General features: G+C 42.1%; 1 protein-coding gene and 4 long non-coding RNA genes across 6 annotated transcripts; 4 read left to right on the forward strand and 1 right to left on the reverse strand.

The window, feature by feature from the left end:
• Nucleotides 1–6,102: 6,102 nt before the first annotated feature.
• LOC140075575 (uncharacterized) lies at nucleotides 6,103–11,893 on the reverse strand. Of its 2 annotated transcripts, none has more exons than XR_011849447.1 (2): nucleotides 6,479–11,893; nucleotides 6,103–6,213 (listed from the first exon to the last, which is right to left on the reverse strand). XR_011849447.1 is itself a non-coding variant. In XM_072121662.1 (2 exons), the coding sequence occupies exon 2, from the start codon at nucleotides 11,306–11,308 to the stop codon at nucleotides 6,782–6,784; it is 4,527 nt and encodes a 1,508-aa protein (XP_071977763.1). In that variant the 5' UTR covers nucleotides 11,309–11,556; nucleotides 11,822–11,880; the 3' UTR covers nucleotides 6,220–6,781. The 2 variants fall into 2 exon arrangements, 1 of the variants encoding a protein (XP_071977763.1); XM_072121662.1 differs by lacking the exon at nucleotides 6,103–6,213 and having other exon boundaries at nucleotides 6,220–11,556; nucleotides 11,822–11,880.
• A 13,806-nt stretch (nucleotides 11,894–25,699) lies between these two features.
• Nucleotides 25,700–27,204, forward strand: LOC140074752 (uncharacterized). Its single transcript, XR_011849264.1, has 3 exons — nucleotides 25,700–26,165; nucleotides 26,672–26,741; nucleotides 27,134–27,204. It is a non-coding gene; the product is annotated as an uncharacterized lncRNA (long non-coding RNA).
• A 503-nt stretch (nucleotides 27,205–27,707) lies between these two features.
• LOC140074753 (uncharacterized) lies at nucleotides 27,708–30,950 on the forward strand. Its single transcript, XR_011849265.1, has 6 exons — nucleotides 27,708–27,777; nucleotides 28,276–28,345; nucleotides 28,789–28,858; nucleotides 29,370–29,910; nucleotides 30,417–30,486; nucleotides 30,879–30,950. It is a non-coding gene; the product is annotated as an uncharacterized lncRNA (long non-coding RNA).
• Nucleotides 30,951–31,452: 502 nt separating this feature from the next.
• Nucleotides 31,453–34,695, forward strand: LOC140074754 (uncharacterized). Its single transcript, XR_011849266.1, has 6 exons — nucleotides 31,453–31,522; nucleotides 32,021–32,090; nucleotides 32,534–32,603; nucleotides 33,115–33,655; nucleotides 34,162–34,231; nucleotides 34,624–34,695. It is a non-coding gene; the product is annotated as an uncharacterized lncRNA (long non-coding RNA).
• A 502-nt stretch (nucleotides 34,696–35,197) lies between these two features.
• Nucleotides 35,198–36,343, forward strand: LOC140075959 (uncharacterized). The gene is made up of 3 exons (XR_011849485.1): nucleotides 35,198–35,267; nucleotides 35,766–35,835; nucleotides 36,279–36,343. It is a non-coding gene; the product is annotated as an uncharacterized lncRNA (long non-coding RNA).
• The last annotated feature ends 35,746 nt before the right edge of the window (nucleotides 36,344–72,089 follow it).

Genomic DNA, 72,089 nt, shown 5'->3' on the forward strand with positions numbered 1-72,089 from the left:
ACTGCACGTGACCAGATGCATCAGTCAACATCCTGACCTGGTAAGAGCAAGACCTAGAGAACGGAATAGCTAGACTGTCTGTGGACAATATTAATTCCAGCTTAAGGTTAGTGTTTCTTTATTATGTCACTAGGTCCAGAATACTGAATTGACCAATTATGATTAAGATTTTTAAGTCCCAACCCCCTAGCATGCACACAACCAGGTGGGTAAGTCCACATCCCGCATAGGTAAAAGCAACACCAATATCAAGACCTGAGGAGATCACAATAGGATGGATCAAGCCAGACCTTAGGAGATCACAATAAGATGGATAAAGCAGCTGCAGCTAACAAACTGGTGAGGAATGTTTCTATTTCTAATTCTATATATATAAAGTCAGGATTCCCTTTACCTATCAATTCACATTGAACTTCCCATACTTACTAATGAATCATGGAAAAAGGCATCATCAATAGAACCTTTGTGCCCAGTCCATATATAAAGTATACACATATCCACCCACCTAGTATCTGCACAGACCCCAAAACCCCCTGATCTATTCGACCACACCTTTAAAACCACCTAGATATTTAGAACTCCAAAACCATATTCCCATCTATAGATATCAAAATCATACTCTTCAATCTATAGACAGCTTTATTTTACCAACCTCAAATCAATCTCCCCATCTATAAATAGCCCGTGTCCTATTCCTATTTAATGTAGTCTTTATCAATGAGCAGGTGAAATTAAACAGTAAATTACTGGACAACAGCAGCAGAAGCCTCCAGGAACTTAAGGTTAGTGTTCCATTTTGATATCACTAGGTCCAGAATCCTGAACTGACCAATCAGGAGCAAGGTATTGTAGCCACGCCCACCTAGTATGGTATAAAACCCACTGCACGTGACCAGATGCATCAGTCAACATCTTGACCTGGTAAGAGCAAGACCTAGAGAATACAATAGCAAGACTGTCTGTGGACAATATTAATTCCAGCTTAAGGTTAGTGTTCCTTTATGATGTCACTAGGTCCAGAATACTGAATTGACCAATTAGGATTAAGATTTTTAAGTCCCAACCCCCTAGCATGCACACAACCAGGTGGGTAAGTCCACGTCCCGCATAGGTAAAAGCAACACCAATATCAAGACCAGAGGAGATCACAATAGGATGGATCAAGCCAGACCTTAGGAGATCACAATAAGATGGATAAAGCAGCTGCAGCTAACAAACTGGTGAGGAATGTTTCTATTTCTAACTCTATATATATATAAAGTCAGGGTTCCCTTTACCTATCAATTCACATTGAACTTCCCATACTTACTAATGAATTATGGAAAAAGGCATCATCAATAGAACCTTTGTGCCCAGTCCATATATAAAGTATACACATATCCACCCACCTAGTATCTGCACAGACCCCAAAACCCCCTGATCTATTCGACCACACCTTTAAAACCACCTAGATATTTAGAACTCCAAAACCATATTCCCATCTATAGATATCAAAATCATACTCTTCAATCTATAGACAGCTTTATTTTAACAAGCCACAAATCAATCTCCCCATCTATAAATAGCCTGTTTCCCCTTCCCATTTAATGTAGTCTTTATCATTGAGCAGGTGAAATTCAACAGTAAATTACTGGTCAACAGCAGCAGAAGCCTCCAGGAACTTAAGGTTAGTGTTCCATTATGATGTCACTAGGTCCAGAATCCTGAACTGACCAATCAGGAGCAAGGTATTGTAGCCACGCCCACCTAGCATGGTATAAAAGCCACTGCACGTGACCAGATGCATCAGTCAACATCCTGACCTCGTAAGAGCAAGACCTAGAGAATACAATAGCAAGACTGTCTGTGGGCAATACTAATTCTAGCTTTAGGTTAGTGTTCCTTTATGATGTCACTAGGTCCAGAATACTGAATTGACCAATTAGGATTAAGATTTTGCAGTCCCACCTCCCTAGCATGATATCAAAGCTGCTGCACACAACCAGGTGGGTAAGTCCACGTCCCGCATAGGTAAAAGCAACACCAATATCAAGACCTGAGGAGATCACAATAGGATGGATCAAGCCAGACCTTAGGAGATCACAATAAGATGGATAAAGCAGCTGCAGCTAACAAACTGGTGAGGAATGTTTCTATTTCTAACTCTATATATATAAAGTCAGGGTTCCCTTTACCTATCAATTCACATTGAACTTCCCATACTTACTAATGAATCATGGAAAAAGGCATCATCAATAGAACCTTTGTGCCCAGTCCATATATAAAGTATACACATATCCACCCACCTAGTATCTGCACAGACCCCAAAACCCCCTGATCTATTCGACCACACCTTTAAAACCACCTAGATATTTGGAACTCCAAAACCATATTCCCATCTATAGATATCAAAATCATACTCTTCAATCTATAGACAGCTTTATTTTAACAAGCCACAAATCAATCTCCCCATCTATAAATAGCCCGTGTCCTATTCCTATTTAATGTAGTCTTTATCGTTGAGCAGGTAAAATTAAACAGTAAATTACTGGTCAACAGCAGCAGAAGCCTCCAGGAACTTAAGGTTAGTGTACCATTATGATGTCACTAGGTCCAGAATCCTGAACTGACCAATCAGGAGCAAGGTATTGTAGCCACGCCCACCTAGCATGGTATAAAAGCCACTGCACGTGACCAGATGCATCAGTCAACATCCTGACCTGGTAAGAGCAAGACCTAGAGAATACAATAGCAAGACTGTCTGGGGACAATACTAATTCTAGCTTCAGGTTAGTGTTCCTTTATGATGTCACTAGGTCCAGAATACTGAATTGACCAATTAGGATTAAAATTTTTAAGTCCCACCCCCTAGCTTCATATCAAAGCTGCTGCACACAACCAGATTGTTAAGTCTAGGTCCAGACCAGGTAAGAGGAAACATCTGAAGAAGTGTCTATCAAGACCTTAGGAGATATCAATAAGATGGATAAAGCAGCTGCAGCTAATGGAGGACAATGTATCTGACGCACTGGTGAGAAATGTTTCTACTCCTAACTCTCTATATATAAAGTCAGGGATCCCCTTTAACTATCAATTCACATTGATATATTGCACTTCACATACTTACTAATGTAAAAAGGCATCAGCAATTAAACTTTTGTGCCCATAGATAAAGTATACATATATCCGACCACCCAGTATCTACGCAGAGCCCATGATGCCTGGTCCGTGGAAATGTTTAAATAGCACATGCCCCCATCCCCATGAGATTTAGTTTTTTAAAACCTTAACCTTTTTCCGGGTGAAAGGTTTTCACTATGAAAAGATAAAGGAAGAAACATCAGTGGCCCTGTGGGTGGCAAGAAAGGATCTCAGGATCAGTACTTAATATTTATATGATTAGTGATTACACTCAGGCTAGACATAAGTTCTAGACCTGCAGTGGTGTCATAGTATGTAACTGGTACATAATGATTAATGGATTGTTTTTGTTCATCTTCTATAGACGCTAATAGTATAACACAACTACAGCTCAGGTACAGAGGAGAGGAGGATATCTACTCTGCTGATTGTGAGGAGGGTAAAGACATGAGGTGACTGTTTAAATAGGGGGCAAACATGGGAAGGGGCTAACAGTGGTAATGGACATGGGGAGGACTGTCTGTAGGGAAGGACCAGACATGAGCCATATAGGTTGACTGTGTGGAAGTGGTAGATATGGGGAAGCTGACTGTGAGGAGTAAGAAGTAGTAATATGGATGCTGAATTTTGGGATAGCCATGACTATGGTGACAGAAACGAGAGGTGGATCATGAAATTAGTTCAGAGATATAAATGAAGAATCTGGGGTTAGACATGGAAGGCTGTTGGACAGACATGGGAAGGCTGACTGTTAGGAATGGGCAGACATATGGATGCATTATCTATGAGATAAGTGATTCTGCCATTAATGTTATGTTCTTTTGCATGTACCAGGAACATATTATTACACCTCTGACAGTTTATAGGTGATGGATTCCTAGGAAAAAGAAGCATGAAACCTAGATGTGTATCTTCTATAACTGCTACTAGTATTGCACAACTAGATGACAGATGCAGAGAAGAGTAGAATATCTGCTCCCATGACTGGGGAAGGGACAATCATATGAGGGGCTGCAGCGGGGAGATGTCAAACATGGGGATGCTGGCTGTGAAGGAGGGTGAGATTTAGGGAGGTTGAATGTTTGGAGGAGTAGACATGCAAGGCTGACTGTTAGGACAGACATTGGAGATGGCTGTGTGAGGTAGAAACAGACATGAGGAAGCTGACTGTGTGGGTGGGAAGACATGGAAGACTAACTGTGAATCTTACATGGGGGCTGACTGTGCGCTAGGGGCTGACATGGGGGGGATTACTCTGGAAAGAGAGCAGACATAGCGAGGTTGACTGTAAACAGTGGGCGGACAGATGTTTCCTTGATCCTTGGGATAACTTATTCTTTCTTTCTTTAATGTGTTAGAAATAGTAGCCTCTAAAGCATGTGCCAGGAGCATATTATCACACTTCTGACTTCTTATAGGTGACAGATTTCTAGGAAAAAGAAATGTGACAGTTTTCCCAGTCAGCAGTAATAAAACATCTCAGGACAGGTAAAAATAATTTTTATTAATTCCAGATAACACTCAGGCTAAACATGTTGACCTGTTAAATGATGACACATGTATATTTAGATGTGTATCTTCTATAGATGCTACTAGAGTAACAAAACTAGATCCCAGGTACACAGAAGTGACAGAAATAAGCTCCATTGACTGTGGGGTAGGGGCAGTCATATGGGAGGGTGACCATGAGGAGGGACAGGCATATAAGGCTAACTGTGCAGGCAGCCATGGAAGGCAGGAAGCTAAATGCGAGGACAGGGTAGACATGAGTGGCTTACCGTGGAAACCAGCATGGGATTCTGACTGTAGTAAGGGTGCAGACAAAGCAGAAGAAGGCCGACTGTAAGGAAGGGGAAGACATGCCATGCGAAGATAGATGCGGTAAGTGTAGTCATACGGGACCATGAGTAGGGATAGACATGCGCGGCTGACTGTAAGGGGAGGGAAGACATGGGAGCCTAACTGTGGAAATAAACATGGGGGGCGACTTCAGGAAGAGGGCAGACAATGACATGGAGGCTCACTGTGAGGAAAGGGCATACATAGGGAAACTAACTGTGAGGAGGGAGCAGAGATATACATGCAGACTGTGGGGACAGATTCAAGGAAAAGAGCAGCAGTTAGTTGGAAAACTGACCATAAGGCGGGACACACATGAGAGGCTGACTGTGGAGGTAGACATGAGAGGCGGCACGCTGACTGTGAGGTGAGGGAAGACATGGCAGGCTAACTATGGGACAGTTATGGGAATTTTGACTGTGGGGAGGGAGTGCACATATGGGCCCATTTTCCCTGAGATAACTGATTATTATTATTATTATTCATTTTAAACTAATTATTATTCATATTAAATACAGATAACCCTCACTAAGCACGAGTTCTAGTCCTGCAATGGTATGATGATTCTATTTTCCTATTACATGATGATACATGTATTTTTAGATATGTCTCTTCTATATACACTACTAGTATAACACAATTAGATCCCATGTACAGTGAAGTAAAAGATATGTGCTCCCCTACTGTGGGTTAGGGGCAGCCATATGGGAGGCTGACTGCTAGGTGAGGGAAGACATGGGAAGCTGACTGTGGGAAAGACATGGAAATTCGGACTGTGGGAAGAGATCAGACATAGCGAGGCTGGCTTTGTGGAGTGTACAGACATATTGGTCCTATTTCCCTGAGATAACCATTTATTCATTTTATTTATTATAGATTTTAGCCTCTATATTGTGCATCAGGAACACATCATTTGTTTTTTTATAGATGACAGATTCATAGAAAAAAGAAATGGGACGTCCTTCCCTGTCAGCAGCGTAAAAACAGCAAAAAGATGATAACTATTTCTACATTTAATTTATTATACATTGTATTCTCTATATTGTGAATCAGGAACAAATTATCACATATTTGATTTTTTATAGGTGACAGATTCATAGATAAAAGAAATGTAACGTTGTCCTGCCCCCACTTCACGTACCCCCGGGGTCTATGCGGAGCTCGACAGGCAGTTAAACGCCTTCCTACAGTTCAACAAATGAGACTGGTTCAAAGTCCGTAGCTTTATTAAACTGATGTAGGATTAGGGTGAAACTGAAGAAAAACAGGAATGTACAATCTATTAGAATAGTACAATAATATAACAGGAGCAGGTTACATACATTACATTAGCATATAACAGGAAACAAGCTGATACATATACAGTCTGGGACCAAACATGGCCGACCATGAGGTTGGGCCTATCTGTGCAATTACAGTGCAATTACAGATCTATACATTACACTTCATATAAGAGACTTTATACAGAGTGGTCCTATAACTGCTAGTAGCTATAGATTCTTATAGACAGTCTCCTTACCGGCTATACTACAACAAGGGTTAAGATGGATGAATATAGGTCTTCTCTCTGTGTAGACATGAAGGGAACTGCCCTTCTCCTACCCACAATCCTTTGTAGCTGCTAGTGGGTGGGGAAAACAGAATGTAAGTAGTTATTAACTTTGGCCATTAGATGGCGCCTGCAAACAAACATCTGTTACATAATGGACAAATTAAGAACATCATTTAACCTGCATAACATTTGCCAGTGGGCAGCACACTCCCCGCCTGGCGTCAATCGATGCCACCACAAGAGTCCTCAGATGACAGCAATAAGATTAGTTCAGTTACTGGTCTGAAGAACATTTTTGCAGAGGTGCCAGCCTTTACAATCCTTCACATTAGCAAGCTTGGTATTTTTGAAAGAACGAGCTATGTGGATTAAGAAAGTGATGGCACGAACAAGTGATTTCCAGGTTGAGAACCTGCTGAATCGGTGAGACTTAAGGTAATTGTCTGAAGTCACTGTGTGTAGTGTCGATACCTTGGGACGGATTTCTGCATCCTTGTCAGCATCCACAAGTTTAAATGTTTCAAGATCCGTAGTGCCGTGTTCTGAGCTGTATAGAAAGGCAGGACCTGTAAACCATGTAGTGTCTTTAAGGCGGTTGGCAGCAACAGATCTAGTTGCTTGGTCTGCAGGATTTTGATCAGTAGGAACAAAATTCCACTGTTTTGGCAAAGTTGACCTCCTGATTCGTAGAACCCTGTTGTTGACATACACGTAGAAGCGTCGGCTTTCGTTGTAGATATATCCCAAGACTACCTTGCTGTCTGTGTAAAACACAGCATCTTTGATCTCCAAATGCATCTCTGTTGCGATCATCTCAGCAAGCTCAACTGCTAATACTGCAGCACAAAGTTCTAGTCTCGGTATAGTGTGCTCAGGGAGTGGTGCAAGTTTTGCTTTGCCCATGACGAATCCTATATGACATTGTCCTTTAATGTCTACTGTTTTAAGATAGGCCACAGCAGCAATGGCTTTGATAGAAGCATCAGAAAACACATAAAGTCTTTGTAGCTGAACCTCTGTAGATGGCACAGGGGCATATGAGCGTGCAACATGTAGATGAGAGAGATTTGTTAGAGAATCCTTCCACTCTACCCACAGTGCTTTCTTTTCATTGGGAAGTTGTTCATCCCAGTCAGAGGCATCATGAGTCAAATCTCTAAGTATTGCTTTACCTTGGATGGTAACAGGAGCTGCAAACCCTAAAGGATCATACAAGCTGTTTATAGCAGATAGTACTCCTCTCCGAGTAAAGGGTTTCTCTTCCTCGCTGACTTGGAAGGTAAAGGTGTCAGACTTTAAGTCCCAGAGCAGTCCAAGACTACGTTGCATTGGAAAAGTGTCAGTACTTAAGTCCTTTAAGTCATTGCTGTAATCATGAGAGGGAAATGCTTCCATTAATTTTTTGCTGTTGGAGGCAATTTTATGGAGCCTCAGGTTTGAATTAGCAAGCAATTCTTGAGCTCTCTTAAGAAGACTGATTGCAGACTCATTTGTAGGTAGCGATTTTAAACAGTCATCCACATAAAAGTCCTTTTTGACAAACTGTGTAACATCTGAACCATATTCTTTTTCACCCTCCCTGGCTGAATGTTTAAGTCCATATATAGCCACTGATGGGGAAGGGCTGTTACCAAAGATGTGCACACGCATGCGATACTCGATGGGTTCTTCCAAGGGGTTGTTGTCCTTGAACCAAAAGAACCTAAGGAAATTTCGGTGTTCCTCTTTAACAAGAAAGCAGTGGAACATTTGTTGGATGTCAGCCATAAATGCAACAGAGTCCCTGCGAAATCTGAGAAGCACTCCAAGGAGTCGGTTGTTGAGGTCTGGACCTGGCAGTAGGACATCATTTAAGGAAACACCCTCAAATTTGGCACTAGAGTCGAATACTACTCTTATCTGTCCTGGTTTCTTTGGGTGGTAAACTCCAAATATAGGTAGATACCAGCATTCCTCTGAATCCTTTAAGGTTGGAGCTATCTCTGCATGGGAGTTCTCAAATACTCTTTCCATAAATTTAAAGAAGTGGTCTTTCATATCAGGCTTTTTCTGAAGATTCCTTCTAAGGGAAGCAAAGCGTTTACAAACTTGTTCTCGATTGTTAGGCAAACACTGCCTTTTGGGTCTGAAGGGAAGAGGTGCTATCCAACTATTTGATTCATCTTTAACTATTCCTTGCTCCATTATTTCTAAGAACAGTCTATCCTCAAAGGACATTGCCAGTTGATTGTCTTCCTTTGTTCTCTGGAAGACTGTGCATCCTAAGTGGTCATGGTCACTAGTACAAGTATGGTTGTCACAAAGGTTGCTAGTGATATGACAGGGTAGAGGAATGCTGTGTGGAAGCTCTTTTATGAAGATGTTACTGTAACATGGTTGAAAGAGAGAAGGGCGTCCATTCTCTAATGTGCTGGTAAGCATGTTGTTCACCGAAGTGGGTCTGTGCACACCACCTATACAAACATCACCTACAATCACCCACCCTAGGTCAAGTTTCTGGGCAAATGGAGCATTGTGAGGACCATTAATTTGATGTCTAGGCTTGTGAACTTGCAAGATATCTCTTCCAAGGAGCAGAATTATCTGAGCTTGAGGATCTAACTTGGGTATGAGATGAGCTATATGCTTCAAATGGGGTTGGTGTTTTGCAACATCTGGTGTAGGGATTTCAGACCTGTTATCAGGGATCTGGTTACACTCGATTATGGTTGGTAAAGTCAGGCAGGTGCGACCATCTATAGACTCTATTGTGTACCCAGTAGCTCTTCTCCCCGCCGTCTCAACAGTGCCTGCACAAGTCTTTAGGGAGTAGGGAGAGCTGGGTCCCTTAATGTTGAAAATGTCAAAGAAAGTAGATCTAGCCAGAGATTTATTACTTTGGTCATCAAGAATGGCATATACTTTGAAGGCTTTGTCTTTGCAGTCCGTTGGGTAAACTCTGACAAGACAGATTTTTGAGCAGGACCTGCCACCTACAAGTCCTTTGCAGACCTCAGTGCATTGAGAAGTAACATCTGGTGTCTCTGTTTCAGTATTTCCCTCCTCTCCACCTTGTTCCTGGCCACTTTCTATATGAGACGAGGCCCACGGTGGTGGCCCAGGGTGTAAAGCTGAGTTGTGATCTGTGCTGTCACATTCTGTACATTTAACACTGACCTTACAGTCCTTTGCGAAGTGTGATGTTGCTAAGCAGCACTTGTAGCAGATTTTGTTGTCCCTGAGGAAAGCTTTGCGGTCCTCCATGGACTTCTCTCTAAAGCCTCTGCATTTCAGTAGGGAATGTGGCTTCTGGTGCAGGGGACACTGCTTACTTGGATCCGTGGATCTTCCATCCTGGTGGGAGGAGCTTGAAGGCCTGTAAGAATTACTTTTAGAAGAAACATTAGTTTTATGAACTGCTACCGGAGTTTTATGTTGTTTAAGACCAGATGGAGTGGCACAGGATAGAGTAAAATCGAAACTGGGATCATTTCTGATTTTTGCTTGCTGAGTAATAAATTCCACAAATACACTGAAGGGTGGAAACTGTACATCATGGATTTCCTTGTACTTAAAACCATGATTGACCCACTTCTCTTGTAGGTTGTGAGGAAGTTTTTGCACTATAGGGTTGACACCTCTGGCTGTGTCAAGAAATGCAAGTCCCATTAAATCTCCTTCTGCTTTGGCAACCTGTAGTTCAGTTAACAGATCACTTAGTTCCCTAAGTTTTTGGTAGCCCTTACTAGCTATTCTAGGGAAGTCATCAATTCTTTTGAATAATGAATTTTCTATAACCTCTGCTGAGCCATAACACTCATCGAGTCTATCCCAGATCATCTTTAAGCCTGTTTCTGGATAGTTTATGTTAATGGCTCTGATCCTCTTAGCATGCTCAGCAGATTCATCCCCAAGCCATTTCACCAGTAGATCTAGCTCTTCCCTAGAAGACAGATCTAAGTCTCTTATAAGACTCTGGAATGAGGATCGCCAAGCCCTATAGTTCTCGGGGCGATCATTGAACTTTACAAGTCCTTTGGTGACAAGCTCACGTCTAGCAAAGAACTTAGCAAAGTCTATAGTGGCTTGGTTTGTGCTGAGACAGGTTGGCAAGTGGTTGCCTTGGTGAGAGTGTGGTGTGTAGCCATACCTGTCAGAAGTCTCTTCTTTAGGTTTCACAGTGCCACACTGTCTGGGAGTGTAGTAACTTCCTGGACGCTGGGATGAAGCTTGGGTTCTCTGGTAGGCAAGGAAGTTGACTTGAGCTGTGTCATTCTCTTGCTTGCAGAAATGTGGTCTGAGGTCCGCTTCTTGACATAAAATATGATGCCTTGGACTTGACTCGCAGTTGGTAACCTTTGTTTCATGTGTAGTCTGAGGATTACACGCAGGATGCTGAAGGACATATTCTGAAGTGCGTTCTAGTGTATCCTGGGGTTCTTGTTCCAGATCAGGCATGCTACTGTGTCTGCTGGGCTCGCTGTGAGAGAACGCGGCTGCCTCTAAGATTTCTGCTTCCGCCATGGCAGCTGCGGCTTCCCTCTCAATTGTCAGCTTCTCGAGTGTTGCTTCCAGGCGTGCTCTTTCTAAGTCTAGAGAAGCCTGTTCTGCTTCTAAGGAAGCCTGTTGTCGTGCCCTCTCTGCTTCTAAGGAAGCCTGTTGTAATTTCAACTGCATCTCTTGTTCAGCAAAGGTAGCCCGTGTCCTCGCTGCTTCCGCTTTTGCGCGGGCGATGGCGGCTGCATTGCTAGTGGTAGATGCTTTTGAGGAACTGGCCCGTGATCTTGTCTTGATAGAAGACACTTGGCTTTGTGACATGCTTTGACCGTTTAGAGATTGCTGTGTTGCCTGTTTGCAGGTGACTGCGTAGACAGTAGCAGACCTCTGTGTAGTCTAAATCTTTCCCGCTTGTTTCCAGGAGCCGTTTCACTGTCCTGCCCCCACTTCACGTACCCCCGGGGTCTATGCGGAGCTCGACAGGCAGTTAAACGCCTTCCTACAGTTCAACAAATGAGACTGGTTCAAAGTCCGTAGCTTTATTAAACTGATGTAGGATTAGGGTGAAACTGAAGAAAAACAGGAATGTACAATCTATTAGAATAGTACAATAATATAACAGGAGCAGGTTACATACATTACATTAGCATATAACAGGAAACAAGCTGATACATATACAGTCTGGGACCAAACATGGCCGACCATGAGGTTGGGCCTATCTGTGCAATTACAGTGCAATTACAGATCTATACATTACACTTCATATAAGAGACTTTATACAGAGTGGTCCTATAACTGCTAGTAGCTATAGATTCTTATAGACAGTCTCCTTACCGGCTATACTACAACAAGGGTTAAGATGGATGAATATAGGTCTTCTCTCTGTGTAGACATGAAGGGAACTGCCCTTCTCCTGCCCACAATCCTTTGTAGCTGCTAGTGGGTGGGGAAAACAGAATGTAAGTAGTTATTAACTTTGGCCATTAGATGGCGCCTGCAAACAAACATCTGTTACATAATGGACAAATTAAGAACATCATTTAACCTGCATAACATTTGCCAGTGGGCAGCACAAACGTCCTTCCCTGTCAGCAGCGTAAAAACAGCAAAAAGATGATAACTATTTCTCCATTTAATTTATTATACATTTTAGTCTCTATATTGTGAATAAGAAACAAATTATCACATATTTGATTTTTTATAGGTGACAGATTCCTAGAAAAAAGAAATGTGACGTCCTTCCCTGTCAGCAGTGGAAAAACATCTCAGGACAGGTAATTAATATTTTTTTAATTATAGATAACACTCAGGCTAAACATGAGGTCTCTAGACCTGCAGTCGTGTGACAGTATCTTCATGTTACAAGATGAGACATAAATTTTTTGAAGTATATCTTCAATAAACACTACTAGTATAACAAAACTACATCACAGGTACATCGAAGTGGACGTAATCTGCTACTCTATTGTGAGGTAGGGGCTGTCATATGGGAGGCTGGTTGTGAGTAGGGGAAGACATGCGAGGCTGACTGTGGGATCAACATAGGAGGCAGATGGCTGACTGACAGGTTAGGGAAGACATGGGAGGCTGACTGTGGGAAAGACATGGGAATTGTGACTGTGGGGAGAGAGCGGACATAACAAGGCTGACTGTGAGGAGTGGGCAAACAAATGGGTCCGATTTCCCAGAGATAACCATTTCTTCCTTTTATTTATTATACATTTTAGCCTCCTTGTTGTGAATCAGAAACAAATTATCACATATTTGATTTTTTTATAGGTGACAGATATATAGAAAAAAAAAATGTGACCTCCTTTCTCGTCAGCAGCGGAAAAACAGCAAAAAGATGATAACTATTTCTACATTTAATTTATTATACATTTTAGTCTCTATATTGTGAATAAGAAACAAATTATCACATATTTGTTTTTTTTTAGGTGACAGATTCCTAGAAAAAAGAAATGTGACGTCCTTCCCTGTCAGCAGTGGAAAAACATCTCAGGACAGGTAATTAATATTTTTATTAATTATAGATAACACTCAGGCTAAACATGAGGTCTCTAGACCTGCAGTCGTGTGACAGTATCTTCATGTTACAAGATGAGACATTAATTTTTTGAAGTATATCTTCAATAAACACTACTAGTATAACAAAACTAAATCACAGGTACATCGAAGTGGACCTAATCTGCTACTCTATTGTGAGGTAGGGGCTGTCATATGGGAGGCTGGTTATGAGTAGGGGAAGACATGTGAGGCTGACTGTGGGATCAACATGGGAGGTGGGTGGCTGACTGACAGGTTAGGGAAGACATGGGAGGCTGACTGTGGGAAAGACATGGGAATTGTGACTGTGGGGAGAGAGCGGGCATAACAAGGCTGATTGTGAGGAGTGGGAAGACAAATGGATCCGATTTCCCCGAGATAACCATTTCTTCCTTTTATTTATTATATATTTTAGCCTCCTTGTTGTGCATCAGGAACACATTATCACATATTTAAATTTTTTTATAGGTGACAGGCTCCTAGAAAAATGAAATGTGACATCCTTCCCTGTCAGCAGTGGAACAACATCTCAGGACAGGTGATTAATATTTTTATTAATTACAGATAACACTCAGGCTAAACATGAGGTCTAGACCTGCAGTCATGAGAACGTATCCCCCTACCAGTATAACACAACTAAATCACAGGTACATCGAAGTGGAGGACATCTGCCACCCTACTGTGAAGTAGGGGCTGTCATTTGGGAGCCTGATTACGAGTAGGGGAAGACGTGGGAGGCTGGCTGTGGGACAGACATGGGAATTGTGACTGTAGGGAGAGAACGGATATACCGATTGCTGACTGTAAGGAGTGGGCAGACATATGGGTCCGATTTCTCAGAGATAACTTATTCTTCCTTTAATTTGTTATACATTTTAGGCTCTATAGTAAGCATCAGGAACATGTTATCACATATTTGACTTTTTATAGGTGAAAGATTTCTAGGAAAAAGAAATGTGACGTCCTTCCCTGTCATTAGGGAAAAAACATCTCAGGACAGGTAATTAGTATTTATATTAATTACAGATAACACTCAGGCTAAATATGAGTTCTAGTCCTGCAGTCTTGTGATAGTATCTTCCTTTTAAATGATGATACATATGTATCTGATGTGTATCGTCCATGAATGTTACTAGTATAACACAATAAGTTCCCATGTACAGTGAAGAGGAGGATATCTGCTCCCCTGATTGCGGGGTAGGGGCAGTCATATGGGAGACTTACCATGAGTAGGGACAGACATGCGAGGCTGTCTGTGGACATGGGAGGCGGGAGGCTGACTGCAAGGTGAGGGAAGACATGGGAAGCTGACTGTGGGACAGACATGGGAATTCTGACTGTGGGTAGAGATCGGACATAGTGAGGCTGGCTGTGTGGAGTGGACAGACATAAGAGTCTGATTTCCCTGAGATAACCATTTCTTCAATTTATTTATTACAGATTTTAGCCTCTTTATTGTGCATCAGCAACACATTATCACATATTTGATCTTTTATAGGTGACAGGTTTCTAGGAAAAAGAAATGGGACGTCCTTACCTGTCATCAGCGGAAAAACATCTCAGGACAGGTAATTAATATTTTTATTAGTTACAGATAACACTCAGGCTAAACATGAGGTCTAGACCTGCAGTCATGTGAAAGTATCTTCATGTTACATGATGATACATTAAATTTTAAAGGAATATATCTCCTATAAACCCTACCAGTATAACACAACTAAATCACAGGTACATCGAAGTGGAGGACATCTGCCACCCTACTGTGAAGTAGGGACTGTCATATGGGAGCCTGATTACGAGTAGGGGAAGACGTGGGACGCTGGATGTGGGACAGACATGGGAATTGTGACTGTAGGGAGAGAACGGATATACCGATGGCTGACTGTAAGGAGTGGGCAGACATATGGGTCCGATTTCTCAGAGATAACTTATTCTTCCTTTAATTTGTTATACATTTTAGGCTCTTTAGTGTGCATCAGGAACATGTTATCACATATTTGACTTTTTATAGGTGAAAGATTTCTAGGAAAAAGAAATGTGACGTCCTTCCCTGCCATCAGTGAAAAAAACATCTCAGGACAGGTAATTAGTATTTATATTAATTACAGATAACAATCAGGCTAAATTTGAGTTCTAGTCCTGCAGTCTTGTGATAGTATCTTCCTTTTAAATGATGATACATATGTATCTGATGTGTATCGTCCATGAATGTTACTAGTATAACACAATGAGATCCCATGTACAGTGAAGTGGAGGATATCTGCTCCCCTGATTGCGGGGTAGGGGCAGTCATATGGGAGAATTACCATGAGTAGGGACAGACATGCGAGGCTGTCTGAGGACATGGGATGCGGGAGGCTGACTGCAAGGTGAGGGAAGACATGGGAAGCTGACTGTGGGACAGACATGGGAATTCTGACCGTGGGGAGAGATCGGACATAGTGAGGCTGGCTGTGTGGAGTGGAAAGACATAAGAGTCTGATTTCCCTGAGATAACCATTTCTTCAATTTATTTATTACAGATTTTAGCCTCTTTATTGTGCATCAGCAACACATTATCACATATTTGATCTTTTATAGGTGACAGGTTTCTAGGAAATAGAAATGGGACGTCCTTTCCTGTCAGCAGCGGAAAAACATCTCAGGACAGGTAATTAATATTTTTATTAGTTACAGATAACACTCAGGCTAAACATGAGGTCTAGACCTGCAGTCATGTGAACGTATCTTCATGTTACATGATGATACATTAATTTTTAAAGGAATATATCTCCTATAAACCCTACCAGTATAACACAACTAAATCACAGTTACATCGAAGTGGAGGACATCTGCCACCCTACTTTGAGGTAGGGGCTGTCATATGGGAGCCTGATTATGAGTAGGGGAAGACATGGGAGGCTGGCTGTGGAACAGACATGGGGATTGTGACTGTAAGGAGAGAACAGATATACCGATGGCTGACTGTAAGGAATGGGCTGACATATGGGTCCAATTTCTCATAGATAACTTATTCTTCCTTTAATTTGTTATACATTTTAGGCTCTTTAGTGTGCATCAGGAACATGTTATCACATATTTGACTTTTTATAGGTGAAAGATTTCTAGGAAAAAGAAATGTGACGTCCTTCCCTGTCATCAGTGAAAAAACATCTCAGGACAGGTAATTAGTATTTATATTAATTACAGATAACACTCAGGCTAAAAATGAGTTCTAGTCCTGCAGTCTTGTGATAGTATCTTCCTGTTAAATGATGATACATATGTATCTGATGTGTATCGTCCATGAATGTTACTAGTATAACACAATAAGATCCAAAGGTACAGTGAATTGGAGGATATCTGCTTCCCTGATTGCAGGGTAGGGGCAGTCATATGGGAGACTTACCATGAGTAGGGACAGACATGCGAGGCTGTCTGAGGACATGGGAGGCGGGAGGCTGACTGCAAGGTGAGGGAAGACATAGGAAGATGACTGTGGGTCAGACATGGGAATTCTGACTGTGGGGAGAGATCGGACATAGTGAGGCTGGCTGTGTGGAGTGGACAGACATAAGAGTCTGATTTCCCTGAGATAACCATTTCTTCAATTTATTTATTACAGATTTTAGCCTCTTTATTGTGCATCAGGAACACATTATCACATATTTGATCTTTTATAGGTGACAGGTTTCTAGGAAAAAGAAATGGGACGTCCTTCCCTGTCAGCAACAGAAAAACATCTCAGGACAGGTAATTAATATTTTTATTAGTTACAGATAACACTCAGGCTAAACATGAGGTCTAGACCTGCAGTCGTGTGAAAGTATCTTCATGTTACATGATGATACATTAATTTTTAAAGGAATATATCTCCTATAAACCCTAACAGTATAACACAACTAAATCACAGGTACATCGAAGTGGAGGACATCTGCCACCCTACTGTGAGGTAGGGGCTGTCATATGGGAGCCTGATTATGAGTAGGGGAAGACATGGGAGGCTGGCTGTGGGACAGACATGGGAATTGTGACTATAAGGAGAGAACAGATATACCGTTGGCTGACTGTAAGGAATAAGTAGACATATGGGTTCGATTTCTCAGAGATAACTTATTCTTCCCTTAATTTGTTATACATTTTAGGCTCTATAGTGTGCATCAGGAACATGTTATCACATATTTGACTTTTTATAGGTGAAAGATTTCTAGGAAAAAGCAATGTGACGTCCTTTCCTGTCATCAGTGAAAAAACATCTCAGGACAGGTAATTAGTGTTTATATTAATTACAGATAACACTCGGGCTAAACATGAGTTTTAGTCCTGCAGTCTTGTGATAGTATATATTCCTGTTACATGATGATATATATATTTATGTATCTGGTGTGTTTCTTCTCTGAACGTTACTAGTATGACACAATAATATCATATGTTCAGAGAGGTGGAGGATACCTGCTCTCCTACTGTGGGTTATGGGCATTCATATGGGAGGCTGACCATGAGAAGGGTTAGACATGGGTGGCTGACTGTGGAGACAGACATGGAAAGAGGGTTGCTGACTACAAGGTAAAGGAAGGTATGGGAGGCTGACTGTGGGATAGTCATGGGAATTAAGACTGTGGAGAGAGAACGGACATAGCGAGGCCGACTGCGTCGAATGTGCAGGCGTATGAGTCCATTTTCCCTGAGATAACTGATTCTTTCTTTAATTTGTTATACATTTTACCCTCTATGGTGCACACCAGGAACATATTATAACATATTTGACTTATTATAGGTGACAGAATCCGAGGAAAACGAAATGTGACGTCCTTCCCTGTCAGCAACGAAAAACAGCAAAAAGATGATAACTATTTCTACAATTTATTTATTATACAAATTAGCCTCTATATTGTGAATCAGGAACAAATAATCACATATTTGATTTTTATATAGGTGACAGATTCATAGAAAAAAGAAATGTGACGTCCTTCCCTGTCAGCAGCGTAAAAACAGCAAAAAGATGATAACTATTTCTACATTTAATTTAATATACATTTTATTCTCTATATTGTGAATCAGGAACAAATTATCACATATTTGATTTTTTATAGGTGACAGATATATAGAAAAAAGAAATGTGACGTCCTTCCTCGTCAGCAGCGTAAAAACAGCAAAAAGATGATAACTATTTCTACATTTAATTTATTATACATTTTAGTCTCTATATTGTGAATCAGGAACAAATTATCACATATTTGATTTTTTCAAGGTGACAGATTCCTAGAAAAAAGAAATGTGACGTCCTTCCCTGTCAGCAGTGGAAAAACATCTCAGTACAGGTAATTCATATTTTTATTAATTATAGATAACACTCAGGCTAAACATGAGGTCTCTAGACCTGCAGTCGTGTGACAGTATCTTCATGTTACAAGATGAGACATAAAGTTTTTTGAAGTATATCTTCTATAAACACTACTTGTATAACAAAACTAAATCACAGGTACATCGAAGTGGACGTAATCTGCTACTCTATTGTGAGGTAGGGGCTGTCATATGGGAGGCTGGTTATGAGTAGGGGAAGACATGCGAGGCTGACTGTGGGATCAACATGGGAGGCGGGTGGCTGAATGACAGGTTAGGGAAGACATAGGAGGCTGACTGTGGGACAGGCATGGGCATTGTGACTGTGGGGAGAGAGCGGACATAACAAGGCTGACTGTGAGGAGTGGGAAGAAAAATGGGTCCGATTTCTCCAAGATAACCATTTCTTCCTTTTATTTATTATACATTTTAGCCTCCTTGTTGTGCATCAGGAACACATTAAGACATATTTGAATTTTTTATAGGTGACAGGCTCCTAGAAAAATGAAATGTGATATCCTTCCCTGTCAGTAGTGGAACAACATCTCAGGACAGGTGATTAATATTTTTATTAATTACAGTTAACACTCAGGCTAAACATGAGGTCTAGACCTGCAGTCGTGAGAACGCATCCCCCTACCAGTATAACACAACTAAATCACAGGTACATCGAAGTGGAGGACATCTGCCACCCTACTGTGAGGTAGGGGCTGTCATATGGGAGCCTGATTATGAGTAGGGGAAGACATGGGAGGCTGGCTGTGGAACAGACATGGGAATTGTGACTATAAGGAGAGAACGGAAATACCGATCGCTGACTGTAAGGAGTGGGCTGACATATGGGTCCGATTTCTCAGAGATAACTTATTCTTCCTTTAATTTGTTATACATTTTAGGCTCTATATTGTGCATCAGGAACATGTTATCACATATTTGACTTTTTATAGGTGAAAGATTTCTAGGAAAAAGCAATGTGACGTCCTTTCCTGTCATCAGTGAAAAAACATCTCAGGACAGGTAATTAGTGTTTATATTAATTACAGATAACACTCGGGCTAAACATGAGTTTTAGTCCTGCAGTCTTGTGATAGTATATATTCCTGTTACATGATGATATATATATTTATGTATCTGGTGTGTTTCTTCTCTGAACGTTACTAGTATGACACAATAATATCATATGTTCAGAGAGGTGGAGGATACCTGCTCTCCTACTGTGGGTTATGGGCATTCATATGGGAGGCTGACCATGAGAAGGGTTAGACATGGGTGGCTGACTGTGGAGACAGACATGGAAAGAGGGTTGCTGACTACAAGGTAAAGGAAGGTATGGGAGGCTGACTGTGGGATAGTCATGGGAATTAAGACTGTGGAGAGAGAACGGACATAGCGAGGCCGACTGCGTCGAATGTGCAGGCGTATGAGTCCATTTTCCCTGAGATAACTGATTCTTTCTTTAATTTGTTATACATTTTACCCTCTATGGTGCACACCAGGAACATATTATAACATATTTGACTTATTATAGGTGACAGAATCCGAGGAAAACGAAATGTGACGTCCTTCCCTGTCAGCAACGAAAAACAGCAAAAAGATGATAACTATTTCTACAATTTATTTATTATACAAATTAGCCTCTATATTGTGAATCAGGAACAAATAATCACATATTTGATTTTTATATAGGTGACAGATTCATAGAAAAAAGAAATGTGACGTCCTTCCCTGTCAGCAGCATAAAAACAGCAAAAAGATGATAACTATTTCTACATTTAATTTAATATACATTTTATTCTCTATATTGTGAATCAGGAACAAATTATCACATATTTGATTTTTTATAGGTGACAGATATATAGAAAAAAGAAATGTGACGTCCTTCCTCGTCAGCAGCGTAAAAACAGCAAAAAGATGATAACTATTTCTACATTTAATTTATTATACATTTTAGTCTCTATATTGTGAATCAGGAACAAATTATCACATATTTGATTTTTTTAAGGTGACAGATTCCTAGAAAAAAGAAATGTGACGTCCTTCCCTGTCAGCAGTGGAAAAACATCTCAGTACAGGTAATTCATATTTTTATTAATTATAGATAACACTCAGGCTAAACATGAGGTCTCTAGACCTGCAGTCGTGTGACAGTATCTTCATGTTACAAGATGAGACATAAAGTTTTTTGAAGTATATCTTCTATAAACACTACTTGTATAACAAAACTAAATCACAGGTACATCGAAGTGGACGTAATCTGCTACTCTATTGTGAGGTAGGGGCTGTCATATGGGAGGCTGGTTATGAGTAGGGGAAGACATGCGAGGCTGACTGTGGGATCAACATGGGAGGCAGGTGGCTGAATGACAGGTTAGGGAAGACATGGGAGGCTGACTGTGGGACAGGCATGGGCATTGTGACTGTGGGGAGAGAGCGGACATAACAAGGCTGACTGTGAGGAGTGGGAAGAAAAATGGGTCCGATTTCTCCAAGATAACCATTTCTTCCTTTTATTTATTATACATTTTAGCCTCCTTGTTGTGCATCAGGAACACATTAAGACATATTTGAATTTTTTATAGGTGACAGGCTCCTAGAAAAATGAAATGTGATATCCTTCCCTGTCAGTAGTGGAACAACATCTCAGGACAGGTGATTAATATTTTTATTAATTACAGTTAACACTCAGGCTAAACATGAGGTCTAGACCTGCAGTCGTGAGAACGCATCCCCCTACCAGTATAACACAACTAAATCACAGGTACATCGAAGTGGAGGACATCTGCCACCCTACTGTGAGGTAGGGGCTGTCATATGGGAGCCTGATTATGAGTAGGGGAAGACATGGGAGGCTGGCTGTGGGACAGACATGGGAATTGTGACTATAAGGAGAGAACGGATATACCGATGGCTGACTGTAAGGAGTGGGCTGACATATGGGTCCGATTTCTCAGAGATAACTTATTCTTCCTTTAATTTGTTATACATTTTAGGCTCTATATTGTGCATCAGGAACATGTTATCACATATTTGACTTTTTATAGGTGAAAGATTTCTAGGAAAAAGAAATGTGACGTCCTTCCCTGTCATCAGTGAAAAAACATCTCAGGACAGGTAATTAGTATTTATATTAATTACAGATAACACTCAGGCTAAACATGAGTTCTAGTCCTGCAGTCTTGTGATAGTATCTTCCTTTTAAATAATGATACATATGTATATGATGTGTATCGTCCATGAATGTTACTAGTATAACACAATAAGATCCAAAGGTACAGTGAATTGTAGGATATCTGCTTCCCTGATTGCAGGGTAGGGGCAGTCATATGGGAGACTTACCATGAGTAGGGACAAACATGCGAGGCTGTCTGAGGACATGGGAGGCGGGAGGCTGACTGCAAGGTGAGGGAAGACATAGGAAGATGACTGTGGGTCAGACATGGGAATTCTGACTGTGGGGAGAGATCGGACATAGTGAGGCTGGCTGTGTGGAGTGGACAGACATAAGAGTCTGATTTCCCTGAGATAACCATTTCTTCAATTTATTTATTACAGATTTTAGCCTCTTTATTGTGCATCAGGAACACATTATCACATATTTGATCTTTTATAGGTGACAGGCTTCTAGGAAAAAGAAATGGGACATCCTTCCCTGTCAGCAGTGGAAAAACATCTCAGGACAGGTAATTAATATTTTTATTAGTTACAGATAACACTCAGGCTAAACATGAGGTCTAGACCTGCAGTCATGTGAAAGTATCTTCATGTTACATGATGATACATTAATTTTTAAAGGAATATATCTCCTATAAACCCTAACAGTATAACACAACTAAATCACAGGTACATCGAAGTGGAGGACATCTGCCACCATACTGTGAAGTAGGGGATGTCATATGGGAGCCTGATTATGAGTAGGGGAAGACATGGGAAGCTGGCTGTGGGACAGACATGGGAATTGTGACTATAAGGAGAGAACGGATATACCAATGGCTGACTGTAAGGAGTGGGCAGACATATGGGTCCGATTTCTCAGAGATAACTTATTCTTCCTTTAATTTGTTATACATTTTAGGCTCTATAGTGTGCATCAGGAACATGTTATCACATATTTGACTTTTTATAGGTGAAAGATTTCTAGGAAAAAGAAATGTGACGTCCTTCCCTGTCATCAGTGAAAAAACATCTCAGGACAGGTAATTAGTATTTATATTAATTACAGATAACACTCAGGCTAAACATGAGTTCTAGTCCTGCAGTCTTGTGATAGTATCTTCCTTTTAAATGATGATACATATGTATCTGATGTGTATCGTCCATGAATGTTACTAGTATTACACAATAAGATCCCATGTACAGTGAAGAGGAGGATATCTGCTTCCCTGACTGTGGGGTAGGGGCAGTCATATGGGAGACTTACTATGAATAGGGACAGACATGTGAGGTGTCGGAGGAGATAGACATGGGAGGGGGAGGCTGATTGCAAGGTGAAGGAAAACATGGGAACCTGACTGTGGGACAGACATGGGAATTCTGACTGTGGGGAGAGATCGGACATAGTGACGCTGGCTGTGTGGAGTGGACAGACATATGGGTCCAATTTCAGTGAGATAACTGAATCTTCACTTAATTTTGTATACATTTTTGTCTCTTTACTGTGCTTCATGAACATATTTTCACATATTTGACTTTTTATAGGTGACAGGTTCCTAGGAAAAAAAAAATGTGACGTCCTTACCTGTTATCAGTGAAAAAACATCTCAGGACAGGTAATTAGTATTTATATTAATTACAGATAACACTCAGGCTAAACATGAGTTCTAGTCCTGCATTCTTGTGATATTATCTTCCTTTTAAATGATGATACATAAGTATCTGATGTGTATCATCCATGAATGTTACTAGTATAACACAATAAGATCCCATGTGCAGTGAAGTGGAGGATATCTGCTCCCCTGATTGCGGGGTAGGGGCAGTCATATGGGAGACTTACCATGAGTAGGGACAGACATGCGAGGCTGTCTGAGGACATGGGAGGCGGGAGGCTGACTGCAAGGTGAGGGAAGACATGGGAAGCTGACTGTGGGTCAGACATGGGAATTCTGACTGTGGGGAGAGATCGGACATAGTGAGGCTGGCTGTGTGGAGTGGACAGAAATATGGGTCTGATTTCCCTGAGATAAACATTTCTTCAATTTATTTATTACAGATTTTAGCCTCTTTATTGTGCATCAGGAACACATTATCACATATTTGATCTTTTATAGGTGACAGGTTTCTAGGAAAAAGAAATGGGACGTCCTTCCCTGTCAGCAGCAGAAAAACATCTCAGGACAGGTAATTAATATTTTTATTAGTTACAGATAACACTCAGGCTAAACATGAGGTCTAGACATGCAGTCGTGTGAAAGTGTCTTCATGTTACATGATGATACATTAATTTTTAAAGGAATATATCTCCTATAAACCCTACCAGTGTAACACAACTAAATCACAGGTACATCGAAGTGGAGGACATCTACCACCCTACTGTGAGGTAGGGGCTGTCATATGGGAGCCTGATTATGAGTGGGGGAAGACATGGGAGGCTGGCTGTGGGACAGACATGGGAATTGTGACTATAAGGAGAGAACAGATATACCGATGGCTGACTGTAAGGAATGGGCAGGCATATGGGTCCAATTTCTCAGAGATAACTTATTCTTCCTTTAATTTGTTATGCATTTTAGGCTCTTTAGTGTGCATCAGGAACATGTTATCACATATTTGACTTTTTATAGGTGAAAGATTTCTAGGAAAAAGCAATGTGACGTCCTTTCATGTCATCAGTGAAAAAACATCTCAGGACAGGTAATTAGTGTTTATATTAATTACAGATAACACTCGGGCTAAACATGAGTTTTAGTCCTGCAGTCTTGTGATAGTATATATTCCTGTTACATGATGATATATATATTTATGTATCTGGTGTGTTTCTTCTCTGAACGTTACTAGTATGACACAATAATATCACATGTTCAGAGAGGTGGAGGATACCTGCTTTCCTATTGTGGGGTATGGGCATTCATATGGGAGGCTGACCATGAGAAGGGTTAGACATGGGTGGCTGACTGTGGAGACAGACATGGAAAGAGGGTTGCTGACTACAAGGTAAAGGAAGGTATGGGAGGCTGACTGTGGGATAGTCATGGGAATTAAGACTGTGGAGAGAGAACGGACATAGCGAGGCCGACTGCGTCGAATGTGCAGGCGTATGAGTCCATTTTCCCTGAGATAACTGATTCTTTCTTTAATTTGTTATACATTTTAGCCTCTATGGTGCACACCAGGAACATATTATAACATATTTAACTTATTATAGGTGACAGAATCCGAGGAAAACGAAATGTGACGTCCTTCCCTGTCAGCAACGAAAAAACAGCAAAAAGATAACTATTTCTACAATTTATTTATTATACATTTTAGCCTCTATATTGTGAATCAGGAACAAATTATCAAATATTTGATTTTTTATAGGTGACAGATATATAGAAAAAAGAAATGTGACGTCCTTCCCTGTCAGCAGCGTAAAAACAGCAAAAAAATGATAACTATTTCTACATTTAATTTATTATACATTTTATTCTCTATATTGTGAATCAGGAACAAATTATCACATATTTGATTTTTTTATAGGTGACAGATATATAGAAAAAAGAAATGTGACGTCCTTCCTCGTCAGCAGCGTAAAAACAGCAAAAAGATGATAACTATTTCTACATTTAATTTATTATACATTTTAGTCTCTATATTGTGAATAAGGAACAAATTATGACATATTTGGTTTTTTTTAGGTGACAGATTCCTAGAAAAAAGAAATGTGACGTCCTTCCCTGTCAGCAGTGGAAAAACATCTCAGGACAGGTAATTAATATTTTTTTAATTATAGATAACACTCAGGCTAAACATGAGGTCTCTAGACCTGCAGTCGTGTGACAGTATCTTCATGTTACAAGATGAGACATAAATTTTTTGAAGTATATCTTCAATAAACACTACTAGTATAACAAAACTACATCACAGGTACATCGAAGTGGACGTAATCTGCTACTCTATTGTGAGGTAGGGGCTGTCATATGGGAGGCTGGTTGTGAGTAGGGGAAGACATGCGAGGCTGACTGTGGGATCAACATAGGAGGCAGATGGCTGACTGACAGGTTAGGGAAGACATGGGAGGCTGACTGTGGGAAAGACATGGGAATTGTGACTGTGGGAAGAGAGCGGACATAACAAGGCTGACTGTGAGGAGTGGGCAAACAAATGGGTCCTTCCCTGTCAGCAACGAAAAAACAGCAAAAAGATAACTATTTCTACAATTTATTTATTATACATTTTAGCCTCTATATTGTGAATCAGGAACAAATTATCAAATATTTGATTTTTTATAGGTGACAGATATATAGAAAAAAGAAATGTGACGTCCTTCCCTGTCAGCAGCGTAAAAACAGCAAAAAGATGATAACTATTTCTACATTTAATTTATTATACATTTTATTCTCTATATTGTGAATCAGGAACAAATTATCACATATTTGATTTTTTATAGGTGACAGATATATAGAAAAAAGAAATGTGACGTCCTTCCTCGTCAGCAGCGTAAAAACAGCAAAAAGATGATAACTATTTCTACATTTAATTTATTATACATTTTAGTCTCTATATTGTGAATAAGGAACAAATTATGACATATTTGGTTTTTTTTAGGTGACAGATTCCTAGAAAAAAGAAATGTGACGTCCTTCCCTGTCAGCAGTGGAAAAACATCTCAGGACAGGTAATTAATATTTTTTTAATTATAGATAACACTCAGGCTAAACATGAGGTCTCTAGACCTGCAGTCGTGTGACAGTATCTTCATGTTACAAGATGAGACATAAATTTTTTGAAGTATATCTTCAATAAACACTACTAGTATAACAAAACTACATCACAGGTACATCGAAGTGGACGTAATCTGCTACTCTATTGTGAGGTAGGGGCTGTCATATGGGAGGCTGGTTGTGAGTAGGGGAAGACATGCGAGGCTGACTGTGGGATCAACATAGGAGGCAGATGGCTGACTGACAGGTTAGGGAAGACATGGGAGGCTGACTGTGGGAAAGACATGGGAATTGTGACTGTGGGAAGAGAGCGGACATAACAAGGCTGACTGTGAGGAGTGGGCAAACAAATGGGTCCGATTTCCCAGAGATAACCATTTCTTCCTTTTATTTATTATACATTTTAGCCTCCTTGTTGTGCATCAGAAACACATTATCACATATTTGAATTTTTTTATAGGTGACAGGCTCCTAGAAAAATAAAATGTGACATCCTTCCCTGTCAGCAGTGGAACAACATCTCAGGACAGGTGATTAATATTTTTATTAATTACAGATAACACTCAGGCTAAACATGAGGTCTAGACCTGCAGTCGAGACAAAGTATCCCCCTACCAGTATAACACAACTTAATCACAGGTACATCGAAGTGGAGGACATCTGCCACCCTACTGTGAAGTAGGGGCTGTCATATGGGAGCCTGATTATGAGTAGGGAAAGACATGGGAGGCTGGCTGTGGGACAGACATGGGAATTGTGACTGTAGGGAGAGAACGGATATACCGATGGCTGACTGTAAGGAGTGGGCAGACATATGGGTCCGATTTCTCAGAGATAACTTATTCTTTCTTTAATTTGTTATACATTTTAGGCTCTATAGTGTGCATCAGTAACATATTATCACATATTTGACTTTATATAGGTGAAAGATTTCTAGGAAAAAGAAATGTGACGTCCTTCCCTGTCATCAGTGAAAAAACATCTCACGACAGGTAATTAGTATTTATATTAATTACAGATAACACTCAGGCTAAACATGAGTTCTAGTCCTGCAGTCTTGTGATAGTATCTTCCTTTTAAATGATGATACATATGTATCTGATGTGTATCGTCCATGAATGTTACTAGTATTACACAATAAGATCGCATGTACAGTGAAGAGGAGGATATCTGCTTCCCTGACTGTGGGGTAGGGGCAGTCATATGGGAGACTTACTATGAATAGGGACAGACATGTGAGGGTGTCTGAGGAGATAGACATGGGAGGGGGGAGGCTGATTGCAAGATGAGGGAAAACATGGGAACCTGACTGTGGGACAGACATGGGAATTCTGACTGTGGGGAGAGATCGGACATAGTGACGCTGGCTGTGTGGAGTGGACAGACATATGGGTCCAATTTCAGTGAGATAACTGAATCTTCACTTAATTTTGTATACATTTTTGTCTCTTTACTGTGCTTCATGAACATATTTTCACATATTTGACTTTTTATAGGTGACAGGTTCCTAGAAAAAAGAAATGTGACGTCCTTACCTGTTATCAGTGAAAAAACATCTCAGGACAGGTAATTAGTATTTATATTAATTACAGATAACACTCAGGCTAAACATGAGTTCTAGTCCTGCATTCTTGTGATATTATCTTCCTTTTAAATGATGATACATAAGTACCTGATGTGTATCATCCATGAATGTTACTAGTATAACACAATAAGATCCCATGTGCAGTGAAGTGGAGGATATCTGCTCCCCTGATTGCGGGGTAGGGGCAGTCATATGGGAGACTTACCATGAGTAGGGACAGACATGCGAGGCTGTCTGAGGACATGGGAGGCAGGAGGCTGACTGCAAGGTGAGGGAAGACATGGGAAGCTGACTGTGGGTCAGACATGGGAATTCTGACTGTGGGGAGAGATCGGACATAGTGAGGCTGGCTGTGTGGAGTGGACAGAAATACGGGTCTGATTTCCCTGAGATAAACATTTCTTCAATTTATTTATTACAGATTTTAGCCTCTTTATTGTGCATCAGGAACACATTATCACATATTTGATCTTTTATAGGTGACAGGTTTCTAGGAAAAAGAAATGGGACGTCCTTCCCTGTCAGCAGCAGAAAAACATCTCAGGACAGGTAATTAATATTTTTATTAGTTACAGATAACACTCAGGCTAAACATGAGGTCTAGACATGCAGTCGTGTGAAAGTGTCTTCATGTTACATGATGATACATTAATTTTTAAAGGAATATATCTCCTATAAACCCTACCAGTGTAACACAACTAAATCACAGGTACATCGAAGTGGAGGACATCTACCACCCTACTGTGAGGTAGGGGCTGTCATATGGGAGCCTGATTATGAGTGGGGGAAGACATGGGAGGCTGGCTGTGGGACAGACATGGGAATTGTGACTATAAGGAGAGAACAGATATACCGATGGCTGACTGTAAGGAATGGGCAGGCATATGGGTCCAATTTCTCAGAGATAACTTATTCTTCCTTTAATTTGTTATGCATTTTAGGCTCTTTAGTGTGCATCAGGAACATGTTATCACATATTTGACTTTTTATAGGTGAAAGATTTCTAGGAAAAAGCAATGTGACGTCCTTTCCTGTCATCAGTGAAAAAACATCTCAGGACAGGTAATTAGTGTTTATATTAATTACAGATAACACTCGGGCTAAACATGAGTTTTAGTCCTGCAGTCTTGTGATAGTATATATTCCTGTTACATGATGATATATATATTTATGTATCTGGTGTGTTTCTTCTCTGAACGTTACTAGTATGACACAATAATATCACATGTTCAGAGAGGTGGAGGATACCTGCTCTCCTATTGTGGGGTATGGGCATTCATATGGGAGGCTGACCATGAGAAGGGTTAGACATGGGTGGCTGACTGTGGAGACAGACATGGAAAGAGGGTTGCTGACTACAAGGTAAAGGAAGGTATGGGAGGCTGACTGTGGGATAGTCATGGGAATTAAGACTGTGGAGAGAGAACGGACATAGCGAGGCCGACTGCGTCAAATGTGCAGGCGTATGAGTCCATTTTCCCTGAGATAACTGATTCTTTCTTTAATTTGTTATACATTTTAGCCTCTATGGTGCACACCAGGAACATATTATAACATATTTAACTTATTATAGGTGACAGAATCCGAGGAAAACAAAATGTGACGTCCTTCCCTGTCAGCAACGAAAAAACAGCAAAAAGATAACTATTTCTACAATTTATTTATTATACATTTTAGCCTCTATATTGTGAATCAGGAACAAATTATCAAATATTTGATTTTTTATAGGTGACAGATATATAGAAAAAAGAAATGTGACGTCCTTCCCTGTCAGCAGCGTAAAAACAGCAAAAAGATGATAACTATTTCTACATTTAATTTATTATACATTTTATTCTCTATATTGTGAATCAGGAACAAATTATCACATATTTGATTTTTTATAGGTGACAGATATATAGAAAAAAGAAATGTGACGTCCTTCCTCGTCAGCAGCGTAAAAACAGCAAAAAGATGATAACTATTTCTACATTTAATTTATTATACATTTTAGTCTCTATATTGTGAATAAGGAACAAATTATGACATATTTGGTTTTTTTTAGGTGACAGATTCCTAGAAAAAAGAAATGTGACGTCCTTCCCTGTCAGCAGTGGAAAAACATCTCAGGACAGGTAATTAATATTTTTTTAATTATAGATAACACTCAGGCTAAACATGAGGTCTCTAGACCTGCAGTCGTGTGACAGTATCTTCATGTTACAAGATGAGACATACATTTTTTGAAGTATATCTTCAATAAACACTACTAGTATAACAAAACTACATCACAGGTACATCGAAGTGGACGTAATCTGCTACTCTATTGTGAGGTAGGGGCTGTCATATGGGAGGCTGGTTGTGAGTAGGGGAAGACATGCGAGGCTGACTGTGGGATCAACATAGGAGGCAGATGGCTGACTGACAGGTTAGGGAAGACATGGGAGGCTGACTGTGGGAAAGACATGGGAATTGTGACTGTGGGGAGAGAGCGGACATAACAAGGCTGACTGTGAGGAGTGGGCAAACAAATGGGTCCGATTTCCCAGAGATAACCATTTCTTCCTTTTATTTATTATACATTTTAGCCTCCTTGTTGTGCATCAGAAACACATTATCACATATTTGAATTTTTTTATAGGTGACAGGCTCCTAGAAAAATAAAATGTGACATCCTTCCCTGTCAGCAGTGGAACAACATCTCAGGACAGGTGATTAATATTTTTATTAATTACAGATAACACTCAGGCTAAACATGAGGTCTAGACCTGCAGTCGAGACAAAGTATCCCCCTACCAGTATAACACAACCTAATCACAGGTACATCGAAGTGGAGGACATCTGCCACCCTACTGTGAAGTAGGGGCTGTCATATGGGAGCCTGATTATGAGTAGGGAAAGACATGGGAGGCAGGCTGTGGGACAGACATGGGAATTGTGACTGTAGGGAGAGAACGGATATACCAATGGCTGACTGTAAGGAGTGGGCAGACATATGGGTCCGATTTCTCAGAGATAACTTATTCTTACTTTAATTTGTTATACATTTTAGGCTCTATAGTGTGCATCAGGAACATGTTATCACATATTTGACTTTTTATAGGTGAAAGATTTCTAGGAAAAAGAAATGTGACGTCCTTCCCTGTCATCAGTGAAAAAACATCTCAGGACAAGTAATTAGTATTTATATTAATTACAGATAACACTCAGGCTAAACATGAGTTCTAGTCCTGCAGTCTTGTGATAGTATCTTCCTTTTAAATGATGATACATATGTATCTGATGTGTATCGTCCATGAATGTTACTAGTATTACACAATAAGATCGCATGTACAGTGAAGAGGAGGATATCTGCTTCCCTGACTGTGGGGTAGGGGCAGTCATATGGGAGACTTACTATGAATAGGGACAGACATGTGAGGGTGTCTGAGGAGATAGACATGGGAGGGGGGAGGCTGATTGCAAGATGAGGGAAAACATGGGAACCTGACTGTGGGACAGACATGGGAATTCTGACTGTGGGGAGAGATCGGACATAGTGACGCTGGCTGTGTGGAGTGGACAGACATATGGGTCCAATTTCAGTGAGATAACTGAATCTTCACTTAATTTTGTATACATTTTTGTCTCTTTACTGTGCTTCATGAACATATTTTCACATATTTGACTTTTTATAGGTGACAGGTTCCTAGAAAAAAGAAATGTGACGTCCTTACCTGTTATCAGTGAAAAAACATCTCAGGACAGGTAATTAGTATTTATATTAATTACAGATAACACTCAGGCTAAACATGAGTTCTAGTCCTGCATTCTTGTGATATTATCTTCCTTTTAAATGATGATACATAAGTACCTGATATGTATCATCCATGAATGTTACTAGTATAACACAATAAGATCCCATGTGCAGTGAAGTGGAGGATATCTGCTCCCCTGATTGCGGGGTAGGGGCAGTCATATGGGAGACTTACCATGAGTAGGGACAGACATGCGAGGCTTTCTGAGGACATGGGAGGCGGGAGGCTGACTGCAAGGTGAGGGAAGACATGGGAAGCTGACTGTGGGTCAGACATGGGAATTCTGACTGTGGGGAGAGATCGGACATAGTGAGGCTGGCTGTGTGGAGTGGACAGAAATATGGGTCTGATTTCCCTGAGATAAACATTTCTTCAATTTATTTATTACAGATTTTAGCCTCTTTATTGTGCATCAGGAACACATTATCACATATTTGATCTTTTATAGGTGACAGGTTTCTAGGAAAAAGAAATGGGACGTCCTTCCCTGTCAGCAGCAGAAAAACATCTCAGGACAGGTAATTAATATTTTTATTAGTTACAGATAACACTCAGGCTAAACATGAGGTCTAGACATGCAGTCGTGTGAAAGTGTCTTCATGTTACATGATGATACATTAATTTTTAAAGGAATATATCTCCTATAAACCCTACCAGTGTAACACAACTAAATCACAGGTACATCGAAGTGGAGGACATCTACCACCCTACTGTGAGGTAGGGGCTGTCATATGGGAGCCTGATTATGAGTGGGGGAAGACATGGGAGGCTGGCTGTGGGACAGACATGGGAATTGTGACTATAAGGAGAGAACAGATATACCGATGGCTGACTGTAAGGAATGGGCAGGCATATGGGTCCAATTTCTCAGAGATAACTTATTCTTCCTTTAATTTGTTATGCATTTTAGGCTCTTTAGTGTGCATCAGGAACATGTTATCACATATTTGACTTTTTATAGGTGAAAGATTTCTAGGAAAAAGCAATGTGACGTCCTTTCCTGTCATCAGTGAAAAAACATCTCAGGACAGGTAATTAGTGTTTATATTAATTACAGATAACACTCGGGCTAAACATGAGTTTTAGTCCTGCAGTCTTGTGATAGTATATATTCCTGTTACATGATGATATATATATTTATGTATCTGGTGTGTTTCTTCTCTGAACGTTACTAGTATGACACAATAATATCACATGTTCAGAGAGGTGGAGGATACCTGCTCTCCTATTGTGGGGTATGGGCATTCATATGGGAGGCTGACCATGAGAAGGGTTAGACATGGGTGGCTGACTGTGGAGACAGACATGGAAAGAGGGTTGCTGACTACAAGGTAAAGGAAGGTATGGGAGGCTGACTGTGGGATAGTCATGGGAATTAAGACTGTGGAGAGAGAACGGACATAGCGAGGCCGACTGCGTCAAATGTGCAGGCGTATGAGTCCATTTTCCCTGAGATAACTGATTCTTTCTTTAATTTGTTATACATTTTAGCCTCTATGGTGCACACCAGGAACATATTATAACATATTTAACTTATTATAGGTGACAGAATCCGAGGAAAACAAAATGTGACGTCCTTCCCTGTCAGCAACGAAAAAACAGCAAAAAGATAACTATTTCTACAATTTATTTATTATACATTTTAGCCTCTATATTGTGAATCAGGAACAAATTATCAAATATTTGATTTTTTATAGGTGACAGATATATAGAAAAAAGAAATGTGACGTCCTTCCCTGTCAGCAGCGTAAAAACAGCAAAAAGATGATAACTATTTCTACATTTAATTTATTATACATTTTATTCTCTATATTGTGAATCAGGAACAAATTATCACATATTTGATTTTTTATAGGTGACAGATATATAGAAAAAAGAAATGTGACGTCCTTCCTCGTCAGCAGCGTAAAAACAGCAAAAAGATGATAACTATTTCTACATTTAATTTATTATACATTTTAGTCTCTATATTGTGAATAAGGAACAAATTATGACATATTTGGTTTTTTTTAGGTGACAGATTCCTAGAAAAAAGAAATGTGACGTCCTTCCCTGTCAGCAGTGGAAAAACATCTCAGGACAGGTAATTAATATTTTTTTAATTATAGATAACACTCAGGCTAAACATGAGGTCTCTAGACCTGCAGTCGTGTGACAGTATCTTCATGTTACAAGATGAGACATACATTTTTTGAAGTATATCTTCAATAAACACTACTAGTATAACAAAACTACATCACAGGTACATCGAAGTGGACGTAATCTGCTACTCTATTGTGAGGTAGGGGCTGTCATATGGGAGGCTGGTTATGAGTAGGGGAAGACATGCGAGGCTGACTGTGGGATCAACATAGGAGGCAGATGGCTGACTGACAGGTTAGGGAAGACATGGGAGGCTGACTGTGGGAAAGACATGGGAATTGTGACTGTGGGGAGAGAGCGGACATAACAAGGCTGACTGTGAGGAGTGGGCAAACAAATGGGTCCGATTTCCCAGAGATAACCATTTCTTCCTTTTATTTATTATACATTTTAGCCTCCTTGTTGTGCATCAGAAACACATTATCACATATTTGAATTTTTTTATAGGTGACAGGCTCCTAGAAAAATAAAATGTGACATCCTTCCCTGTCAGCAGTGGAACAACATCTCAGGACAGGTGATTAATATTTTTATTAATTACAGATAACACTCAGGCTAAACATGAGGTCTAGACCTGCAGTCGAGACAAAGTATCCCCCTACCAGTATAACACAACCTAATCACAGGTACATCGAAGTGGAGGACATCTGCCACCCTACTGTGAAGTAGGGGCTGTCATATGGGAGCCTGATTATGAGTAGGGAAAGACATGGGAGGCAGGCTGTGGGACAGACATGGGAATTGTGACTGTAGGGAGAGAACGGATATACCAATGGCTGACTGTAAGGAGTGGGCAGACATATGGGTCCGATTTCTCAGAGATAACTTATTCTTACTTTAATTTGTTATACATTTTAGGCTCTATAGTGTGCATCAGGAACATGTTATCACATATTTGACTTTTTATAGGTGAAAGATTTCTAGGAAAAAGAAATGTGACGTCCTTCCCTGTCATCAGTGAAAAAACATCTCAGGACAAGTAATTAGTATTTATATTAATTACAGATAACACTCAGGCTAAACATGAGTTCTAGTCCTGCAGTCTTGTGATAGTATCTTCCTTTTAAATGATGATACATATGTATCTGATGTGTATCGTCCATGAATGTTACTAGTATTACACAATAAGATCGCATGTACAGTGAAGAGGAGGATATCTGCTTCCCTGACTGTGGGGTAGGGGCAGTCATATGGGAGACTTACTATGAATAGGGACAGACATGTGAGGGTGTCTGAGGAGATAGACATGGGAGGGGGGAGGCTGATTGCAAGATGAGGGAAAACATGGGAACCTGACTGTGGGACAGACATGGGAATTCTGACTGTGGGGAGAGATCGGACATAGTGACGCTGGCTGTGTGGAGTGGACAGACATATGGGTCCAATTTCAGTGAGATAACTGAATCTTCACTTAATTTTGTATACATTTTTGTCTCTTTACTGTGCTTCATGAACATATTTTCACATATTTGACTTTTTATAGGTGACAGGTTCCTAGAAAAAAGAAATGTGACGTCCTTACCTGTTATCAGTGAAAAAACATCTCAGGACAGGTAATTAGTATTTATATTAATTACAGATAACACTCAGGCTAAACATGAGTTCTAGTCCTGCATTCTTGTGATATTATCTTCCTTTTAAATGATGATACATAAGTATCTGATATGTATCATCCATGAATGTTACTAGTATAACACAATAAGATCCCATGTGCAGTGAAGTGGAGGATATCTGCTCCCCTGATTGCGGGGTAGGGGCAGTCATATGGGAGACTTACCATGAGTAGGGACAGACATGCGAGGCTTTCTGAGGACATGGGAGGCGGGAGGCTGACTGCAAGGTGAGGGAAGACATGGGAAGCTGACTGTGGGTCAGACATGGGAATTCTGACTGTGGGGAGAGATCGGACATAGTGAGGCTGGCTGTGTGGAGTGGACAGAAATATGGGTCTGATTTCCCTGAGATAAACATTTCTTCAATTTATTTATTACAGATTTTAGCCTCTTTATTGTGCATCAGGAACACATTATCACATATTTGATCTTTTATAGGTGACAGGTTTCTAGGAAAAAGAAATGGGACGTCCTTCCCTGTCAGCAGCAGAAAAACATCTCAGGACAGGTAATTAATATTTTTATTAGTTACAGATAACACTCAGGCTAAACATGAGGTCTAGACATGCAGTCGTGTGAAAGTGTCTTCATGTTACATGATGATACATTAATTTTTAAAGGAATATATCTCCTATAAACCCTACCAGTGTAACACAACTAAATCACAGGTACATCGAAGTGGAGGACATCTGCCACCCTATTGTGAGGTAGGGGCTGTCATATGGGAGCCTGATTATGAGTAGGGGAAGACATGGGAGGCTGGCTGTGGGACAGACATGGGAATTGTGACTGTAGGGAGAGAACGGATATACCGATGGCTGACTGTAAGGAGTGGGCAGACATATGGGTCCGATTTCTCAGAGATAACTTATTCTTTCTTTAATTTGTTATACATTTTAGGCTCTATAGTGTGCATCAGGAACATGTTATCACATATTTGACTTTTTATAGGTGAAAGATTTCTAGGAAAAAGAAATGTGACGTCCTTCCCTGTCATCAGTGAAAAAACATCTCAGGACAAGTAATTAGTATTTATATTAATTACAGATAACACTCAGGCTAAACATGAGTTCTAGTCCTGCAGTCTTGTGATAGTATCTTCCTTTTAAATGATGATACATTTGTATCTGATGTGTAGCGTCCATGAATGTTACTAGTATAACACAATAAGATCCCATGTACAGTGAAGTGGAGGATATCTGCTCCCCTGATTGCGGGGTAGGGGCAGTCATATGGGAGACTTACCATGAGTAGGGACAGACATGCGAGGCTGTCTGAGGACATGGGAGGCGGGAGGCTGACTGCAAGGTGAGGGAAGACATGGGAAGCTGACTGTGGGACAGACATAGGAATTCTGACTGTGGGGAGAGATCGGACATAGTGAGGCTGACTGTGAGGAGTGGGCAGACATATGGGTCCGTTTACCCCTAAGATAATTTATTATTCCTTTAATTTGTTATACATTTTAGGCTCTATATTGTGCATCAGGAACACATTATCACATATTTGAATTTTTTATAGCTGACAGGCTCCTAGAAAAATGAAATGTGACATCCTTTCCTGTCAGCAGTGGAACAACATCTCAGGACACGTAATTAATATTTTTATTAATTACAGATAACACTCAGGCTAAACATGAGGTCTAGACCTGCAGTCATGAGAAAGTATCTTCATGTTACATGATGATACATCAATTTTTAAAGGAATATATCTCCTATAAACCCTACTAGTGTAACATAACTAAATCACAGGTCCATCAAAGTGGAAGACATCTGCCACCCTACTGTGAAGTAGGGGCTGTCATATGGGAGCCTGATTATGAGTAGGGGAAGACATGGGAGGCTGGCTGTGGGACAGACATGGGAATTGTGACTGTAGGGAAAGAACGGATATACCGATGGCTGACTATAAGGAGTGGGCAGACATATGGGTCCAATTTCTCAGAGATACCTTATTCTTCCTTTAATTTGTTATACATTTTAGGCTCTTTAGTGTGCATCAGGAACATGTTATCACATATTTGACTTTTTATAGGTGAAAGATTTCTAGGAAAAAGAAATGTGACGTCCTTCCCTGTCATCAGTGAAAAAACATTTCAAAACAGGTAATTAGTTCATTTATGTTTTATTTATATTACGGATAACACTGTGCCAGCAGACATAGGAGGCGGGAGGCTGACTGTGAGGAAATGGAAACCGTGGGGGTCTGACTGTTGAAAATAACATGGGGGGTGACTTTGTGAGTGGGCAGACAAAGCACAAGGAGGCTGACAGTGAGGAAGAGGCACACATGGGGAGGTGAATAGTTTCTTGTTACATGATAATACATGGATTTTTAGATGTGTATCTTTTATAGTATAACACTAGATGCTAGGTACAGAGAAGGGGAAGATATGTGCTCCCCTGACTGCGAAATATGGGCATTCATATGAGAGGCTGACCTTGAGGAAGGGCAGACATCCGATGCTAACTGTGCAGACAGATCTGGGAGGACGGAGGATGACTAGGAGGAGAGGGAAGACATGGGAATCTGTGTAAACGAAGAAGGGGGTCTGACTGTAGGGAGGGGACCTACACAAGGAGGCTGACTGTGAGGAAGAGGCAGGCATGGGAAGGCTGACTTTGAGGAATGGGCAGACATGGGGAAACTAAGGCGACAAGAGCTTGTGATTTCTCCAATCCTATATTTCTATGTTGTATGTATGTGACGTTTTTCATCTGTTTTTGCACATATGTCCCCGTATGCATACCGTATCAATATAAAATAGGATCGGCTGGCAAATAATGACAACTGATGACAAATGCTTGCCCAATCCCATATTTGGTCACCTGACCAGCAGGAATCTGTTACTTTTCCTGAGAGCAGGTTAGACTTCATTTCTGCCTCTGGTTGTTGTCTCTGAAGTGCAAAGTGTACAATCCTGTTGATGATCTGCTCCTGGACTGGGTCTTTATGACGCTTCTCCGAAGGTGTCCTGAAATGCTGGAGAGGGATCCAAAGACGACAAGGTGGTTTTGGGTTCATCCCATTATCGCTGAGAGGCCTAGGAGTGGTTACTTTAGGATGAGCTGTATGATGACTTGCGGCGGCATCCGGATAAGTTTCACAACTACGTTGATGACGCTTACCTCTTTTGACCATATTTTGGAGGACCTGCGATGGGGGCTCTGTTTCAAGACACCATCATGAGGCAGTCCATCACACCTGAGGATCGGCTCAGAGTGACACTGCGGTATTTTATTTTAATTGAATACATTTTTTAAATTTCAAGTTTCATGTTTTTTCAATGTTTCCGATTTTTTTCTCTATCATTTTGCAGGTTTCTTGCCCCCTGGAATTCATTTGCTTCACTATATGCTGTGATGATGCATGGATCTACTATTGAAGACTGGATCCAGATATCTGAAGGTTTCCAGGCACAGTTTCCGAATTGCATTGAGCACTGGGTGGTAAACACATTCATGTAAAAAAGTTAGCACACTCAGGGTCCTAATTCATCAATTATAAAGAATATTTTGCTGTGGTTTTGTTGGCTTTGGCTGACAGTGACTACAAGTTTATAATTGTAAATATTGGGGCCTGTGGAAGTTCTGCAGATGCAGCAGTCTTCAGGTTTTCCAAAATGGGTGAATGGCTTTGCTCCAACCAGCTTGCCCTGCCAGAACCAAGATGTCTATCTGGATCTACTGGACCTCCCACACCATTTGTTATAATTGCTGATGAAGACTTTGGACTTTCTGTCATGTGTTGAGACCATTCCCTCTGCGTTGTTTGATGAACAGGAACATTTTTGTTAATCATAGATGGCGGCGCCCTGGCGCAGTGAGTGACGTCCCACAGCCATCTAGGTACACCTCTGATATCCACTATCCTGACACTGAGAGGGAAGAGGGTCAGTACACATCGGGGGAAGGTGAGTACAATTTTACTATTTTACCTAGGTATGTATATAGTTATTAAAGGGGGGTTGTATATAGTTATTATAGGAATCTATATATAGTTATAGGGAGGATGTATATAGTTATAGGGGGCTGTATATAGTTAATGCTGTGGGACTGTATATAGTTAGTGCTTTGGGTTGTATAAAGTTATTACTGGGAGCTGTATACAGTGATTGCTGGGGCCTGTATATAGTGATTACTTGGGGCTGTATATAGATTAGCTTTTTTTTATTTTCCTCATTTTTTTTTTTTTGGATAGTGTAGTGTAGGGCCTCGCAAGAGATGAGGCCCCTTGACGAGGGTTGCGAGCTTAAAACTTCATTGATCCATTTTTGATTTGTGGATTTTGCACAACAAGATTAAAATTGAGTCAAAGGAGTTAACCATACCTCATCGTTTTTTTTGGGGGAAAAACATAAATAAAGTTTGTGTTGTGTGATATTTGGAGGGTAACGAATTGGGGACTGTTGAGTGAGCCATTTACACACTACTTTGTGTGGACCGGAGTCCCTGCGTTATATAGGAATATAATGCAGGGACATTTCCACTGTTAGCCGATGAGCCTTGCCAGAACTGTATTTAACATTATAGTGCAGACTCGACTGATCAGTCAGCAGGGAGAACGTCTCTGCATTTATTTTCTATATTTATTTCCATCCATAGCACTGTGTGCAGCCCGTGGGTTCATGCCATTATACAAAATGTATACATACGCTGTATACAGTCGTGTGTAACTGGTTCAAATAATATTAGCAAAGAAAACACCAGGATCAAGAATTGTGAACCAAGCACACTTCCATTGTAGGATTTTGTAGATTGTAGAAAAGCAGATCCTGGGCCCCTACAGAGGGCACTAACTTCCACGTAACTATGCTTGGTTTAGGGCGCGTTCACACATGGAAGTAATGCATGCTGAGCAAAGGAGATTTTCCTGATCGCATTGCTGCTAACATTGCATGTACAAACTCATACATAGGGGGTCATTTACTAAGGGCCCGATTCGCGTTTTCCCGACGCGTTACCCGAAAATTTCAGATTTGCGCCGATTTCCCCTGAATTGCCCCGGGATTTTGGCGCACGCGATTGGATTGTGGCGCATCGGCGCCGGCATGCACGCGATGGAAATCGGGGGGCGTGGCAGAACGAAAACCCGACGGATTCGGAAAAACCGACGCATTTAAAAAAAAAATGTGTTGCGAAAATTGCACTTACCTTCACTCAGCCCGGCTCGGTGTATTCCAGTGCTCCCCGATGCTCTTCAGCGCAGCAGCGCCACCTGGTGGACGGCGGAGGAACTACCTTAATAAATCCCGGTAAATCTGCCCCACTGTGTTAACAAACGCATGCAACGTACACTTTAACATTGAGTTAACACATGCATTTTTTAAACACAATGGGACACACTTACTAAGGCCCCTTCCACACTAGCGTTGCATTTCACGTCAGGGTGCAATGCATGAAAAACTGACGTTTTTGGCTGCGTTTTTGTTCCATTTTCCTTTTAGTCATTAGCGTTTTTGCGTTTTTCACGCACGTGCTGTTCCCGTTTTTCTTGCATTTTCGGTGCGTTTTTCACGCACGTGCTGTTCCCGTTTTTCTTGCGTTTTCGGTGCGTTTTTCACGCGGGTTTTTTAAGTCAATGGGAGACTCGAGCATTTTTCATAGGGACCATGGTTTGGGAATAAAATGTGTTATTTAATTGAAAAAGAATGTCTTCTGATAAGTTTCCATACATGTAATGTGTTCTTCACACATATATATTGTTCTTCACATGCTATTTTGTTCGCACCGTTCCGCGCATATCTCCCGACAAGTAAGCAGATGTGCCGAACATCTGCAATCTATTCTTCACTGTGTTTTTCACTATGTTTTTCACTTAAATGATCCTGTGTTCACTGTGTTCACTGTTTTTATTCTATTCTTCACTGTTCTTCGTTGTGTTTTTTTAATTAAAGGGGTATTCCAGGAATCAGCATAATTCATATACAAATGCGTACTCAAAATATAAGCTAATGTGTAATTAGTTGTTATTAAAAATTTTGCTCCCTTTAGCAGAAAATGCTGGTGACATAAACTTTGATGGAGAATTAAAATGCTACTGGCCCTTTAATCAGTCCGTAGATTTCCTCCGCGCGGTCCGTTGCAGAGCAGACCCAGGACACAAGATGGCCGCTGGTCACATGTCCACATCACATGTCCTGCACCTGTCTGGGCAGGTCATGTGATCACCACTATGTTTGGCTGTAGTCGGTTGGTTGCAGAGCATCCAGTATGGCCAGTGTTGTGGTGATGGCAGTTGCACATTATTGCTATGGTAACAGAGCAAGAAAGTCTGTTATATCATCACTGGGAGCAGAGCATAAAAGGGAGGAGGAGTTACTGAGAACTAAAGGATCATGGAACTTGTAGTTTCCAGTGGCGGCCATCTTAATGGTAACTCCACCTACTTTAGAGAGCCCATAAATTTTGTAAATCAGAAAATCAAACTATTTAAGCTCCGTTTTGTGACTAATGACATTGAGTATTGTTATATTCATTTATTTATATCATCATGGGTTTTTGTGTCAGACGTTCATATTCCCGGAATACCCCTTTAAATGCTCGATCTCGAGCAGGGGAAATACTGTTATTTATGTCACCTAGCAACCCATACGTTTAAAACGCACTCAATGATTGCGAGTGCAATGCGTTTTTGATGCGTCTCCATAAACTTGAATGGGGTGGGAAAAACGCAAATGAGGAAAGGCCGATTGGAAACAATGGGACAGAGTGCAATGCAAGTTCTGCACGTCAAAACCACGCGCAGAACTCGCGCGGTAAAAACGCTAGTGTGGAAGGGGCCTTAGGGCTTTGCGCCAGTTTTCTGACAGACTTTGCACATTCTTTCTAGTGTAAACTGCTTGCACAAGTGTCTGCACCACAGTTGTGTTGCGCAACAGTTTTGTGCCGCAGCTGCACTAGGCACCATACAACACAAATTAGGGGGGGGTTGCATTAACATGGCTATGTCTTTACATTTACATTGTGTTTGTGTTTACATTTACATGGTATTTACATTTCATGTATGCTTACAATGTGTTTGTGTATGTACTGCGCACAAGTTTACATCGCACTTACATCCCGGTTGCATCACAATTTCTAACATTGCATTTATGTGAATACTTTGGGGCACATTTACTTACCAGGTCCATTCGCTTTCCAGCGGCGGCTTCTCCGACGAGCGTTCGTGTCTTCCGGCGATTCATGAAGGTCCTGCGCCCGATGTCCACCAGGTGTCGCTGCTGCGCCGAGGTCCGCCGAGCGTCGGAGTTTACTGATCTCTTCCTGGTGCATGTGAGTATGGCCCGTGCAACCAATTTTTTTTTTAAATGCGGCGTTTTTTCCGAATCTGTCGGGTTTTTCGTTCGGCCACGCCCCCGATTTCCGTCACGTGCATGCCAGTGCCGATGCGCCACAATCCGATCGCGTGTGCCAAAAACCCGGGGCAATTCATGGAAAATCACCGCAAATCGGAAATATTCGGGTAAAACGTCGGGAAAATGCGAATCAGGCCCTTAGTAAATGACCCCCATTGTAAATGCAATGTTAACACTTTGTATAAACATATATAATCAAGATGAACATAGAGAGATCACACACTGCCAGCTGCTTATTGGACTATATGAGAGATGATTAGCATAACACGAGCTTCCAGGGCCAGTTCTTCCTCTCTGACTAAACACAGATTATAATTGTCAGATACTGGGACTGATATCTCCGCAACCATGGTAGTAGAAAAATGGACTTAGAGGATATAGGGGAACACAAAGCGCAGGAGACTCAAGTGCAGGTGATAAATAATTAGTGGAAATGAGATCGTAACATAGGCAATAGAAGCATATAATAGATGGTGTCTTCTTCTCGAGGAAGAGCAGCTTCCGGTGGCTGTGTAGTCATGGGGTAACCACGTCCAAAGGTGAGACCCATTTAATAGTAGAATCCAATGTGCCGCAAGCAAGGACAGTCCACTTTAGAAGCGCATCTTCCCGAAGTCAAAAGTCAGAGTGGACTGTCCTTGCTTGTGGCATATTGGATTCCGCAACCATGGGGGCTAGAAAGAAAATTCAAAATGCCCCTGAATCTGTGTAGCAGAATGGTATGCTAATTTCCACATGTGTGAGGTGCTAAAAAATCCTCTTTAAAACAGAATTCTCTTATAATTTGCACCAATTTGTCTATGTCACAAGGGTCTTAGACAGTTCTCAGGCACTTTTACAACTGGTATGACAAAGGGGGCATGGTCTATGAAAATGTTTGTGACAAAAATAATGCTAATTCGCCAGAATTTAGCCACTGCTTTCTGGCGTAAACTAAGCCAAATAATAGAAAGTGAAAAGTACAACTAGACAGTCTTATATTGCACCAGATTTATCACCCAACATCAGACACAGGGATGAACACTTTTGATAATCTGCCCCATTATTTCTATATTATTTTCTTTGCAGTGGGAAACAGTGGGCAAAAAAATGCATGAGCAAAATATTACTCTTTAGCACCACTTCAACCCCAATAAACTAAGGCAAATGGTCAGAAGAAATCTTTTAACATTTCAGAACCATTCAGTTGAACCATATCTACTCATAGAAGAATATGTCAATGTTTATATATGCAGAATCGTTAATACACCTCTTTCCTTATAGACTTCTTAAAGGAAAAATGACTTCTATACCCAAAAACATCACCTTGTAATGTCTTGTGTCCTTCTCTGTTGATCTTCCAGCAAATTCAGTGATGAGATGACTGACCCACCACATGATGTCCCCCCCGACATGAAGAGAACGTACTAAGCTAATTCATTATCTTCCCTTTGAGACCTATTTTGATTTTTTGGCTTTAAAGTCAAAAACAGCAGTGCTCTTTGTCGCAGCTGTGCCCCGGAACCAGTCATCTAGAACTCCTAATCATGTAGCCAGTCATGCTCCATAATACGTGTCCTCCATCCAAATTAAAAGTTTCTCTAAATGTAGTTGCTTCTTCAGAAAACAGCAAAATAAGCAATAATGGTATATTAAAATTTAATATGTAATACATTTTATATATAATAAATTTAATATATATATAATAAATTTAAAAAATATATAATACATTTTATATAATATATTTCTCTTTCGATAAAGATACTGAAAAATAATTTTACTGTAAGTGGTATTTTGAAATATATTAGGAAGGATTTGTCATGGTTTGTATTGATGAACATGACTATTTCTCCCCTTGCGTCACCTTCATGACATGTGGATGGGAGGGGCATGTAGTGTATTGCGCTGGGGCAAGGATGTCTCATGAAGGCATATTAACTATAACCTAAGCCAGTTCATGGCGCAGGCTACAGTGCAATCTTGGAGCATGACCGGAGCCTTTTAGTATATCCGGTGCGTTGTACAGGTTGAGGGGAACATCATGAACAGTTCCACGATATGCCAGCTCCAGATAAACTCCCCCCATTATTTCTTTTAAGATTTTATACCAATGTGTTTTTTTTTTCTTGTTTGGTTTGATATATTCCGATGTTTAAAAAATAACTTCAGACAACACTTTGGGAGCTTTCCTCTGGATCAAAGCTGTAGGATGTTGGATTTTATGGACCACCGTAAATGAGAGTTTGCAAACAGTTCCATTTACTTTCTTACCTACCGTATAATATATACATTCTCCCGTGATCTGCAGACACCGAATATTAACATATCACCCTAGTCAAACATATCAAGGAACATAACCTACTACCTACCTGAGCTTGTTCAAGTCCCATCCACAAGATGACCAAGACTTAAACCACTCCTTCACTCACTTGACTTCCAGTAACTGAGCCAATAAATATAGAAATAATCATTTACCACTAGACTTTAAAATTTAGACTAATAGACTAACACTGACCTCTGGAGCACATGTTGACTGTAAAGGGAACCACTCAGTAGGTTTGGGGCCCCTTAACTGCCAGCATGCCATTATGCAGCTATACTAGCCGAAAGTTTGTACCTTACAGTTGCCACCGTGTTAACTTGTATCGAGAAAAGCACTGGGGGTTCTAGTGACATGAGTTTGCTTTGGACCCCTGGCACATGTGACTCAAAGTGCAAAGTGAAGCCAAGGTCACCTTACTTCCATGCACATGCTCTAAGTGTAGGGTAGCTCAATTTACTGACCCTGGTTTCAGTGTTGCTGCAGTTCAAAACATACTCGAGTTGCACGACCCACATACTCTTCCCCTCTGAAATCAAGGAAAAGCAGTGATTGGCAGCTCTAATTAAAAAGTTTAAGATAGTAAACCCCAGCAGCATAAGGGCTTCCTGATGGTTCAAGGGCCCCAAAGCTAACGACAGATAACCTTTTAACTATGGATAACTCCTTTGCCCCCAAGCTCACAATTTTCCATTACCCATTAGATGATGGATGCCCAATTGGTGGAGCTGCAAGCTCCATTCCATTATGAGAGTTCTTATGTCAAGTATGTTTCCTGCAGTCCCATCCAAAATAGCTGACAGCTATACTTGGCCATCTTTGGTAGTCACATTGGCCCAAATTTATGGCCTTTAGTAAATGTTTTCTGTTGGACTTTGCATGTTCTTTTCTGTGAAAACTCCTTGCACATGTATTTAAGAAGGGTCTGCACTACATTTGTGTCGCACACAACCATTTTGTGGCGCTACTCTTCATACTACAAAAATTTCTGCACCGGAGGGGGCGTTACGGTGCTAAGTCGGACCATGCGACACAGTCCTGACTTTGCATGATAAATGTGTCGCACGATCCAACTTAGCACTGTAACGCCCCCTACCATGCAGAAATTTTTGTCGTATGAGGAGTAGCCCATGTTAAAGGAGCACCAAAAAAAAATGGGGCACTCTCTCGGAGCAGAACAGGCTTCAGATTCAGGATTTTTGCACTGTTCTTAGTAAATGGGCCACATTGACTTCACCATTGTGGGTTCAGTGGTCATATTCCAACCTGTTGGGCTCTTATCCTGTAGATAGGGGCAGTTTTAAGTTGCTACCATGGAAAAACCCTTAATTTTACAAATTTAAACTTTAGTAATGATGTTACGTATCTGAGTTTTCTTTTTACATTACACTACATTGACATTGTACAAAACTACGCATAAAACAATAAGAAAAAAAAAAGAATTTAAAAGTATCTGAATACACAAAACATGTCCAAAACAAATTCCTAGCCATTTACATGCTCTTCAGCAGACTACGGCTAACAAAGCCTTTGTCTCTGTGTTAACACTGCAGATTAGGTCAAATTTTTACCCCTCTGAGCTCTTTTCCTGTAAATGACGAGTTTTGATGTGAAACAAGCAACATGTCAAAGCAAGTTGAAAGATGTAGGCATTTTATGTCATGTCACAATGACAGGCTGGTGAATATTTGGCCCATTAGGGGCTTATTAGTGAATAAATGACCAGATGGTTCAGTGATGCACAGAGATGGACAGAACTGGATGCTTCTAATCAGCACTGTCTGTCTGCGCTCAATGTCAAATCACATGACACAGTAACCAATGGATACTGAATAAAAGTTACTATTAGCAAGTCAATTTGGTGTCTGTGTGGTGTAAACATACTTATAACTGCAACTTACAGCAGCCTGTTGAGAGCTGGAAAAATGCACTTGAAGATCCGAACAAGAATCTCTTGGCTGGTAATAGAATCAGTATTAGGTGGATAAAAAATATTGCACTTTTATTTGTCGCGCGAGGAGCAAAATGGATCCGGCATAAAATATATATTAGGTTTATGCCAGCAAAAATTTTAATTATTTGTAATTTCGGCTGCTGATCTCTACTAAAGGCTTCAATTATATTTCCCCACAATGGTAATATTCAATATAAAACTAATGTTGCAGCAGAATAGTAGTTTAACAGAGTGGAGAATTTGGTTGTGTCTTGATGTATTCCCCAGGCTAGCTGAGGATTAAATCCTAAGTATGCATTAAAGAAGTTCAGTCTTTCTAATTAGCCATGTCAGCATAAAAGCAATCATATTAGTTATGGTGGAATTACTCAATACGCTATGGTTCACGGGCGGTATTTATTAAAATGGCTAGATCTGTGTGTACTGGAGATAGAATATGTCAATCGAGCTGTCACCAGTCTGTAAGTCGCAGTCATTCTAAGCTTTGCTGCCATTGACCTTTCATTGATCAAGATCAATACATTGGTTGCAGTCAATTATACCTTAATACTCAAAATCCAACTATGTCATTGTCTATTGTCTCGGCTTCAGCTTGAAGTCTTTCTCCCCACAGGATTTAAAGGTGAAGCTAGTGTTTTGTTAACATTTTGTGTTTTGATCCACATTCAACAATTTCTATAAGATATCATAAAATACATTAATTATCTGGTTTCATTACTCCACTGGTCTACTGATCACATGGTGCAAATGTTCAACTTATTTGTTAAACAGATGCACAATAAGTGACAAATGTGTCTTCCTCGCTTTTATCCAAACCTTTTTCTTTCTTTTTTTTTAAATTTGTTTTATTGGTATTAGGAGTACAAAAAGGAACTCAGTCTGTAATGTCCACGCCTAAACATTGCTCTATCCGCAGTTGGCAGAATAGAGGCGTTTATTTGTGTATGAACTGTGGCTTACTGCTTGTGTTTGGATTAACTGAGCCACACCCGGCTCCTTGCATTTTAGTCCTGCCCAGCAAGGGTTACTAGCCTGATGGACAGTTTCCCCAATGTGCTGCTGGAGGCGTGTCTGGGAACTGCCTTATATACCTGCCTATTCCCATCAGACCTTGCTGGTTATTCCAAGTCATACCTGTGTATCAAGTGCTCTTGCTATCTTGTTTGGTATTCTGTGTTTTGTATCTGATTCTGTACCTTTGCAGCCATCTTGATCTGGACCTGACCTGGATATACAGGCAGTCCCCGGGTTACATACAAGATGGGGTCTGGAGGTTTGTTCTTAAGTTGAATTTGTATGTAAGTCGAAACTGTATATTTTATAATTGAAGTTCTAGACAAATTTTTTTCTTTTGTCCCAGTGACAATTGGAGTTTAAAAATTTTAGCTGTAATTGGACCAAGGATTATCAATAAAGCTTCATTACAGACACTTTATAGCAGATCATTGCAGTCTGGGACTATATTAAAGCATCCAGAGAGCTTCACCAGAGGTCACAGTGGGCAGAGGGGACCGTCTGTAACTATGGGTTGTCTGTAAGTCGGGTGTCCTTAAGTAGGGGACCGCCTGTAACCTGCTTGATCTTGACCTGACCTGTGTATATCCCACCTGTAGACCTTTATGTATCTGTTTCTTTGTCCCTCAGTATCGTTGTGACTTTATCCCACTAAATTAGCAACAACTTGAAAAAGTTGCATGTATATATATAAAAAGTTGTACATATTATATATTGGACATCTATTATATACAATTTTGTCTGTCGCTGTTTACTAACTATTTGATTGATCCTTTTCTGTTTCAGTATTTTTGTGTATTACCAACAATAACTTTAAATCCATGTTTTGGAAAGTATTTAAGTTTTAATATTTCTATAACTTTGCATGTAGCTTTTTTTACAGCCTGCACTGTTGCAGTGCAATTGGTTACAAAACTTTATTTACCATATATACTTGAGTATAAGCTACTTGGCTTATACTTGAGTATATAAAAATAATAAGCATTGTACGTACTTACTTACTCCCCTCTTTTCCCAACAGCAAGTCTTCAGGTTCCATGCAGTGCAGGCAGATGGAAGTCTGTGCGATCTGACCACACACATAATGACGCGTTTGTGCGCCACAGATCACATAAAAGTGCATCTGCCCCCAGCTGCCGGGAACCTGAAGATTTGCTGCAAGAAGGGGAGGATGCTAGGGATGAGTGCCAGGGGGGGAGAAGTAGATTTACTACTTTGCAATGCATTTATCCCCCACTGATGATCTCAGCAAGCCTCATCTGAGAACACCCTGGACTAGGGGTGTGGACTGGAAGACTCCTACTACCAGTCTGCCCTACAGACCAAGAAATTCAGCCCATGGAACTTTAAAGAAAAGAGCCTTAGCAGACTAGGTTCTGCTAAAGCATCATGTAGTCCTTCTGGATTTCTGTTATCTTCTTTGGCTGAGGAAACCAGGGGAGATATACACTCCGTCCACAACCTTACCAAACACCTTACCATATATCAGTGATGGTGAACCTTTAAGATACAGAGTGCCCAAACTTAAACCAAAACCCACTTTTATGTTGCAAAGTGCCAATATGAAAATGTGAGCAGTAACCTATTGATCTCTGCGCCAAGTTTCAATCGTACTTGCGTCCTGAAGACACCAATACAATAGAACGTAGGAGACATTTGGTTGTAGCTTTCCTCCAGGGTCCCCTGAAGAGGAAGAATCAGGGGACCCAAAGCAGGAGTTCCAACGATAATCCATCTCTGTCCACACCTTCTCACTCCTCCTGTAGTCCTGGCAGCCAAATAGGTGTCACTTTAAAATAGCGCTGAGCGTGGCGCGTCCTGGGCTCTATTGGACTGCAGGAGGAAGCCTTGAGTCCTATCTGGTAAATTCCTTGATGAGTGCCCACAGAAAGGGCTCTGAGTGCCACCTCTGGCACCTGTGAGAACATACAGTGGACTCTGGACAACGCATCTGTGTTTCCTTGCAATTTCCCTGGTCTATGTTCCACTTTGAAACTAATGTTCTGTAAGGAGGAAAACCACCAGGTCACTCTTGCATTCTTTTTCTTGTTTTATTTCATCCAGGCCAGAGGAGCATGCTCTGTCACCAACACAAACTTTCTACCCAGCAGATAATATTTAAGGGCCTCTAGTGCCGACATGATAGCCAGCCACTCTCTTTCGACATAACTTTTCTCTGATGGGGTTAGATTTCTACCTACGTACATTACTGGTTTAAATCCCATACAAACAAATCTTCCTATCAAATTCAGAGGTACATGAACTGCGAGACCACCTGGGTGGTCTACCTTATTGAATGTTCCGAGTGTCATCTTCAATATGTTGGAGGCACTGTCCGTAAATTAAAAGATCGGGTGTCCGAACACATCACTGGAGCGAACACCAAAACGATTGCTAGCACCCGGAATGTGACCGGTGCATCCAGACACTTTAGGGACTGCCACTCAGGTTCAGTCTCACACATGCGTGTAATGGTCAAAGATCATGTTGCCGCTGACAGGAGAGGGAGTGATCGCTCCAAAAAATTATTCATGAGAGAGGCCAAATGGATTCTTTGGAAACTCGCAATCCCTTGGGTCTAAATGCAAAGAATGATTTAACATATGTCTACTAACATTTCATTTGTCTCTCTCTTACTTGTTTCTCCCTTTTTCATCCCCTCCCCTTTGCTTTATTTGATTTTGTGTTGGGCTCATCCTATCACACTCCTTTTTCTAGTCATGTGGCTCTATTGGCTGTCTGTTTGAGTCATGTGGCTCTATGGGCGGTCTGTTTGAGTCATGTGGCTCTATGGACGGTCTGTTTGAGTCATGTGGCTCTATGGGCGGTCTGTTTGAACCATGGGGCTCTATGGGCGGTCTGTTTGAGTCATGGGGCTCTATGGGCGGTCTGTTTGAGTCATGGGGTTCTATGGGCAGTCTGTTTTAGTCATGTGGCTCTATGGGCGGTCTGTTTGAGTAATGTGACTTGTGGGCGGTCTGTTTGAGTCATGTGGCTCTATGGGTGGTCTGTTTGAGTCATGTGGCTCTATAGGTGGTCTGTTTGAGTCATGTGGCTCTATGGGTGGTCTGTTTGAGTCATGTGGCTCTATGGGCGGTCTGTTTGAGTCATGTGGCTCTATGGGCGGTCTGTTTGAGTCATGTGAGCCCTTCCTGCTATAAATTCCGGCATACCTCCAGCGTTCATTATAGATATGAGTATGGACCGCTACAACATGGTCCGAAACGCGTAACCTTTTATTTGTTTGTGTACACATTATCTTATGTTTTTTCCTGCATGTTTATGGACATTTTAATGGATCTTTAATAAAGAGTTTTTTACTGCAACTCATCTCATGCTGGTGCCGAAGGATTTTTTCTTTTCTCCATGCACAAGTGTACTTGGGACCGGACCAGGCTATTTTCTCCAGGCGAGCACAGCTAACTGTACACCTGACGAGATCAGTGCCAAGCGTGAGCATGCACTATTTTTGTCTTTTCCTTGTGTACATTACTGGATGTTCCTCCCCATTCACCATTTGTGACAATACTGCTCCCAAACCAGTATCGAGGCATAGGTCTGAACCAGAAATTCTTTCCTAAACTCTGGTGAAATGAGTACTGGCTGTTTACACAGGGAAAACCTTAGACTTACCGCCTTTTGTTAAGTCAGTTAACAGAGCTGCAACCAGAGGAAGTTTGGTACAAACCGACGGTAGTGCCCAGTTATACTAAGGAAGGTCTTGACCTGTTTCTTTGTCAACAGCCTAGGCCAGCCCTGAATTGCTTCAACCTTATTGATCTGAGGTTTCAATAACCCTTTATCAATAATATAGACCAGGTATTTTGCTTCCTCTAGACCCACCGCACACTTCTCCAGGTTTATGATTAGGCCTGCATCACTAATAGAGTCTAATACTGCCTGTATTTTACAGAGGTCACTTCGACAATCAGATGAAAAAATTACCACATTTTCCAGGTGAGTTTGCAGTATAATCAATATGTGGCTGCAAAACCAGGTCTATCAGCCCCTAAAAGGTAGCAGGGGCTCCATGTAACCCAAAGAGGGGCGGACTGGCCATAAGACCCACCGGGAGAAATCCCGGTGGGCCGACTCGTTTGGGGCCGGTCTGACATCTGTGGGGCCGGAGAAAAAAAAAAACATTAACTCACCTTGGTAAGGATGGATGGACACCACGCTGAGGACCACAGGAATGGGAGGCTGGGCGCAGAGCTGCAGGGACTTCCCCCTGCTGTGCTTCTGCTGTCAGATGCCAGTTTCATCACGTGACCCGCCTCATGACGTCCGCCGCGTGGGCCGGCATCTCTCCCTGCTAGATTTGGAGGCCTGAGCACTGCTCCCCCCCCCCCCCCCCGCGATCACCCCCCCCTTTCCCTGGTTTGGAAGAAGGAGAAGGATGCAGGATGAAGATGGCAATGAGAAGAGAACTTACAGGGTAAGTGGCTGTATACATGGGAATGTATAGCTGGTGTGTATGCTACGTAGGAATGTATGGCTGGTGTGTATGCTACGTGGGAATGTATTGCTGGTGTGTATGCTACGTGGGAATGTATGGCTGGTGTGTATGCTACGTGGCAATGTATGGATGGTGTGTATGCTACGTGGAACCGTGTGGCTGGTGTGTATGCTACGTGGGAATGTATGGCTGGTGTGTATGCTACGTGGGACCGTGTGGCTGGTGTGTATGCTACGTGGGAATGTATGGCTGGTGTGTATGCTACGTGGGACCGTGTGGCTGGTGTGTATGCTACGTGGGAATGTATGGCTGGTGTGTATGCTACGTGGGACCATGTGGCTGGTGTGTATGCTATGTGGGAATGTATGGCTGGTGTGTATGCTACGTGGGAATGTATGGCTGTTGTGTATGCTACGTGGGAATGTATGCCTGGTGTGTATGCTACGTGGGAATATATGGCTGGTGTGTATGCTACGTGGGAATGTATGGCTGGTGTGTATGCTACGTGGGACCATATGTTTGGTGTATATGCTACGTGGGACCGTATGGCTGGTATGTATGCTCCGTGGGACCATATGGCTGGTCTGTATGTTACATGGGAATGTATGGCTGGTGTGTATGCTACGTGGGACCGTGTGGCTGGTGTGTATGCTACGTGGGACCGTATGGCTGGTGTGTATGCTACGTGGGAATGTATGGCTGGTGTGTATGCCACGTGGGACCGTATGGCTGGTGTGTATGTTGCATGGGAATGCGTGGCTGGTGTGACTGAGGTGTATGTTACATGCGAAACTGGGGCGAGGCGGCTGTATGTAGCTGTGTTGTATAGTAGTTTATAATAGTTATATTCTTGTACATAGGGAGCAGTATTATAGTAGTTATATTCTTGTATATAGGGGGCAGTATTATAGTAGTTATATTCTTGTATATACGGGGCAGTATTATAGTAGTTATATTCTTGTACATAGGGGGCAGTATTAGAGTAGTTATATTCTTGTACATAGGGGGCAGTATTAGAGTAGTTATATTCTTGTACATAGGGGGCAGTATTAGAGTAGTTATATTCTTGTACATAGGGGGCAGTATTATAGTAGATATATACTTGTTCATAGGGGGCAGTATTATAGTAGTTATATTCCTGTACATAGGGGGCAGTATTATAGTAGTTAAACCCTTGTACATAGGGGGCAGTATTATAGTAGTTATATTCTTGTACATAGGGGGCAGTATTATAGTAGTTATATTCTTGTACATAGGGGGCAGTATTAGAGTAGTTATATTCTTGTACATAGGGGGCAGTATTATAGTAGTTATATTCTTGTAAATAGGGGGCAGTATTATAGTAGATATATCCTTGTACATAGGGGACAGTATTATAGTAGTTATATTCTTGTACATAGGGGGCAGTATTATAGTAGATATATACTTGTACATAGGGGGCAGTATTATAGTAATTATATTCTTGTACATAGGGGACAGTATTATAGTAGTTATATTCTTGTACATAGGGGACAGTATTATAGTAGTTATATTCTTGTACATAGGGGGCAGTATTATAGTAGTTATATTCTTGTACATAGGGGGCAGTATTATAGTAGTTATATTCTTGTACATAGGGGGCAGTATTATAGTAGTTATATTCTTGTACATAGGTGGGCAGTATTATAGTAGTTATATTCTTGTACATAGGGGGCAGTATTATAGTAGATATATCCTTGTACATAGGGGACAGTATTATAGTAGTAATATTCTTGTACATAGGGGGCAGTATTAGAGTAGTTATATTCTTGTACATAGGGGGCAGTATTATAGTAGTTATATTCTTGTACATAGGGGGCAGTATTATAGTAGTTATATTCTTGTACATAGGAGGCAGTATTATAGTAGTTATATTCTTGTACATAGGGGGCAGTATTATAGTAGATATATACTTGTACATAGGGGGCAGTATTATAGTAGTTTTATTCTTGTACATAGGAGGCAGTATTATAGTAGTTATATTCTTGTACATAGGGGGCAGTATTATAGTAGTTATATCCTTGTACATAGGCGGCAGTATTATAGTAGTTATTTTCTTGTACATAGGGGGAAGTGTTGTAGTAGTTATATTCCTGTACATAGGAGGCAGTATTATAGCAGTTATATTCTTGTACATAGGGGGCAGTATTATAGTAGTTACATCGGAAAGTAGTTGTTTATCGGAAAAGGTAGTGTAGTATTAAGTTGTGTTCTCTTAAAATAACTATTTGTAAGGTCAAGTGTTGTGATGTACCTTGCCCTCCCAAGCCTCTCCATGGGGCACATTTACTTACCTGTCTGAGGAGTTCACCCGAAGTGCATTCTTCCAACAATAATGCACTCGCGATGCAGTAAGATCCTGCATGTGTCATTTCCCCGCCAGCGCAGCTGCGTCTCAATCTGATCGCGTGCGACACAATCCCCAGTTAAATACCTATCCCAGCAGAGCAAATCCCAAAAATGTTGGAAAACCTAACAAAAGTGCGGCCGCGGACTCTCAGTAAATAAGCCCCAATGACTTATTTATGCACTTCTTGATTTGTATTATATTGTTCTACTTTCCCTCCTTCTTATTTTGGGTCCTGAATGACCCCTAGGTTTGTGCCGGTTTAGAATCTCAGTTCCATTCATCTTTATTAAGAAGAGTTACAATATTAGTAGAGATGAGCGAGCACTAAAATGCTCGGGTACTCGTTATTCGAGACGAACTTTTCCCGATGCTCGAGTGCTCGTCTCGAATAACGAACCCCATTGAAGTCAATGGGAGACTCGAGCATTTTTCAAGGGGACCAAGGCTCTGCACAGGGAAGCTTGGCCAAACACCTGGGAACCTCAGAAAAGGATGGAAACACCACGGAAATGGACAGGAAACAGCAGGGGCAGCATGCATGGATGCCTCTGAGGCTGCTTAATCGCACCATTATGCCAAAATTATGGGCAACAGCATGGCCATGACAGAGTGACAGAATGAAGCTAGATAGCATCTAAAACATGCAATAATTGACCCTGACACTATAGGGGACGGCATGCAGAGGCAGCGGCAGCAGGCTAGAGAGTGGCATGGCGACATACCCTAAATGGACTCAGGCTTCAAACCAATGGGTGGCAGAGAGGAACCAAAGGAGGTGAGCAAGAAGCGCTCAAATAATATCGGTACATGATAAAAGTTTGCCAGTATATTTTGTGGATTACACAGCAGGGTGGCGACAAAGTTAACATGGAAGCCATGAAAACAACCCAAAATTCTGCCTGACACAGCTCGTTTGATAAGGGGACCATGTATGGAGGCAGTGAACTAGTAGTAGATTAAAGGTTCTGCAGTTAAAACTATGTTAGTTGGATCTTGGCATGGAGTTGGCGCTCCGCTGCCAGGCGAGCTTTCGCCAATCCAAGCCCCTGTCTCTAGGCTACTCCCCAAACAGCACTTCTAAGAACCTTTTCTATAAGATCAAGTGTAGTAGCGTTCTTATAAGTTTAGGATATGGCGGGTGAGGGGAATGTAAACAGATGCGCAAGAAGCGCTGAAATAATATTGGTAAATGATAAAAGTTTATTAGTATATTTTGTGGATAACACAGCTGGGTGGCGACAAAGTTAACAATTTTGATGTGGAATCCATGAAAACAACCCAAATTTCTGCCTGACACACCTCGTTTGATAAAGGGACGATGTATGGAGGCAGCTATATGGACGACTTTTGGAGGTAGCAATGGAGACAACGTGTGGAGGCTGCTATGGAGACAATTTAATTTGGATAGTGCCTGTATGTGGCAGTCCCAAAAATTTTTCAAACCAGAGGAGCAGGTAGGTGGCCCTCCAGAAAAATAGAATAGATTGAGTGCCTGTATGTGGCAGTCCCAAAAAGTTTTCAAACCAGAGGAGCAGGTAGGTGGCCCTCCAGAAAAATTGAATAGATTGAGTGCCTGTATGTGGCAGTCCCAAAAAGTTTTCAAACCAGAGGAGCAGGTAGGTGGCCCTCCAGAAAAATTGAATAGATTGAGTGCCTGTATGTGGCAGTCCCAAAAAGTTTTCAAACCAGAGGAGCAGGTAGGTGGCCCTCCAGAAAAATTGAATAGATTGAGTGCCTGTATGTGGCAGTCCCAAAAAGTTTTCAAACCAGAGGAGCAGGTAGGTGGCCCTCCAGAAAAATAGAATAGATTGAGTGCCTGTATGTGGCAGTCCCAAAAAGTTTTCAAACCAGAGGAGCAGGTAGGTGGCCCTCCAGAAAAATGGAATCGATTGAGTGCCTGTATGTGGCAGTCCCAAAAAGTTTTCAAACCAGAGGAGCAGGTAGGTGGCCCTCCAGAAAAATAGAATAGATTGAGTGCCTGTATGTGGCACTCCCAAAAATTGTTTAAAATAGAGGAACGGGTCGGTGGCCCTCCAGAAAAATTGAATAGATTGAGTGCCTGTATGTGGCACTCCCAAAAATTGTTTAAAACAGAGGACCGGGTCGGTGGCCCTCCAGAAAAATTAAATGCATAAAGTACTATAGCAAGAGCCAGTGGGCCCTGTCAAAAAATAGCCAGTTTCCTCTGCTTTACTGTACAAAGAGGAGGAGAAGGAGGAAAATGAGGAGGAGGAGGAGTGGATCAATTATTCAGGTTGAGCTTCCTTCACCTGGTGGAGATTGGAAATTATGAGAAATCCAGGCTTTATTCATCTTAATAAGCGTCAGCCTGTCAGCGCTGTCAGTCGGTGATGATGCCACCAGCTGCACTGAAAACCCGCTCGGACAAGACGCTAGCGGCAGGGCAGGCAAGAACCTCCAAGGCGTACAGCGCCAGTTCGTGCCACATGTCCAGCTTTGAAACCCAGTAGTTGTAGGGAGCTGTGTGATCATTTAGGACGATGGTATGGTCAGCTACGTACTCCCTCACCATCTTTCTGTAAAGATCAGCCCTACTCTGCCGAGACTGGGGACAGGTGACAGTGTCTTGCTGGGGTGACATAAAGCTGGCAAAAGCCTTGTAAAGCGTACCCTTGCCAGTGCTGGACAAGCTGCCTGCTCGCCTACTCTCCCTCGCTACTTGTCCCGCAGAACTACGCACTCTGCCGCTAGCGCTGTCAGAAGGGAAATACTGTTTCAGCTTGTGCACCAGGGCCTGCTGGTATTCATGCATTCTCACACTCCTTTCCTCTGCAGGGATGAGAGTGGAAAGATTTTGCTTGTACCGTGGGTCCAGGAGAGTGAACACCCAGTAATCGGTGCTGGAATAAATTCTTTGAACGCGAGGGTCACGGGATAGGCAGCCTAGCATGAAATCTGCCATATGCGCCAGAGTACCAACGCGTAAGAATTCACTCCCCTCACTGGCCTGACTGTCCATTTCCTCCTCCTCCAACTCCTCCAACTCCTCTTCTTCTGCCCATACACGCTGAACAGTAAAGGACTCAACAATGGTCCCCTCTTGTGTCTCGCCAACATTCTCCTCCTCTTCCTCCTCATCCTCCTCCACCTCCACCTCATCCGATATGCGCTGAGAAACAGACCTAAGGGTGCTTTAGCTATCAACAAGGGAATCTTCTTCCCCCGTCTCTTGTGACGAGCGCAAAGCTTCCGACTTCATGCTGATCAGAGAGTTTTTCAACAGGCCAAGCAGCGGGATGGTGAGGCTGATGATGGCGGCATCGCCACTGACCATCTGTGTTGACTCCTCAAAGTTACTCAGCACCTGACAGATATCAGACATCCACGTCCACTCCTCATTGTAGACTTGAGGAAGCTGACTGACCTGACTACCAGTTCTGGTGGAAGTTGACATCTGGCAGTCTACAATGGCTCGGCGCTGCTGGTAAACTCTGGATAACATGGTCAGTGTTGAATTCCACCTCGTGGGCACGTCGCACAACAGTCGGTGAGCGGGCAGTTGGAGGCGGCGCTGCGCTGCCCTGAGAGTGGCAGCATCTGTGCTGGACTTCCTGAAATGCGCACAGATGCGGCGCACCTTCGTGAGCAAATCTGACAGATTGGGGTATGTCTTGAGGAAACGCTGAACTATCAGATTTAACACATGGGCCAGGCATGGCGCATGTGTCAGTCTGCCGAGTTGCAGAGCCGCCACCAGGTTACGGCCGTTGTCACACACAACCATGCCTGGCTTCAGGTTCAGCGGTGCCAGCCACAGATCAGTCTGCGCCGTGATGCCCTGTAATAGCTCTTGGGCGGTGTGCCTTTTATCGCCTAGGCTCAGCAGTTTGAGCACCGCCTGCTGTCGCTTAGCAACGGCACTGCTGCTGTGCCTAGAGCTACCGACTGATGGCGCCGTGCCCACGGATGGTAGTTCGGAGGAGGAGGTGGAGGAGGGGTGGGAGGAGGAGGAGGCATAGTAGGCCTGAAACACCTGGACCGAGGTAGGCCCCGCAATCCTCGGCGTCGGCAGTATATGACCAGCCCCAGGGTCAGACTCGGTCCCAGCCTCCACCAAGTTAACCCAATGTGCCGTCAGCGATATATAGTGGCCCTGCCCGGCAGCACTCGTCCACGTGTCCGTGGTCAGGTGGACCTTGTCAGAAACGGCGTTGGTCAGGGCACAGGTGATGTTGTCTGACACGTGCTGGTGCAGGGCTGGGACGGCACATCGGGAAAAGTAGTGGCGGCTGGGGACCGAATACCGAGGGGCGGCCGCCGCCATGAGGTTGCGAAAGGCCTCGGTCTCTACTAGCCTATAGGGCAGCATCTCCAGGCTAAGCAATCTGGAGATGTGCACATTAAGGGCTTGGGCGTGCGGGTGGGTTGCACTATATTTGCGTTTCCGCTCCAGCGTCTGGGGTATGGAGAGCTGAACGCTGGTGGATGCTGTGGAGGATCGTGGAGGCGACGATGGGGTTTTTGTGGCAGGGTCCTGGGCAGGGGGCTGACACAGGGGAAGGAGCAGTGGTGTGCACGGCCGGAGGTGAACGGGCTTGTTGCCACTGAGTGGGGTGTTTAGCATTCATATGCCTGCGCATACTGGTGGTAGTTAAGCTAGTAGTGGTGGAACCCCTGCTGAGCCTGGTTTGGCAAATGTTGCACACCACAGTCCGTCGGTCATCCGGTGTTTCCTTAAAGAACCTCCAGACTTCTGAAGATCTAGCCCTCGCCGCAAGAGCCCTCGCCACGGGAGCTTCACTAGTTGACACATTTGGCGCTGATGCACCAGCTCTGGCCCTGCCTCTCCGTCTGGCCCCACCACTGCCTCTTCCAACCTGTTCTGGTCGAGGACTCTCCTCCGTCTCAGAAGCACTGTGTTCACCCGGCCTCTCAACCCAGCTTGGGTCTGTCACCTCATCATCCTCCGATCCCTCAGTCTGCTCCCCCCTCGGACTTCCTGCCCTGACAACAACTTCCCCACTGTCTGACAACCGTGTCTCCTCATCGTCGGACACCTCTTTACACACTTCCACTACGTCAAGAAGGTCATCATCACCCACAGACTGTGACTGGTGGAAAACCTGGGCATCGGAAAATTGCTCAGCAGCAACCGGACAAGTGGTTTGTGACTGTGGGAAGGGTCCAGAAAACAGTTCCTCAGAGTATGCCGGTTCAAATGCCAAATTTTCCTGGGAGGGGGCAAACTGGGGGGGAGGAGGCTGAGGTGCAGGAGCTGGAGGAGTGGCGATTTCGGTGACATGGGTGGACTGCGTGGAAGACTGACTGGTGGACAAATTGCTCGAAGCATTGTCAGCAATCCACGACATCACCTGTTCGCACTGTTCTGGCCTCAACAGTGCTCTACCACGAGTCCCAGTAACTTCAGACATGAACCTAGGGAGTGTAGCTCTGCGGCGTTCCCCTGCTCCCTCATAAGCAGGTGGTGTCTCACCCCGGCCAGGACCACGGCCTCTGACCCCTGCAGTAGTTGGACGCCCACGTCCCCGCCCTCGTCCTCTACCCCTAGCCCTCGGGTTAAACATTTTTAAAATGAGAGTTATAGCTTTAATTTTTTTTTAACTTTTTTTTGTGTTTTTTTTTTTTTTTTTTGTGTTTTTGAGTTTTTAAAACCAAACAATGCTATCCTATTGCTATGGCTATTTTCTAGCCAAGTATGAAAGCACACTACTATGCCAGATGAGATGACACCGAGTTATTAAACAAAATAAACGTAAAATAAAAAAGGACAAATGGCAGACTGTGCCTAATTGAAATCCAACCCCTACTAAATTTTCCCACTTCGGTCTTTGCAATGGATATGTGCGTCACTAAGCGCAAAACACAGCGGTCGCAAGTCTCACTACAAATTGCTGACAATTGGCTAGTAGATGCACTGCAGCAAGTACAGCCACCAGCAGATCAACCAGAAATCAAATATATAACGCTACTGTAGGCGTAAGCCGTTTGGATTCTCCTATGGCTATTTTCTAGCCAAGTATGAAAGCACACTACTATGCCAGATGAGATGACGCTGAGTTATTAAACAAAATAAACGTAAAATAAAAAAGGACAAATGGCAGACTGTGCCTAATTGAAATCCAACCCCTACTAAATTTTCCCACTTCGGTCTTTGCAATGGATATGTGCGTCACTAAGCGCAAAACACAGCGGTCGCAAGTCTCACTAAAAATTGCTCACAATTGGCTAGTAGATGCACTGCAGCAAGTACAGCCACCAGCAGATCAACCAGAAATCAAATATATAACGCTACTGTAGGCGTAAGCCGTTTGGATTCTCCTATGGCTATTTTCTAGCCAAGTATGAAAGCACACTACTATGCCAGATGAGATGACGCTGAGTTATTAAACAAAATAAACGTAAAATAAAAAAGGACAAATGGCAGACTGTGCCTAATTGAAATCCAACCCCTACTAAATTTTCCCACTTCGGTCTTTGCAATGGATATGTGCGTCACTAAGCGCAAAACACAGCGGTCGCAAGTCTCACTACAAATTGCTCACAATTGGCTAGTAGATGCACTGCAGCAAGTACAGCCACCAGCAGATCAACCAGAAATCAAATATATAACGCTACTGTAGGCGTAAGCCGTTTGGATTCTCCTATGGCTATTTTCTAGCCAAGTATGAAAGCACACTACTATGCCAGATGAGATGACACTGAGTTATTAAACAAAATAAACGTAAAATAAAAAAGGAAAAATGGCAGACTGTGCCTAATTGAAATCCAACCCCTACTAAATTTTCCCACTTTGGTGTTTGAGGTGGATATGTGTGCCACTAAGAGCTAAACACAACGGTAGCAAGTCCCCCTGCTAATTCCTCACAAAATGGTACTAGATGCAAATAAAAAAAAAAAAAAGTAGAACGTTATTGTAGCCCTAAGAAGGGCTGTTGGGTTCTTGGAGAATCACTCCTGCCTAACAGTAAGCTAATAGAACACCCTAACGCTTTCCCTGACCAGCAGCAGCTCTCTCCCTAGCGGCATCCAGACACAGAATGATCCGAGCAGCGCGGGCAGCGGCTAGTCTATCCCAGGGTCACCTGATCTGGCCAGCCAACCACTGCTATCGACGTGTAAGGGTACCACGTCATGCTGGGTGGAGTGCAGAGTCTCCTGGCTTGTGATTGGCTCTGTTTCTGGCCGCCAAAAAGCAAAACGGCGGGAGCTGCCATTTTCTCGAGCGGGCGAAGTATTCGTCCGAGCAACGAGCAGTTTCGAGTACGCTAATGCTCGAACGAGCATCAAGCTCGGACGAGCATGTTCGCTCATCTCTAAATATTAGCACAAACCATGGTCAGTTGTGGCGCTGTTTTTGGAAGAATGCACCTATGTTTTTCAACCTCCTGACAACCCCTTTAAGGATTTTACTGAGTGTTATGCTTCCTTATTTTTTTGTGGCCCAGATCCAATAATTTTAACTTCTTATTATTTTATTAGAGACTAACAAAATTCCATCATTTTTAATGGCAGTGTACTATACAGTGACAATTGTCATCCTAAATGTCTTAACTACATGTTGTCTCAACAATGTACAAACAGTAGTTGCAAAGTTTTATTCACAAACCATTTTTACAAAATTAGAGAAGAAAAAACTAATTAGAAAGTTCTTTGACTATTATCATCCTTAAATGAAATCAACTAATTCTGTTATGATCACTGTGAAAAGACAAACAATATTTTCTAGTTTCCTTCTTAAAATGAAATAATTGCCCAATTACATACACAGTCTGCTGTGCTACTTCACTGGAAATTGAGCAAAAAGTCTATTTTCCTGTAAAATTAGTCAGGGGAACATGAGATGCAATTCCCCCTCCTTGTAGCATTGTCTAATTGAGCTTTGTACATTTCATTGTAATATGTCAAACATCCAAGGACACCCTTTTATTTTAGAGACAAAAGGGAGAATTATATATCCGAATACAGGGGCGTAACTAGGAGAGAAAGGGCCCCATAGCAGACTTCTGAATGGGTCCCCTACCCACTTAGAAAATATACATATTTGTTTACTCACACATTTATGCGCTGATATATACATTCATACAAAGTCTTTGCGCCGAAACCAGCCACACAGCCTTCAACACCGGGAACACCGTCCTGTGTTGACCCTGAACCTCGGCGATCCTGTGTTCACCCTGAACACCGGGAACACCGTCCTGTGTTTACCCTGAACCCTGGCGCTCAAGCAATTATCACGGACCTGAGGAAGGGGGTAGACCACCCCCGAAACGCGTAGTCCTTTTTATCCTCTAAATAAATAATATCTTGCACTCCACTACCGTGTTGGATATAACTCAATTGGGGCAGCGCGTCTTATACCAACCCGTTTTTTTCAAACCTATACATCCATGTGATTACCTATCCGGCACTACCACTGTACCGGACCCCGGGAAGATGCAGCACACCCGAGCCACAGCTACCAGAGAACAAAAAGTATCTACTCTAGACGCATAAGACACAAGGTGTCTTCAGGTGAGCAGATACTCTCTAACATCTCATCTCACTTATAAGTGACCTATTGCACTAGGGGCGCCGCCCGTGTCTCGTTCTATTTTTCTGGCAAGTTGTTGGCTGTTGGCTGAACACTTGTGTGGCCTTCAACAATTACTTTCAACTCCCCTATATACACTATGTGCACACTCAGTTCTGTGTTTTTTGATAGAGTATAGGGTGAGCAGGCCTCAACCAGGCACCTCTAACAGCAGAGGATCCACAAAGGATCAGACATGGTGAGATTCATCGTACCCAATTCATTCTGATTTGTAGAGAGACTGTAGTCCCCCACATTTTCATGAGAATCTGTGATCCCTTTAATATTAATGGTTCATTGAGGTTGAAAATGAATGTTAATAAATTTTTAAGGCTTCTAACCAGCCTGAATTCAATTTCTGTTATGCATTTGTGTTCCAGTTATTCATACATTCATACAAAACTTACACAGAATCTGGTTGCGATGTACAGATCCTTCATAACCAGTTTCTGTACATCATCGAATCGTAAATACCTGGTGATGGAAATCTCAAAGCGCAACCCTGAAGTGTTAATTTCTAATACGATAAATTGTTATAGCCATGATAACTAAAAAATAGATACCTCTAATCCTTGCTATGACCGAAGGATTACAAATGCCACTGGAAAAAGGAATATGCAATTGCATGACTTTTGGATATGGGATGGACCCTCACTTCGTCATAGCAGCTCAAAAGAAAAGGGGGAACATTGTGTCGGGTATAAATAAACACAAAACACTTCATTGTATGGTGTCAAATAGGCCACAGCTTTATTTAAATCACAAGACTAAAATAGTTAAAGGAGGAGTTGGGTGAATTGCTAGGAATGGGATTCACCTATACTGTGAGATCTCCAGCTGCCTGACATACAGCCCACCGGCCAGGCAGCAATAAAGGGGCGGCACGCTCTGGCTTGCCATTCTAGCAGAGCCAGTCCACTTTAAGGGCACCAATGACCCTTGTGAAGATCCTCACTCCTGTGCTTCACCACCGTGCCCGCCCCTGGATGACATTACCATTAAGACATCCTTCAGGCTGGCCACTTCCAAAGCTCAGCCTGTTCACCACCATGAGGTTTAACATCCTCTATTAGTTAAAATTAAGTCCACCTGCAACTTCAACCCAACTCCTCCACCGCCAACTCCAAAGCTGTGACAGATAGCAAAACCTGCTATTCTTTATTACTGAAATTTTTTTTTTAAATAAATATGTTTCCATTTGCATGTTTCTTTTTTAAACTAAAGCCATGAACATATACATTATGAATTAATGTCCAGGCAACCATAAAATCTGGCCAACCTCCGACTCACAAAGAGTTATCCCACAGTACTCAGGAGAGGAAAAACCCCCTGTGGAGGAAACCTCTAGGGAACCCATGGCTGAAGGATTGCCCTTCCTCTGGGCTTAGGAGGATAACACCAACTTCATCTCATCGTTATGCAGTAAATAGCAATATTACATGGTACAAAATACACAATGTCAGGATCCAGCAAATAATGTACAATAAAGTTTTCTTAATTATACATAAAGTAGGTAAACAGTTGTAGAGTAGTAATGGTACAGGGCGGGAGGGAGGGACATGTTTCTCCATGGTCTTCTGGTGAGAGAAAGAGGAAGAGAGACCCAGGACAGGAAGTGATATCTACTGCTGGGCCCCACCCCTCTCATAGTACCACCCTACCCTACACTCTGCCCTCTCAAAGCAGAACCCACCTATATTAAATGAATACATCTACATAAAAACTTCCAGCGTTCTAGGTCCCCCCATGCCAAAGTCATGTCCCCCTTTGCTTATGGCTCTGGGGGTTTCTTTATTCATACAGTACTTACCTGCTTGTAGTGTCAATAGCTCCCAAAGGGTAAGTAGAGCAGACAATCCACTAACCAATGGGGCAGAAGGATGTATCCATGGAGGAGGAGCAGGGGACGAACCAGAGGTTAAATAAGAAGCTGGGGGCATACACAACACAGTGGAGCAGATTTACTTACCCGTCCCTGCGCGATCCCCGAGGTGCGTTCCCCGACTACAATGCACAGCTGCCGCAATTCACTAAGGCCCCTTCCCCACTTGCGAGTGTGTTGCGATGAACTCGCATCACACTCGCAACGCAAGCTGCCGGGAACGCACGGCCTGAACGCTGCACCGCGGGAGTGAACTCAGCATGTCAGTTCACTCCCGCGGTGCAGCGTTCAGGCCGTGCGTTCCCGGCAGCTTGCGTTGCGAGTGTGATGCGAGTTCATCGCATCACACTCGCAAGTGGGGAACGGGCCTAAGATTGTGCGCCCGATGCCCTGCACCTTCTTCTTTCCAGTGCATGTAAGTGCTTGATCTTGCGACACAAATTCAAAGTTAAATCCTGTGGTTTGTCCGAATCCTTCGGATCGTACAACAGCCGGCCCTCCGATTTCTGACGTATGAAAGCCGGCGCTGATGCGCCAAAATCCGATTGCGTGCAACTCAATCCCCAGCACAATCCCTGAAAAGTCGGAAAACCCCACGAAAATGCGGCCGCGGGGCCCTTAGTAAATAAGCCCCAGTGAGTGGTGCTCTGCACCAAGGCTACAACTATACCGCAGACGATGGTCCATAGCTAATCAAGGCCCAAAGGCAAGTAGCTACATAGAATTTGGATAATAAATAATTCCTTTATTTATATAGCACACACACCTGGCGCGCGGCAGTCACTGCCGGCCTATGGAGCGAGTAGGACGGTCCGGGAAGATGATTACACTGTACCCCGCCGCAGTGTTTGATAGCGTTACCGGAGGTTTCTGGTAATGCTATCACTCTAACACTGCGGCGTTTGTTCAAGCACTACTAGTACCGAAAATTTGGGTGACAGGTCCTCTTTAAGTTATGGTGGGATACAAATAAAAGCTTACACAACTATACACAAATATCCCTTTTCCTGGACTATTGAATAGATGGTTGCAGCAATAATGATCTTCCACAGACCTAATGACAGAAGGATGATGCCTGCATAAACTTTTGTCATATACACAAAAGGAACATTTGCAAATTTGGGCGCAGGGTGGCGCAGGAAGCGTGTTATAATTTTCAGTGGGATGATTTGTGGCGCAGGAGATTAATGATTTGGCACAAGAACAAAAATGATTAAAAATGTCTCCCAATTCATGAAGGGGAAATAGAACTCTCTAGATGAGCTTTTAGATGCTCTAATTGTGCGCCAACACTTCATAAATAAGATGCAAGAGGCGCAGCAAAAGGAAAAGAAAAGTTCTGCCAGTTTTCCATTGGAATAATGAATGCCCCCCCAAACAGTTTTAATTTATTTGGGGTAACGACACAATGGGACACAAATATACAATGAACATTGATCCCACTTGTACTGTAGGTTTTATTGTGTTTGAATAGATTTTTAAAAAAAATAAAACATTTTGTATATTAATAACTTACAGCTGACACCTAATTTACAGATGACCCCTACTTAAACCCCTCTGTCCATTGTGACCTCTGGTGAAGCTCTCTGGATGCTTACTATAGTCCCAGGCTGCAATGAAGATAATAATAATAATAATAATTCTTTACAGGCAGTCCCCGGGTTACATACAAGATAGGGTCTGTAGGTTTGTTCTTAAGATGAATTTGTATGTAAGTCGGAACTGTATATTTTATCATTGTAATCCCAGCCAGAACTTGTTTGGTCTCTGTGACAATTGGATTTTAAAAATGTTGGGTTGTCATAAGAATCAATATTAACAGTAAAGCTTCATTACAGACACATTTGATAAGTGTTATAGCTGATCATTGTAGCCTAGGACTAAAGTGCAATAAATTACCAATATCCAGAGGTCCGTTTGTAACTAGGGGTCGTATGTAAGTCGAGTGTTCTAAAGTAGGGGACCGCCTGTATTTATATAGCGCACACAGATTATGCAGCACTGCACAAAGCTCATTAAATTGATCCCTGTCCCCATGGGGCTCACAATCTAAACAACCTAACAGTATGTTTTGGAGTGTGGGAGGAAACCGGAGGACCCGGAGAGAACATACAAACTCTTTGCAGATGTTGACCTGGGTGGGATTTGAACCCAGGTCCCCAGCGCTGCATGGCAGAAGTGCTACTCAGATCAGCTGTAAGGTGTCTATAATGAAGTTTTATTGATAATCATTGGTCCCATTACAGCATTACAGTTTTGACTTACATACAAGTTCAACTTAAGAACAAACCTATGGAACTTATCTTGTACATAACCCAGGAACTGCCTGTATTGATAGATCAGGACTTTTGGGATGTGGGGATACCTGACATGTTTTCACTGTTTATTTTTAAATCTGTCTTAGGGAAAAGAAGAAATCTGAACATTTTCTTTCAATGAAATTGACATTAAATAAATCATAAATACACTCTATATATTGTTAATGTGGTAAATGAGAATTCTAGTTTTTATCTAAATAGGTTATTTTTTTTTATAGCAGACCCCCAAATTATGCATGAACTATATAGGGAAGAAGCAGCTGCTGGTATTCTATCTGTAATGGAGCGGCTGCCCAGTCACTAGAAAAAGTGCCCATCAAGCCAATCCAACTTGTAGAAGGGGTCTTCTGGAAGCGTGGGTGTAAATTTCTCCAGATTACCCAAATTAACAGCACCCCCAAATGGTAGCACTTAATTGATGATTTATTCATAAATTTTCCAAAAAAACACAGAACTCATTTAAAAGTAGTGATAAGCAGACCCATTGCAAACATTACACAAAAATAAATAATAAAATATCCGGGACAAAAATATACAAAATATGGAGGAGCCACTAATACGGCATACTCCCGTATACGCCACAAAGTCACAGAGTCAAAGATGTAAAAATAGTGCTCTACTCCTTATACTGTTTGTCAAATAGCGAGAGCCTCTCACCACCTCTTCATGGACTGGAAATAAAAGATATCCCCGACTCCTTGCATCGCCGATCGTCCTCCTTTAGTGGGTTGAAACACAATCCTTGTCTCATTACCGTGTCCGCGGTGTGTTCCCGATCCTACATCAGGAGGTATGCGAAAGGATAGTGCAGATTGCCAGGTTCAAAAGGGAAATAGTATTTATTATATGTACTCACACATTCCAATTTAAAAGCGCACATATAGTAAAAGCATAAGACGCCTAAAACACCTCGCCCGACCCAGGTTTCGCCTATTCAGGCTTCTTCCGGGGCATGGTGTTTGGCGTGTGAGTATATATAATAAATACTATTTCCCTTTTGAACCTGGCAATCTGCACTATCCTTTCACATACCTCCTGATGTAGGATCGGGAACACACCGCGGACACGGTAACGAGACGAGGATTGTGTTTCAACCCACTAAAGGAGGACGATTGGCGATGCAAGGAGTCGGGGATATCTTTTATGTCCAGTCCATGAAGAGGTGGTGAGAGGCTCTCGCCATTTGACTAACAGTATAAGGAGTAGAGCACTAATTTTATATCTTTTACTCCATTGCAAACATTGTTGGTTTGGGTCCCTAGATGTCTGCCAAAAATTTGGATTTGGTGTTTGGCCTAACTCTGAAATTCGGGTTGATGGGCAGCTGCCAATCAACCAGCCTTTAGCCCCTAACAACCACAGCTGTGATTGGCCAGGTGGAACATGTGACGCTGCTATATAAGAGGCGGGGTCACATGTCCTGGCACCATTACAACTGGGAGAGTTCTGGGGAGAGTCTGCAGCTAGTGGGGCAGTAAGGGAAAGAAAAAGATAGGGAGAGAAGGCTATGAGGGACAGATAGACATGTGAAATACTTGCCTTTTTCAGAAGAGTCACAGGATTGGGGCTAACTTTCTGATCGTGGGGGTCTCCAATCCCCACGGATCATGAGAATGGGGATCCTTTGTACCTTGTGAGGAACAGAGAAGCCAGTTGTGCATGTGCAGCTGCTCTATTCATCTCTATGGAGCTGAAGGAGACAAACCGAGCGCTATACTCTCACCGATCATCAAATTAGCCCCTAACCTGTGAAAACGGGCAACCTGTTCTCATTGGTGGACGCCTTTAAACACAGTGAGAGGAAGGGTATGTTGTTTTCCTAATGCTTCTTTTACCACAGTAAAAATAAAAGTGTCATATAATGCAGTGACATTAACAACAGCATTTTATCCGCTTTGTTTGATTATTTTGTTAATCGTTCATTTCTTTTTTAGATTCTTTTATTCTATGTTTTTTAATTTTAAATGGTTGCCCATTTTTGTTAGGGCCCTGTTATTACCCTCAATTTTCCTTTCTACCCCAAATTTACAGCCATTTTACACTAAGAATCTTTTGGTCCCAAAGTTTGGTACCCAAACTGAACTTTCCCCTGAAGTTAGTCTGAACTTGTCGAACTTGAACCACGTGCCAGCATGTAGAGTCATGGCCATAAGTTTTGAGAATGACACAAATTTCAGGACCTCTGCAATTCTCCCTGGCAGCTTTCAATCAACTTCTGGACCAAATCCTGACTGATAGCCGTCCATTCTTGCACAATCAATGCTTGCATTTTGTCACAATTTGTTGGTTTTTGTTTGTCTCTTGATGATTGACCACAAGTTCTCAATGGGATTAAGATTTGGGGAGTTTCCAGGCCATGGACCCAAAATCTCTATGTTTTGTTCGCTGAGCCATTTAGTTATCACCTTTGCTTTATGGAAAGGTGCTCCATCATGCTGGGAAAGGCATTGTTGATCACCAAACTGCTCTTGGACGGTTGGGAGAAGTTGCTCTTGGAGGACATTCTGGTCCCATTCTTTATTCATGGATGTGTCTTAAGGCAAGACTGTGAGGGAGCCGATTCCCTTGGCTGAGAAGCCGCCCCACACATGAATGGCTGCAGGAGGCTTTACAGTTGGCATGAGACAAGACTGGTGGTGTCGCTCACCTTGTCTTCTCCGAACAAGCTGTTTTCCAGATGTTCCAAACAATTGGAAAGGGGATTCATCAGAGAAAATTACTTTTCCCCAGTCCTCAGCAGTCCACTCCCTGTACCTTTTGCAGAATGTCAGTCTGTCCCTGATGTTATTTTCTGGAGAGGAGTTGCTTCTTTGCTGCCCTCCTTGACACCAGGCCTTGCTCCAAGAGTCTCTGCAGTCTCACAGTGCGTGCAGATGCACTCACACCCGCCTGCTGCCATTACTGAGCAAGCTCTGCACTGCTGGGAGCCCCATCCGGAAGCTGAAACACTTTTAAGAGACGGTCCTGGCGCTTGCTGGTCCTCCTTGGGCGCCCTGGAGCCTTTTTGGCAACAATGGAACCTCTCTCCTTGAATTCCTTGATGATGCGATAGATTGTTGACTGAGGTGCAATCTTTCGAGCTGTGATACTCTTCCCTGTTAGGCCAGTTTTGTGTAGTGCAATGATGACTGCACGTGTTTCTTTAGAGATAACCGTGGTTAACAGAAAAGAAACAATGATGCCTAGCACCAGCCTCCTTTTAAAGTGTCCAGTGGTGTGATTCTTACTTAATCATGACAGATTGATCTCCAGCCCTGTTCTCATCAACACCCACATCTGTGTTAATGGAGCAATCAGTAAAACCATGTTAGCTGCTCCTTTTAAGGCAGGCCTGCAATGAAGTGGATATGTGTTTTGGGGGAAAAAGTTCATTTTCTAGGCAAATGTCGATTTTGCAATTAATTGCTATTAAGCTGATCACTCTTTACACAACATTCTGGAGTATATACAAATTGCCATTATAAAACTGCAGTAGACTTTGTAAAAATTAACATTTGTATCATTCTCAAAGATTATGGCCATGTCTGTAAGTATGCTTGGGTTAAAACCACTAAGTCCATGTGGTTGATTTCCTTTAAAGTTTTTGAGTCAACATCTTGCTTCTCCCTTCTCTCTAGGAAAGTGGTTGCAACTAGAGATGAGCGAGCACTAAAATGCTCGGGTACTCGTTATTCGAGACAAACTTTTCCCGATGCTCGAGTGCTCGTCTCGAATAACGAACCCCATTGAAGTCAATGGGAGACTCGAGCATTTTTCAAGGGGACCAAGGCTCTGCACAGGGAAGCTTGGCCAAACACCTGGGAACCTCAGAAAAGGATGGAAACACCACGGAAATGGACAGGAAACAGCAGGGGCAGCATGCATGGATGCCTCTGAGGCTGCTTAATCGCACCATTATGCCAAAATTATGGGCAACAGCATGGCCATGACAGAGTGACAGAATGAAGCTAGATAGCATCTAAAACATGCAATAATTGACCCTGACACTATAGGGGACGGCATGCAGAGGCAGCGGCAGCAGGCTAGAGAGTGGCATGGCGACATACCCTAAATGGACTCAGGCTTCAAACCAATGGGTGGCAGAGAGGAACCAAAGGAGGTGAGCAAGAAGCGCTCAAATAATATCGGTACATGATAAAAGTTTGCCAGTATATTTTGTGGATTACACAGCAGGGTGGCGACAAAGTTAACATGGAAGCCATGAAAACAACCCAAAATTCTGCCTGACACAGCTCGTTTGATAAGGGGACCATGTATGGAGGCAGTGAACTAGTAGTAGATTAAAGGTTCTGCAGTTAAAACTATGTTAGTTGGATCTTGGCATGGAGTTGGCGCTCCGCTGCCAGGCGAGCTTTCGCCAATCCAAGCCCCTGTCTCTAGGCTACTCCCCAAACAGCACTTCTAAGAACCTTTTCTATAAGATCAAGTGTAGTAGCGTTCTTATAAGTTTAGGATATGGCGGGTGAGGGGAATGTAAACAGATGCGCAAGAAGCGCTGAAATAATATTGGTAAATGATAAAAGTTTATTAGTATATTTTGTGGATAACACAGCTGGGTGGCGA

The sequence above is a fragment of the Engystomops pustulosus genome, chromosome 8 (genome assembly GCF_040894005.1).
Source record: "Engystomops pustulosus chromosome 8, aEngPut4.maternal, whole genome shotgun sequence".
Classification (NCBI taxonomy): domain Eukaryota; kingdom Metazoa; phylum Chordata; class Amphibia; order Anura; family Leptodactylidae; genus Engystomops; species Engystomops pustulosus.

Bases quoted from the DNA above. Each gene is read 5' to 3' on its own strand.
- LOC140075575 (XM_072121662.1), bottom strand. From the start codon at position 11,308: ATGTCACAAAGCCAAGTGTCTTCTATCAAGACAAGATCACGGGCCAGT.